The following is a 72,089-nucleotide window of genomic DNA, read 5'->3' as shown; positions in this document are numbered from 1 at the left end:
CAGAACCTGAACAGTTTTATCCAGAACGATTAATTCAAATATTGTACAATTACTTGATTTTCCTGAGCTACCACTGGAACCAGAATTAGCAATATTACTTGAAAATGATTTTGAGTGTATTGAAGATTTGGTTTATACAGAAGATGCAGTGTCAACAAACATAATAAAAACTAATACATGTAAGAAACGCACTCTTTCATTTTCTGATGATGATTTGTTCAAAGATAAATCATACATTCTGAGACTGAAAGTGTAACAAATTCAGAGCCTATAAATGATAATGTACAAAAATTTGATATTCAACTAACACAAGATGAGACGGATAAGTCCAATAAAAAAAAGTGATCTCGGGCTGTCCGAAAAGAAAGAACACTCAATTTACACAGAGGGCACCTTATGTGAATTCAAGTGGTAATGAAGTGACTGGAAGGCAAATGCAACCTTTAAAATCTTGTAGAAAAAAGTGCATTGCGATTCTTACAGATGACATAAGAAGTTCTATATTTAATGAATACTGGAGTTTAGGGGATCATGGAAAAAGTGTTAATTTTATATCGTCTTTAATTAATTCTGCTGATAAAAAAACTTCTCGTGTTAGGTGTATTAATAGCAATAAAACCAGAGACTTAACATTAAATTATTTTTTTGAAATAAATGGAAAACGCCATTCAGTATGCAAAGATTGTTTTTGTAAAACATTGGACGAAAAAGAAGGATTCATAAGGTCTGTAATCAAAAATAAGTTAGAAAGTGTTTATGGTATTTCAGCTCCAGATAAGCGTGAAAGACAATCGTCAGCAAATAAAACCACAGAAAAAACTTTAGCAGAAGTTATTGCTCACATTAACTCTTTTCCTGCGCATGAAAGTCAATATACCAGAAAAAAAATGACAAAAAGTACTTGCAGAGTCATTTAAATTTAATCATAATGTATCAAATGTACAAGAATAATCATAATCATAATAATACTGAGTCCAGATTTATATATGAAAGAGAACTTCATAAGTTAAAGTTAAGTTTTAAAAAACCTTAGGTAGATACATGTCACAAATGTGATACTCTTCAAATGCAAATTAAAACTGCAGAAGAATCCAAAAATGAAGATATGCTGATAACTTCTAAAAATACTTTAAATGTTCATCAATTTAATGCAGATCTTGGTTATAGCAGTAAAGCTATTGAAAAAAGAAAAGGTACGCGAAGTTAGCGGTAATGTAAAAAGCACTAATTCCCGCTATATCCCTAAGTTTTAATGCTAAATTAGTGCTTTCAAAATATACAAAAAAAAAAAATTAGTGCCCCTTCCAAATTTAAGTTATCTTTATCGCCGTTTTTCAACTTAGAGGGGGCATGAAAAGCACCAATTCCCGTTATACCCCTAAGTTTTAGTACTAAATTAGTGCTTTCAAAATATACAAAAAAAAAAAAAAAATAGTGCCCCTTCCAAATTTGAGTTACCCTTGTTTGTATTCAAATTTCATATAATATCTAATATAATCAAACTAAGATTATACATGTAATTTATAATAATTATATTATTTAATAAATTTTATTTTTTGTATTTATGTGTACAGTGTATGTGGTGTATCTAGTTCAAAAACACCGTAAAAATAAATTTTATTTTTAAATTTTTAATCGATCAGTTTTTTTAACATTTAAGACAATGATGAAAAAATACCTTTATACATACTATATTTTATGTTCTTTAAATATATACCTAGATATATATTTTGTAACAGATCAATTTTAATTTATAATGTTGCAATTAAGAATATAATTTTACTTATTTTAATATTATGGTAAATATTTTATGATTTTCTCATAATATTTGTATCAAGGTATACAATAGTTTTATTATAATTTGGTTAGTATTTACCAAACAATATTCAAAATGATACAATTTATTCAAACATAAAATTTGTTATTTTTTTCATTTCTTAAAGGTCGTCCTTTCAATGTTCGGTTGGTGCCTGATAACGCTAACCGGAAGAATTTATCGGAATCTATCGGAAGATTTTTTTTTTGTTATGGTACGATAATCTTATTGAAATACGATAATTATGACCAAAGTTTACGATAAACCCACTTTTAAAATTTTGCGACACTGGTTATGCATTACTACTTATGACAATACAGTATATAATATAGTCATGCGGTTAGTATGTATAAAGAACTTAATAATAACATACAAGACAATGTTGATAAACGTTAAATCCATTGTTGGGTTGCTAAAAAACTATATAATAAAATAAACGCTTTTCGAAATGTGGACTGTACTACGTATAATACGATTTTAAAATAACTATATTATAATAAGCATATAAAACAATAACGGGCGACGGGATGACATAATTGTCGCGAAGTGCCAGAGTAGACTAACATAAAATATAAAAATAATAAAACAAGAATACAAAATTATAATAAGCCTATCTGACCAACTTGTTCTATATAGATATACGATATATTATCGATTTACGATTGACGCGACGGTGCGGCGGTGCGGGTCCCCTTTCATCATAGCTAGCACACAAGAGTGCCTATCGTTATCGATCGCTAAAAAATCAAGTAAAATAAAAATAGAATAATACTAAACAGTAAACAACACCCATATTAACTATACCATAGTTAACAGTTAATAACTATATGGTAAAAAAAAAACAACACTATGTTGATATCTTTGATACCTTAGAGATGAGAGATAGGACAAAAAAATAATATAAGTATCTATTAGATATTTTACACTAATTTCAGATTATTGTTTTCATTCTCGTATTCGTCTTCGTTCTGAAAAGTCCGTAATACGTTATAACGAATTTTTAATTTGTGTGCTCAAAATAATATGTAAACGCAAGTGTTGTGTGTAAACAAGTTATAGATAAATTGTTAAATATTTTTTAATTTTTCATTAGAAACATCATTTTGAATTCTCGACGCAGTAAAGGGTAAGTACTTAAACTAAAATATTTTAATTATTATAATATAATACAACTTTGAAGGCTTATAATAATACATTTATTGTGCCTTTAAGTATATTAAAAGTTAAAGTTCAATATAACAATGTTAATAAAGAATTGGAAATAGTTGTGGTTAAAGAAGGGGGTCCTCCGATTTTTGGTCGAGAATGGTTAACTGAATTGAGTATTCCAATGCATTCAGGTACTTACTCATTATGTAAATTAACATCATACCAGAATGTAGTACAAACTTTTCCATTTGTTTTTAATGTTATTTTGGTTGTTATAAGCACAAAATGTTTGATTTAATTCTTAAAAAAGATTTTAAACCTGTTTTTCTTAATCCTAGAGTTTTACCATTTGCTTTAAAGGATAAAGTTAGTAATGAGATTGATAGATTAGTTAATACTAAATTGTTAATTCCAGTAACAAATTCTGATTGGGGTACGCCTATAATCCCTGTAATTAAGAGTGATGTAACTATAAGATTATGTGGGGATTATAAGGTTACACTTAACAAGTATTTAGAAATAGATAGGTATCCTATTTCAAGGGTAGCTGATCTAATGAATATTTTTCAAGGTGCTGCAAAATTTTGTTCGTTAGATTTTTGCCAAGCATATCAGCAATTGTTACTGAGTGAAGAAAGTAAAAAATTAACAACTATATCTACTCATAAAGGGTTGTTCATGTTTAATCGATTACCATATGGTATAGCTTCAGCTCCAGGGTTACTACAGAGAGAAATGGAGAAGTTACTTAGTGGTATACCGGGAACTGTATGTTTTTATGATGATATTGTAGTAGCTGGAAGATATGACAATGAATTAAGTGAGAGATTGTATATTGTTTTAGATAAACTTTCTGTGGCGGGTTTAACGGTAAAGAAAGAAAAGTGTAAATTTTTTAGTGATCATGTTACCTTTTTAGGTTACAAGGTAGATAAAAACGGTCTTCATATACCGGATGAAAGGATTAAAGCAATTAATAATGTGGCAATACCTAAGAGTACACAGGATGTGAAGACATTTTTAGGTTTGGTTAATTATTATGGCAAGTTTGTAGAAAATATGTCTACTATTGCTGGTCCATTATATGCATTGTTAAAGAACAAAACTAAATTTGTGTGGAATTTTAATCAGAGTAATGCATTTTCTAAAATTAAGGAATCTATTTTATCCAATAAGGTTCTGGTGCATTATAATCCATTTATCCATTTATCCATTAATCCACATTTGGAACTAATAGTAGCTAGTGATGCTAGTCCTTTTGGTGTGGGAGCTGTGTTATCACATAAAATGTCAGATGGATCAGAAAAGCCTATTGCTTTTGCTTCTAGAACGTTGAATAAGTCTGAAAAAAATTATTAAATTATTCTCAAATTGATAAAGAGGCTCTAGCTTTGGTTTTTGCTATTAAATATTTCCACCAGTTTGTGTACGGTAGAGAATTTATTTTGAGGACTGACCATAAACCTTTAGTCTCTATTTTTGGTGAAAAGAAAGGAATTCCTCTTATGTCAGCTCATAGATTACAGTGTTATGCTATATTTTTATCTGGTTATACATACAAAATAGAATTTATTAGAGGTATAGAGAATAGTAATGCAGATGCTTTATCAAGATTGCCTTTAAGTGTTACTGGTAGTAACGATTTAGAGTGTGATAATTTTTTTATTTATATGGTAACTACAAATATTAAGTCTATTGGGGATTTAGATATTTGTAATGAAATCAAAAAGATGTGATTTTGCGTGATGTATTTATTAAAGTATTTACTGGAAATTGGCCAAATAAAAGTAAAGATGTTTCAATAGATCTTAAACCATATTATAGTAGGAGACTAGAATTTTCTATTGAGCAGGGTTGCTTAATGTGGGGACATAGATTAATTATTCCTCCTAAGTATAGGAAACAGTTATTACAGGAATTGCATAGTACTCACTTGGGAACAGTTAAAATGAAAGCTTTAGCTAGATCATATATATGGTGGCCAGGTATTGACTCTGAAATTGAAGGTATTACTAAAGGGTGTAAAGAATGTTTAATTTTTAGTGATAGCCCACCTAAGAGTGTGTTACATAATTGGCCTTGGCCTGAAGGTCCAGCACAAAGACTTCATTTAGATTTTTTAGGACCTGTTAAAGGTATGATGTTCATAGTTATTTTGGATGCATATTCTAAGTGGGTTTTTGTGAAAAGAATGTTAAATATAACATCTAATTCTACTATTATGGTATTAAGAGAGTATTTTGCAACTTGGGGTATACCTACAAAATTGGTATCTGATAATGGCCCTTCTTTATGTTCTGCGGAGTTTGATAGTTTTCTTAAAAACAATGGTGTTTTTCATATAAAAACTGCTCCGTATAATCCATCATCAAATGGTGCAGCAGAAAATTTAGTTAGGACATTTAAAAATTATCTAAAAAAAGTAATTTCTAGTAATAATAATAAAGATTGTATAGATACTACTGTTTTGAAATTTATTTTGTCTTATAATAGTACTAAACATTGTTCTACGGGGTTTAGTCTAGCACAACTGCATATTGGTTGTTCTTTATTTACTTCTTATGATAGGTTAACACCTTTTGCTAAGCTTAATTATGAAAAAAGTTTAGATAAGAACAAAAATTGGTACAGAGGTGGTAGGAATAAAGAGTGTATTGTTGGTGATTTAGTAATGTGTAGAAATTATACTGGAGGTAATGATTGGGTACTAGCAGTTGTAACACAGAAATTATCTCCTGTTACTTATGATTTGAGATCGGGTGATGGTAGAATTTGGAAGAGATATGTGAATCAGATGATAGATTGTGGTTTAGTTAATGACAAAGAGGGTAGTACAGATCTAAACGTTAATTTGAAGCAAAATGAGACAATTGAAGACAAATTGGAGGTAGCTGAAGAGTTAGATAAGAGTGTGTTAGTTTCTCAAGAGGATAGTGTGTCAACTAAGGATGAGGATAATGATGTTGGTAATAAAAGACCTAAGCGAGTAATACGTCCACCAAATAAACTTAATTTGTAAAATGTTTTTTTTATTATTTAGTATAGATGTTTTGAATTGTAATTATTCATTTATAATTAATATGTTTTGTTTTGTTTATCATTATTTTGTTATATTATTTTATTTACTTTTATTTTGTAATTGTTAAATTAATATCTTATTACTATTTTGTAATTGTTAAAATTAATATTTTATAATGTATTCTGTATAATATTTATTGTTATAATGTTCTCTTATTAAGTGTGAGGGAACTGTAATGTCTGTAATTATTTGGTAACACTGTTACTACAGTAGTAATTGGTTATAATATTCTATGTTATATTAATATGTATATATTTTCATGTATAACCATTAATTATGTGTATCGTTAAATAAACTTCATTCGTATTGTAACCGTTGAGTGCTTTGCGTTATGTTAGCCTCAGGTTTAATTAATCTTTTGGTCGCTGTCCATAGGTTTGAGTCTGCTGGGTGTATAGCAGATAAGTATTTTTGATAACTGTTAATTCTATGTTCTTCTGATTGTCTTTTAACCTCTTTCGTTAAATAATTTAATTTTTTTTGATCAAGTGGTTGTCTGTACAGTTGCCAGAGTCTTCTGGTTTGATGTTTTGATTTGATTAATTTTAAAATGTTGAGAGGAAGTTGATTAGGACTATAATTTATTACCGTGTTTTTTTTTTCTGAGCATTCTTCGGCCGCTTGACATATGATTTCACGTAAATGTGTTACTGCTGTGTCTGCACTGTTAGTATTTAATATATTTCTAGGGATAATTAGATTTGTTGTAATGTGTTGTTTGAATTTTTGCCAATCTGCTTAACCAGTGATGAGTTTGCGAGTAGGAGTTGAGAACGATAAAGACGCATCTAGTGTAATTTTAACCGGTAAATGGTCCGAGTCGAGTTCGAAAAGTGGTTCTTGGTGCATGGAAAAACGAATTGATTTTAGTAAAATTACATCTAAAATATCAGGACTTCTTCTTTGATCATATGGATAGTATGTGGGTGAGTCTGGAGCTGACAGTATCGCAGGATTGTTTGCAAGGTAATTATAAAGTGTACGTCCATTAGCGTTTATGGCTTTACAATTCCAAGTTGTATGTTTACAATTTAGGCCACCTGCTAAAATAATTTTTTGGTAGCTATTTAATATTTTTTCAAAGTCGTTTATTTACATTTGAAAACTAGGTGATTGATAAGCACTATTTATTGTTGTAATTGATTGGTTTATTGTAATAGATATTGTGATTGCTTCGAGAGTTTGTGTAGCAGGTAGATATGTTAGTTGATGTTTTTTTGGATTTAATTATTATAGCAACACCACCTGACGGTCAAACCGCTAGCCTATCTTTGTGATAGGTAGTATAACCATTAAATTTAATTTTATCGCTAGCAATTAGATGCGTTTCACTCACACATGCAATATCAACATTATGAGCCGATAAGAAAGCTGCAAATGTGTTTCGATTTTTCTTGATGCCATTAGCATTCCAATTTATGATAACTAGATTAAGATTATTTATAATGTTAGACGACATTTATATTATTTAATAGAGCAGGTGGGGGGCAATGTGGGGCAGTGGTCACACAAGTTGGCCACGACGCGCGCAGTCAACAGTTCGAACCCGGCTCAGTGCAAAAAATATTCTACAGAATTTTCTGTAGTCTCTCTCCCCAGCTGTCGTTCTGGTTGCCTACTCTGCCCCCCCCCCCACCAGACCCAGAGGAGTACTGGGAGTGAAGTCCACTCACGTGAATATTCTCTTCCTAAGAGAAGGGGGTTCAAGTGCTACACACTGCACTCTACCCCTCCCAAGCGAAAAGACTTCGATAAAGACCCAGACGGTCGTTTCAATAGTAATAGTTGAAAAAAAAAATAGAGCAGGTAGGTTTTCGATGACTTTTTTGATAATTTGTGAGATGAGTGTGCTGATTAAGGGCATAAGTGACTTAATAAGTTCGTTGGTGATATTTGAGTTATTTAATTCTTCATTTTGTTTAAGATTGTTTTTTTTATTTTTAGTTTTGTCAGCATAGGTTGGAGTATTGCTAATGTTGGGATTTGTTTGGTTTAAAACTTGGTTTTGGGGATTTTCGATAACTGTATTGGTTATGGATTGGGTATAATTGTTATCGTATACACAACTCTGTTGTGTAATGTGTTTAGGAGCGTTCTTGGATAATTGGGAGGTACTTTTTTTATTTTTTATTTGCTTGTATATTTTACATCCTCTATAATTAGCAGGGTGATTTTCATTACAATTGACACATATAGGTGGACTGTTTTCATCCTTAGTGCATTCGGAGTAATGGTGGTTTCCTAAGCATTTGACACATCTAGGGGGGAGGTTGCAGAAGTTTTTTGTGTGTTGGTAACACACATGAAGGTTAGGTTAGGTTTTATTTAGGTTTTTTTATTTAGGTTAGGCTAACACAATGAAGGAGGCGATCAAGTGAGAATATGTTTTTCTCGGATTTGTCTAGTAAGACAGCAACGATTGGTATAGGAGATTTGTAACGATTTTGGAGACGTGTGACTGATGTGACGTTAAATTTTAGTTCGGTGAGGGCCGAAAAAATGGTTTCTTCGGGTATAGAAGTAGGTAAATTTCTGATTATTACAGATAGGTTTCTTTCCTCAGGAAGTTGATAGGTGTGGTATTTAATGTTTTCTTCAGATAAGTATTTTGTGATTGTACGGTAGTCGAAAACCGTTGATAAATTCAACTTTAAGAAAATACTTTTGTTATTTATATTAAAATTGTCTACAATCATAGGTGTGATCTTGTTTATGAACTCAATATAGTCAACGATATCATAAATATATAGTGGGGGAATTTTTTGAACTATTTGAATTACCTCCATAGGATCCATGACAGTTTCCTCTGAGTTGTCATCATTTGTATTGTCCATGTTTGCACCATGCACTGAACTATTGATTTAAAAACACGCACGACGGTAGATAAGCTAGCGAAATACGTAAACACAACCGGTTGCAATGTACGCCGCACGAAGACTGAACACACGTAACACACCCGGTTACCCAGAGTGCAAAATCCAGTTGAATCACTGTTGATTAAATGTCCATTAATCAACATCCACAAATGGATTCAAAGTTGATTTGATTGGCAAATGTGACACTATTCAACATCTAATATACGTGGATTATAGGCCAACATGTACATTATTATTTACACTCTACTAAGCTATATACCTATATTATATATTGATTCAATGAGAATGTTTCTTAATATATACAATGTATATTCAATATATATTCAATGTATATTGAACATATCATATTCCATGTATATTACATGTAGAATAAACATTCTACCAGTGGTGGTGTGAGATGATGGGGGTACTAACCCCTCTCCAAAATCGTTGTCATAATTTTCACTTATTATAATTTTTGTTTTTTTTATTTATATATTTATATAATATTTTTAGTACCCTTTTGAAAATATTTTCTAGTTGCTTCTCTGGATGTACATAGGTATATATTGTTTTAACATAAATTATATATAATATATATATATATATATATATATATATATTATGAGATGTATCAAAGGTCTTAATGATTGTTTAATACACTATACATAGCCAATACTTTCAAAATTTTTACTTTATTTTATAAAATTAAATTAAGCTAAATATGGTGACTGTCTACTAACTGGCATACAAAATGTGAAAATGAAAAACTCTATTCTATCTTTAAAAAATAACTTTTTATACAAATAAAATAAAATTTTAATTAATTAATTCGTTTACTAAAATAATTTTATTGTTTGTAAATATAATAATATAATTGTAGCAACTCTATTCTAAAGTTAGTGCAACATTCCAATTGAATACCACTGAAACATCATATATATATAATTATAATAATTATGAATAATTTATATCATACTATAAAATATAAATTATTACAGAATAATTAATTACAAACATTTTTACAAATAAATGTTATAGCCTATAGGGTATTATACTATCATTGTTATATATAGGACGTAGGAATACGATAAATTAGGTACTAATTATCTAAAAAATTCAACTTTTTTATTAGGAAAAATATCATTTAAACATGTAAAATGTCATTTTTCTCTGGGATAATTTTATTTATGATTCGTTTATTAGCCTGTCTTAACCAGGCTCCCAATGCAATATTCTTTGTCTGTTGTTTTTGAAGAGCATAAGAAACATCTAAAAAATAATTAGTCATTATAAGAAAATATATTACATAAATATAGATAGTAAATAAATAATGTCACATTATGATAATGATAATATAATGTCTGATTTCCACATAATGTTAATAAATTTAAACAATTGGATAATATATTTATTATTTAATATTATATTATCTCGAACCAAATTTATTTATATTGTAAAAAAACTGTAAATTTTACTACTATATATTATGTATTTTTAGGGTTTTAAACACAAATTACATATAGACAATAAATAAATTATAAATTAAATCCAACTAACCTCTTATAATATTTGATATTTTATAATGAATGAACCCTTTTTTTGTTCCTTTACCTTCATCATTAAAATTTGTAGCGACATTGTTTGTCATTATTGAAGCTAACCAGCGATTAATAGACTTGCCTTTGCTATTATCAGTAATACCACTTTTTACTAAATGAAATTCCTGGAATTATGATTAAAATAGTATATTTTATAATATGCCTATAATTATAATTAAATTTAAGAAGAATGATTTAAAAAGAGGGAAGGGAATGTTGATGAAACTGTCATATAATTAGTTCTCTAGTATATGAACCTCTGATAAAAATAATAATACATTTCATGTTAAAATAATAAGTAACTAAATTATTTTAATAAATTAAAAACTGAATTTTATTGTAGATCAAGTTAAAATGACAAGTCAAGGAAACTTTAAAATTAATAATACAAAAAGACGACATTTAATTGTATAAAATAAAGTTGAGATAAGTTTATCTATTGTTGTCACATAGAATTTAAAATATATTGTTTAATGTACCATAACATATATTATTATAACTTACTAAGTCTTTAACTAATTGCGAATCATTTAACTTAGTTTCAAGTGTTTCTAGTTCATCCAAACATGTTTTTGGTAGATTCAATGTCAACATTTTGGACCTAATAGACATTACATTTGTGTCTTTTGTCAATAATCTAGCAACAGTTATTTGAATATCTGCCAGGTCTGTTTTCATTATTGAAACATCATAAGCTATTTTATTTAATAAAGTCATGACTATAAGAAAATCAAAAATATTCAAAATCAGAATAAGTTAAGTAAACAATAGAAAAGGGGTTCTAACTTTTATCAGTGTCAACATTGTCATTACTCTTGATTACATTTATGTTCAAATTATGGTTTCTAATAGAAGTGTCTAACAAATCAAAAGATACAATTTATTATTCATTATAATTGAACAATATAAAATTTAAGACTTAAATCACATTACTTTTGTTCAATTCTGACTCTTCAATAGGAGTAAGTACGTTGTTAGAGAGATAATCATTATTTAGTTCTGAACAACTAAGGTTAAATAGATTTGGAGTTAGTGGCATATTATCACGCATATCTTCAATAATATGTGATTTTACTGGAGCTAAAAATATGATATTAATAAAATGTATTTAGCTGTATATATTCCATTTTAATGTTATAACTTATAAATAATTGACTCACTAGATGTAACACAAATATTGTCCATGTTATGGTCCTCTAAAAAAAAATAACAATAAGCACATATAAGTGGCTTGAAATCAATTTTAATTATATGCAAATAAAATATATTATTACTTAAATTGAGCAAGTTTGAAGATAAATCATCTCATGTATATGAAAAATGAAGTCATTGTTAATTTTTTTTAAATACACATTAATTTATTTGAAAGATAATTTTGTAAATTACAAGATACATCTATTTCAAAATATTTTTTAGAAGATATTAACTTGGTATTAATTTGATCAGTAACTATGCAGTATGTTAATAGAATATATTATAGTAAAAATTTCTGAATTCAAACAATATGTGGTATGCCAGTATTTGTTTAATTTAAATTGTTTACCTAATGGTGTCCATTGTTCTCCATTTCAAAACGCAACTGAGTTCTTCTCAGGTTCAGTGATTTTAAGTTTAGTGACTGCCGTTTTATTTGATAAGTCTTGTTGTTTTTTTTTAATTAAATGTAAAACAAATTGTATTTAGTATTTTATTATTTTAATAAACAGAAGTTATTGAATGATATTTACCATCATCTAATTGTGGAATATTGGGCAAATTAATCACATTTTTTCTATTTGGTATCATTTCTTCATCAGAGGATTCAAAAAACTTAGCAGCATGCACTTTTCGTCGTTTTTTAGTTTGTTCAGTAGCTTCTAAGTCAGAATGGAATTCTGCTGTTTTAAGTTTTTTTCTTAACGACTGAAAATTATCTGGAATAATTTTTTTAAATATATTTTTCACATAAAATAATAAAAAAACATAAAACTATCAGTGATATTAGGTAAATGTTTGTTTACCTTCACTAGCTATTATTTTAGTTATACTAAAAACCTCCCATTCAGAATGGGGTTCATCCATTTTAAGAACAGATCGGTCATATTTGATACGGTCTGTGGTATTATTTGGAAAATATGTATGGGCCTCATCTAGAAACCATGTTTTTGGAATAATTTCAATTCTGCCATCTTCAAATTCAATGATAGAATATTTACAAATCAACCTAAAAGCAGACAAATTTACAATTTTTACATTTTAAAACCCCATCAATATTATTTTTACATTAAGACTCACTTGATATTTATTTGAGTAGTATCGAGTGAAGACATAGTTGCTTTCTATGTAATGAAAAATAAAATTTTAATAAACAAATATTTATACATATATACAAGGTACTACTAGTATTTAGCTAATATATAAAATATATATATATATATTTTATACATTATGAAGTAGTGAAAAAACAATGTACTGGTTAGTATTCTGGTTAAGTGCTGGAATTATTGCTGCTTTTTTAGGAGTATTCTGTTCTGATAAATGTATTACTTCAATAGATCCATAAGTGTCACATAAGTATATTCCTACTTTACTTGATGCACATAGTGTAAGATAATAACCAGTTACATTTTTAAAATAATATCCAACAAAATAAATATCATAATTTTTAGATAGTATATTAATAACAACAAATACTTTATCGTGTGGTAAAATAATGCAATCATCTCTATGAGTAAAACGTTTTCTTAGTCTTTCAGGACGTGCCTGAATCTTAAAATTTGGATAAATGATTGTCCAATACATTTGACTTCCATGATACCCTTCCAAAACATCCCCATCTTGATGAAGTTGTTTTAAAATAGGAGTGTTAATTTTTGTAGAAGATATGTTAAGAGAGTTTCTTCTATCTTCTATTATTCTGTTAGCTAATTCTGATAATGGGTATTTTCCAGATTTCATGTAATTTTTTAGTCTATTTAAAAAAGTTTCATATGGAAAAGCAGAAAAATTATCAATTGATCCGTATTGTAATACATCAGCTGGCAAATGAATTATTGAATGAACTTTATAAGATACTAAATGTACACCATACAATAGTATAAATGTTTCCAAAAAATAATTTAATAAACTTTGTGCATAACCATTTTTGTCAATACAAGTTATCGGAGATGCAAGTAATCGCATTGCTACATGAAAACTCATAAAATTGTTATACAGTTCAATTGGTAAAATACCTCTAAAAAGAACTGGAGTAAGATATAACATTATAAGTCTTAACTCAGTAGCTTTAAACGTATTACAGTTTCTTAAGGTATGGGGAATTCTGGAGAAGTCAGTGCTAAGATGTATACTTAATGTATTTAAATGATTATCTATTTCAGTCAAGGATAAAGTACCTAATCTAACAGATCCAAATGGACCAGTTTTATCTTTTTTAATTGGACCTCTAACAAATAAATTTAGCAATTTTTTCGATATGCCTAAAGTGCACAAATGCATGTAATCAAGAGGTACACATTTAATTACATCAAAATTTGGAATTTCTATAAGAGGAGTAACATTAATGTGATGTTCTGGCTGTGTTTGAAGTCTAAATGAAGAATCTGTTCGCAATTCGTATGAACCAAAAGGAAAACATATTCGATCTCTATCAAAAATGCCTTTTACAGTACATTTTTCACATGCATAGTATGATTGATGAGATTTGATGCACTTTAAAAAGCATGTGCAAGTGCATCCGCTATAAATCCAAGAAAATTTAATTTCTTTGTGCCACCATTATAGTTAAAGCCACATGTAAGAACAGTTTTTAAATCTGAAATTAAAGGAGACAAATACTCGGTACAAGATTTTGGTTTAAAACTTCCACAGTATACACCAACAACAAAAACTTGTAATACTGAGTCATTATAGATACCACCGAGTATTGGCCAAAAATGACGATTTAAAATCTCTGTCCCATCTACTGATATTCAAAGATTGAATACATCTTGTGTTTGCCATTGAGTATGTAGTTGTAACACATACTGAAGTCCATCAACTAAACCAAAATGAATGTACTGTCCTCCATCAGATTGAGTAATAATATTTAAACTACCTGATTTGGGACAAGAAAGAAAAGTCCTGGCATCTGATGGGAGTTCTTTCAAAATATTTATGTCATTCACATTTTTTAATAAACGTAAGAGATCATTTACCTTATTACGAGAGAAATTACCATCAATTATAAGCTTTGCGAGTTTATTTTTAAAGTTTTCTGGAGTTAAATTATCATCATTTTCTTTCTCAATATTTTGAAGAAAATTAGTATTATTTGGAGGTGTTAGATTATCTAAATTTTTAAAATTTGTGTTTTCATATTGAACAGAAATATTTGGTTGATTATCAAGAAATAAAAGTGTTTGGTGTGAAAGTTCATTGTTCATTAAAATTTGAGGCTGTAAATTATTTTCAAGTGAATTAACTATTTGTGCTGAATGATTTATTCCTTGAAGTCTTCGCTTTCTACACACTGTAGTCAACTCAGAACTAAGTCTATAATGTCGTCGTGGCATATTAACTTACAAAACTTGTAATATATTTGAAAATTGATTTAGTATTAATAACTTTAAATTCAGTTGAAACAAATTAAACAAATTCGAAAATAGATAGAGCTTATAGCGTTAAAACTAATGAATTCACATATAACATATATAATTCACACTATAATAGTATTATATTATCTAGTATACTTATTAATAATACGTCATAATAATAAACATAAACCACATAAATACATAAATTAATCTATCTAATTACTAAATAATGTAAAAGTGTGAAAATTATAGTATTATAAAATGTAATAATAATGTGTAGGTACTTACTTATTTTTAAGTTATAACAAATGCACTTGCCACTTTACATTCGTACGTCTTCCGAATAATCTCCATCAACTATAGTTAACATTATAATGTGAATTGTATAATAATATGTAACAATTTTATCACGATTAACGGATTAATCCGTGGTAATTAGATATTATTTCGCTTTATGATAATGATAATATTATTACCATAATAAATAAACTGACAATTGTAAAGGATATATGCCCCGACCTCTATGGGTCAACCAAACAACTAGATCCATGCGCGAACATTACCCGACAACCAGATCAAACGCAACATAGAGCGCGTAATTGACCCATACCTTTCGACTAAGATAAAAATATTCGCATTATGCAAATTTCAATGTGGTTATATCATATAAGAAAACTATGTAACATTCATATACCAATCTAGTTCTTGTTACTACTTATTGGAACATCAACATATCAACTATCACAAGTAAAAATGCCACGAAAACCGAAGTGCGCAATCAGTCATTCTACACGGATACAATAATCACCTATAGGCATATAAGGGAGCCAAATCTCACTACAGCACCTTCCAGTCTGCGGTATAGTCAAGCTATATGTATACGACAGTATCTATTACGCTGAACGACCCACTCCTGGCACCGTAGTCGGACGAATATTCCTGGCACCAGATATCTGGAGTTAATATTCGTCCACTCGGAGTTAGTGGGTCTGGCCAGATAATATAGTATACTGCTCTGCACATATAGTGAGACACAATCAGCCGCCGCCGCTACCAGCCGCTGCCGCAACAAGCCGCCGCCGCTACCAGCCGCCGCCGCAACAAGCCGCCGCCGCAATCAGCCGCCGCCGCTACCAGCCGCTGCCGCAACGAGCCGCCGCCGCAACAAGCCGCGCCGCAATCAGCCGCCGCCGCTACCAGCCGCTGCCGCAACGAGCCGCCGCCGCAATCAGCCGCCGCCGTTACAAGCCGCCGCCACTACAAGCCGCTGCTGCCACAACAAGCCGCCGCCGCTACAAGCCGCCGCCGCAACGGGTCGCCGCAGACGCATTTATTTATTGTCATCACCATCATAAGACACTATTGTTACGCTTAGTTATCATACCAGAAAATCTTCGTGAGTAATATCAAAAATCACATATTATACTTTCATATTATATTCAAAACAATATTTCATTATATTCAAATCTTATATTTATATTCTTATATTCAATTTATATTCATGTTTAATTATCTGTAATATATAATAAAACATTATTATTATATGATCATCTGTAAATGTGTTATCGGGATCATCAGAAAGTTAATGATTATAAATACGAAACAAGTATTACATAATAAAAGTATAAAATCATTACAATTGGCGCCCAACAACGGGACTCGAAATCAAAGACCACGAGATTAAGACGTCGTGTCTTTTCGAGGGAATCAGCATCTACATCTTTAACATTTTCATCAATACAGATACCTAATTAATTTAATTATTCATCATGGGTCCTAAGAAGAAAGGAAACTACGAAGAAGAAATAATGGAACGAGTTGAAGATTTAATAAAAAGAAGATTAAAGAAAATAGAGGAAAAAACAGGTAAAGAAATCGAAAATATAAAATCATATTGGGAAGAGATGCACAGAAAGAAAACAGAAGAAACCGAAGAACAACGTAAGAGAGAAATGAATATATTAGAAGAAAAGTATATTAAGAATATCCAACAAATGGAAGAAAGATACATAAATACATTCAGAAATTTAAACGAAATAAATCAACAAAGTAATGAAAATCAAAACATAATACACAGAAACCCAGCATCAGAAATAGCGAAGCCGGTATTTTATGGTAATAATAGAGATCATCATCCAAAAGATTTTTTGAGCAGACTGGAAGAATATTTTTCTATAAAACAAATAAGAGAAGAAGAAAAGATAATTATAACAGGGGACTGTCTCAAGGCAGCCGCGTACAATTGGTTTTCGACTATCCGATTCCAAATTTACAGATATACAGAATTTAAAAAAATATTTATCGAAGAGTATTGGTCCAGAGAGATCCAAATGCAACTATGGAGTCAGTGCCTGAATATCCGGCAAATACAACACGACACTAACTACAGGGAACACTTTGCACATTGGGCAACTAAACTAAGACATTTAGAGGTACCTAAACTGTCGGAAGAGGAAATTGTCAGCAGCATTGCGGGACACTATCCCGGGTACTTACGAGCAATACTAATATCATTACCGGAAAGATCAATTATTAACGCGATGAAGATACTTGGAGCAGAAGAGCACAGAAGACCAGCGTACCGAGACGAGAATGGAAGCCAAGGAATACAACACAGAGATAATACTGGAAGTAACCGGCCACCACCACGTGAAAATAACAGCGGAAACAGGGCACATAATGGACCTAACCGTAATTTTAACCCACATCCGAGAGAAGGAGGGAGGAACAATAACCAAAGAGAAACAAATAATTGGAGAGAAAACCAGCAGATTAATCAAGTAACAATAAGAGAACCGGGCAATGAAGAAATACCACAAATAATTGAAAATTCAGAACATATAAATCATGCTGTAAATAGTATTCCAACCAATCACCAATCAGTTAGCCCATACGTCTCATGTAAAATCGAGGGCGAAGAAATACAATTATTAGTCGACACGGGTGCAACAATAAGCGTGTTAACCAAAGAAGTAATCGACTTAATAATAAAACGTAACCCCAGAATAGCAGTATTACCAGTAAGTGGTATACGCATTAGCAACGCCGTGGGAAAACAAATATGTAAGGCATCCAGACAAATATTATGTGAATGTCAGATAGGAACCGAAACCGTACATGCAGGATTTGTACAAGTAGAAAACCTTAATGAAAAAGGAATCCTGGGTGCGGACATTTTACATCAATACCATGCACAAATAAACTTTGATAACAAAACCATACAATGGGACCTGGATAAAAATATACAGGTAACACCATTTGCTAATACAGCACCAAGAAAAGTGATAGAATCAGAACAAATTAAAAACATAGAAATTATTGAAGAATCGGTCGATGATATACCAGTATCACCACAAGAAGATCAATTGACAAGACTTCTTCAGAAATACGATCATATATTTTCAACGGATCCAGGTCTAATAAAAGAGTATCAATGTCAAATACAAGTGACACCAGGAGAACCGATACATCAAAGACCATATCCTATACCTATGTCCAAAATTAAAAAGATGGACGAAGAGATTCAAAGGATGATCAAGATAGGGATCATAGAGAAATCTGCATCACCCTGGTCATCACCCATTGTTGGAGTAGAAAAGAAAAATGGTGATGTCCGAATATGTCTAGACGCGCGGAAAATAAATAAAAGAATAATTCCTGATCGAGAAAGTCCTATGAACATAGACGAAATCCTACTGAAATTTCAAGGAGCGAAATATCTGAGTTCTATTGACCTCACGGCCGGATATTGGCAATGTCCATTGAAACCAGAATGTAGGGAAATAACAGCATTTCTATACAAAGGGCGAAATTTCCAATTTAAAGTTCTACCTTTCGGATTAATCAACTCGGTAGCTGAATTTCAAAAAATGTTAGATAAAGTATTAGGTACAGAAGTATTACAGTTTACAGCCATCTATGTGGATGACCTGCATATTATGTCGAAAACATATGAAGAACATATACAACACCTAGAATTAATATTCCAAAGATTGGAAGCATTCAATGTAACTATTAATAAAAGTAAATCATATTTTTTACGAAACCAAATTATATTTTTAGGACATGTTATATCGGAAAAAGGTATATCCATGGATCCGGATAAAATACAAGCTATACAGAACTTTCAACCACCAAAAAATCGGAAACAAGTTCAATCCTTTTTAGGTTTCATAAATTTCTATCGCAGATATATTAGAGATATGTCTAAATACACTTCTGTCCTCAACCAACTGATCAAGAAAAATGTAATGTGGACATGGGGACAAGAACAAAACCAAACCTTCGAAGAAATTAAGAAAATCTTTTTAGAAGATATCATGATTGAATATCCAGATTTCAATGAAGACTTTTACATATCAACGGATGCATCTAGTACACATATCGGGGCAGAATTATACCAAACAGATAAAGAAGGCCGACACAGAACATTGGGATTCACCAGCAGAACCTTAAACACTGCAGAACGGAGGTATTTTACAACAGAGTTAGAATTATTAGCCATTGTTTATGCTTGTCAAAAATACCGAAACTACATCTTAGGATATAAAGTACATATCTTAACCGATCACAAAGCACTTACTTTCTTACAAAGTTGTCAACTACTAAATGCCAGATTAACCAGATGGTCAATAAAATTACAGGAGTTCGATTTAAATATTCAACACATACCCGGCAAGGAAAACATAGGGGCCGATATGCTTACTAGGTACCCACAGTCACCTGAAGAATCCGAAAGGAAGGGATATCAAGAAATATATATTAACAAACTAATGCTGGACAATTACAGCCGCACAGTAGTACAGCAATTTCAGAATATCGAGACGTTGCAACAACAGGATGAAAAGTTACACAGAATCATGCAACAAATTAAAGCAGGAAAATATCCACACTACAAAATATACCACAATCTATTATTCTACGTCGACAAAACAGGAAAATACCGAGTGATGATACCAAATGTTATGACTACCAATATTATACAAGAAACACACGAACAATATGGTCATTTCGGAGCTAGTAAAATATATCACTTATTACGATTTAATTATCAATTTTCACACATGTACAAAACAATAAAAAAAATCATTAGCCAATGTGATATATGTCAAAAGAGTAAAATAACGAACCAACTATTAAGAGGGCCCATTATTAGCAACATACCGGAACGGCCTAGACAAATGGTGTCTTTGGACCTAATGGGACCATTACCTAGGGGACAGTTAGGAGTAAAATATATATTAGCATTGGTAGATATATTCTCCAAACACATTAAAATATACGCTATCAGAAGGGCTACCACTAATATAATATTAAACAAGATAAAGAATGAATATATACCAGAATGTGGCACTATGGAAAGCATCCTCACCGACAATGGGACACAATTCCAGAACAAGAAATGGCAACAAGAATTGACAAAGTTGAGGATAAAACACCAATATACTACCACATATCATCCCGAAAGTAATCCTATCGAGCGCTACAATAGGGAAATAGGACGAATACTAAGAACATACTGCCATAAAAAACATACTACATGGAGCAAATATCTTCAGAAGATAGAGTTTTGGTTGAATAACACGATCAATAGCTCCACCGGGTATACCCCATACGAGTTACTTAGGGGACAAAAACAACCCCTGAATATCGATAAGTTTATAGATTTCCCATCACAGCCAGTTAATAGTAATCACAAAGTAATAATAGAACTCGCAAAAAGGAAAATGACAAAAATGGCGGAATATCGTAACCAATACAAGGACAAGGGAAAAAGATTTATTGAATACAAGCCCAACCAATGGATATTGATCAGAGAACACAAGTTATCAAATGCCGAAGACAAGGAAATATCTAAATTCTTCTTACTATATCGAGGTCCATATCGGATCACGGAGGTAAACAACAATAATACCATTACTATAATCGACGAAACCGGATTGGAAAGCACACATAATATGAAGAACGTGAAACCATATACACCACCAGACCCAGGGAAGATTCCTGGCGAAACCACCTCTCAATAATATACTTGTTTCATCTGTCTTATTTGTTGTGTCTGTGGAACTACCATGTAAATAATGTACAATAGTCTATATCCCTCTTATTTCCCTCCACAGAACAACAAATATGCAGGACTTCCGTGTCAAAAAGAAACGGATTGCACATGTAGAAAAGAAAAATCAACCCAAGACAAGCAAGCTGCACCAAGTTTATAGAGAAAAGATATCTCAACTCTTTGGAAACGAACACTTGACGAGTGATGAAGAAGAAATGTCCCGTCTCCAACATCAGGTTATTAATAAAATAGAAGTAAGTCCAGCTCAGGAAAGAGCCATACAAAAAGCTCACGCTCAATTATTGCGCCTTCAGCAAGCGAAAATTACCAAGTATTCTCTCGAATCAAATTTCGAGATACCCGAGGAGATAACACTCATCAGGCTAGAGTCAAAACCCGAAACAATCATTCCTACCAATACATCCACATCTGAAAAAAAGTTAACCCGAGAAGAAAAGAAGAAATTATGGTATCAGAAGAATAAGAAAAAGAAGAATCTGACCAACGACAAACCACACTAAAGTTTTTAATTTTATTTCATTCAACACCAAAAACAACACTACATTTTTGTCTACATTCAAAAAAAAAAAAAAAAATTAAAAAAGGGGACTGTAAAGGATATATGCCCCGACCTCTATGGGTCAACCAAACAACTAGATCCATGCGCGAACATTACCCGACAACCAGATCAAACGCAACATAGAGCGCGTAATTGACCCATACCTTTCGACTAAGATAAAAATATTCGCATTATGCAAATTTCAATGTGGTTATATCATATAAGAAAACTATGTAACATTCATATACCAATCTAGTTCTTGTTACTACTTATTGGAACATCAACATATCAACTATCACAAGTAAAAATGCCACGAAAACCGAAGTGCGCAATCAGTCATTCTACACGGATACAATAATCACCTATAGGCATATAAGGGAGCCAAATCTCACTACACAGCACCTTCCAGTCTGCGGTATAGTCAAGCTATATGTATACGACAGTATCTATTACGCTGAACGACCCACTCCTGGCACCGTAGTCGGACGAATATTCCTGGCACCAGATATCTGGAGTTAATATTCGTCCACTCGGAGTTAGTGGGTCTGGCCAGATAATATAGTATACTGCTCTGCACATATAGTGAGACACAACGAGCCGCCGCCGCTACCAGCCGCTGCCGCAACAAGCCGCCGCCGCTACCAGCCGCCGCCGCAACAAGCCGCCGCCGCAATCAGCCGCCGCCGCTACCAGCCGCTGCCGCAACGAGCCGCCGCCGCAACAAGCCGCCGCCGCAATCAGCCGCCGCCGCTACCAGCCGCTGCCGCAACGAGCCGCCGCCGCAATCAGCCGCCGCCGTTACAAGCCGCCGCCACTACAAGCCGCTGCCACAACAAGCCGCCGCCGCTACAAGCCGCCGCCGCAACGGGTCGCCGCAGACGCATTTATTTATTGTCATCACCATCATAAGACACTATTGTTACGCTTAGTTATCATACCAGAAAATCTTCGTGAGTAATATCAAAAATCACATATTATACTTTCATATTATATTCAAAACAATATTTCATTTATATTCAAATCTTATATTTATATTCTTATATTCAATTTATATTCATGTTTAATTATCTGTAATATATAATAAAACATTATTATTATATGATCATCTGTAAATGTGTTATCGGGATCATCAGAAAGTTAATGATTATAAATACGAAACAAGTATTACATAATAAAAGTATAAAATCATTACACAATGAATTCTATATATAGAATTATTTTGGAATACAGATTTGATAATAATTTATCGTTTTAATGTTTTACATTCAGGAATAATTATTAGTTTATCGAGTTTATCCTGAGTGTTTTGTATATATTCCGATAGTATATAGTCCGATATATTTTTATTAACCAGTTAACAACTGTTGAGAAGTGTGTCTATAGACACACACATATATATTATATAGCCATATAGGTATAAATTATATAATATATAGGATAGGTATATATATATATAGGTAACCTATAGGTATATCCTCCATAGAAATGAAGATTATTCATAGATTCCACGTTTGTTTAATATTCAATAGATTAATAGGTAGTATGAAGTATGGAAAAATAATAGAATACATGTTGATTCTACTAGGAAATTATTCACTTAAAATTAACATAATATTACTGTAGATTTATCGTTGATGTGATTATTGATTACATTCAATACACAATGAGTTCATTTCAATGTTGAATATCTGTGTATTATTCATGGATAAGTAAGACTAATCGACTTAAAATCGACCATTAACATACATTAAAATATATTGTTAAAATATAGTAGAATATATGTTGATTCGATTAGGAAACGACCTACTTAAAATCGCCGTAAAATCTACTGTAGATTTCTTGTGGATGGATACATTTCCAAATTCAATGCACTGTGGGTATTGCAGCACTGAGTGTAGTACTACAACGCGTTAAGGGAGTACATTTTGAATTGTTATGTTTTCAATTTTTATGACACTTGATATGTTTTATTGTTTCTTACATATCAAAAACAACATCTGAACTTTGACATTAGGAGGTATGACAATCATGGATTTAGCTTTCGGACATTGATTTACATCATATTATGATGACTGATAGCTAGATTACGGTGGTCCTTAGTTAAAGATGTTAAAAAAAAAAATTGAAAAATGTATACTCATAGGCTAGAAATTTTGTTTGGTATATTGACAAGATAATGTTGGTAAAATTTTAATTTGATAAGTCAACCCCTTCACGTGCCTCAAAGGGGTTAAAGTTTTATGATAAGAGGGTGAATTATACATTTTCACCTGTAATTTTTTTAGTAATAAATAATTACTACAAAAAAGGTATCTTATACATTTTTTGTAAAGATAATGGTTTTTCGTAAAATTAAGAAAAACCAATCAAAGTTAATATTTTTGGAAAATGGTTCATTTTTTAGTTATTTATCTGTATTTCCTTAAATTTTATAATTACACAAAAATTGTAAATTAGCAATATTATACCACAATATTATCTATAAAAAAGGAGTTTTCATTTTTTTTTGGTACATTAACCATTTTGTAAATAATCAAGAAAAACCTTTAAAATGAGGTTTTTACAACTTTTTACATAGGTACGTACTACGTATACAACATAACATGTATTAAAAGGTATTTTTTTTTAATTCACTAATTTTTTTTATTATATACTTTAGTTTAAGATCATATTAATACATTTTTTAGTTTAATCAAGTAAAATGTATATTTAATAAATATCATTTTGTAATTCAACAATTATTTAATTTTCATATATATATATATAATTTTGATAATAATAAAATATACATTTAACATAATAAACTTTAGAATTGAAAAGTATAGATAAAGTATTGTTATCGCTCTATTGTAGATAATATTAAATTTTATTATTATACTACCTACCATATAAAACAGATAATGCAATTAAGTCCAAATAATTATTTGAAATAGATTTAGTTGGTTTCTTTCCTTCATATTATGCGTGTGTATTTAATAGTTGGATTATTTACGTATTTACGTTTATTTTATTTGCATTTAATTTTAAGGATAATTTATAAAATAATAATAAAATGCCTAGACAACAATTATTTTTAATTGGTACTATGAAAAACCAAATAACTGGCTCTAAATTACCATCAAAGAGAGATTGCCTAAGTGTTTTATTTTACAATATGCGATTTGTCAAATTAAATTTAAATGAAAGTCCACATCTGGTGATCGATGAATGTATGTTTTTTTGGAGAAAAGCACGTATTCCTACGCAGTATTCTTCCGACTGTACGACTAAATTAAAAAAAATATATGAGAATTGGAGATCATTGGATAAAAATAAATCAAGAAAAACAGACACACAAGAAAAACGTAATAAAATATTTGTAGAAGAATTAGACGATATTTTTGATATTGCTCATGCAAACGCTTTGAATACAATAAAAATTGAAGAAGATAAACAGTTTTTATTAAAATGACGTCAAAAAGGGCGTCCAGGGTGTATGCTAGGTATAGATATGAGATTGACGGGTGTTGAAAATCGTAAGATTTGTCGACAAGAAGAAGAAGAAAAAAGAAAAATTATATAGCAGAAGGAAACAGGTAATTTTTAATTATAATATAATATACATAGGTACGGCGGTATTATATGTATGACAACCATTTTATTCAAACTATCTTAGTTTTAGACATAGTTCAAGATTTTAGCAGTTCAAATTCCGAGTGCGAAGATTTAGATACAGATATAGATATAGAGGAAACAGTTGACATGCATGATATTCCCGGGCCTTCAAAACCAACACGTGCAAAACAAAACATTATAACACCTCGTTTAGCAGAAGTACATGTCCCCAGCCCTCCCACTTTGGAATTTTCAAATTGTTTTTTAATAAATAATTAGCATGTAATTAGCTTGTATTAGCATGATACATTTTGTAATTTGCATGTTTCTTAATTAAGCGTAGTCTTAAAAAAAAAGTGGGGGGGGCTGTAAACATGTGTCTTCGACCCCCCCCCACACATCAAAATCACTTATTTTCAAATTTTTTCTAGCCCAATAATTAGCATGTATTTGCACGGTTGGTCCCGCAACTCTATCGCCATCCGTCGGTTCGCGAAATCCGTTTTTATTATTTGCACGTGTCCCCAGCCCCCCACTACACGAAATACTTGCATTTAAATACTTGAATTTCCTAAATTGTTTCTAGCTCAATAATTAGCATGTATTTTCTAAAATAGGTTAATTTTTGATTATACCACCTTTAAAGATATAATTTTCCAATTAGATTAAATTATAAAAATTGTTTATTCTTAAATGTTTTTATAATTATATAAAAATTTAAATATCTTTTTATACATAGGTTTGAACTTTTTATTACATTGAAATAACCTTTTTTCACATATAAATAAAAAATTACAAAAATAAGAATGACATTAAATTGTATAAAATAAAAATTCACAATTTACTTTTGTTGTGCTTTTTATGGGTATAGGTTTTTTTTGAAGATCATCAAATATTTCCCAATTATTTGTTGCCCCTCTCTTCACGTATGCTTTGTAATGTCCGACTGAGTTTCTTAGTTTACTTTTTCCAGGTAAAAAACTTATGACACCTCTTAGCTCATATTTTTGATTCTCATTGAGTAATATTTGTGGAATGTCACATAGTCTGATCTGTACAATTTTAGCCGCTTCTGTACTATGTTGTAGACTCAAATCTAAATCTCCCTCTAAAAAAAAGTTATTGTTAATAAATTATTAACTATTATAATACTTAAGATAAAAGATAACACATTGAATTCAATTTTTTAAATAGTTTCCAATTATATAGTATCTATAAAATGTACAAGGTGTAACAGAATAGCTGGACAAATTAAATCACTTTTGTTCTAATCAATGTTTAAAAAAAAAATGTTTTAAGACAACTTTAGACACATGTGTTATAAGTGCAGTATACATTTAAAATTTTTTTTTTTAATAAAACATGTATATTTCGTGTATATTTCAGTCATGGAATTTATTTTTTGAAATTTTTTAAATGTCAATATTTATTTGTATTAATAATTATTTCCAAAAGTAATAACATTTAAAAAAATATTATTTTTGGGAATATTCAGACATATTAGCATATCTTAAATTATTTAGTATCCTTATAATTTTAATAACTGTTTTCATACTGTTAACTTGTGCCAATTTTTCATTTTTCATTTGTCAGGTATTTTTATTACACACGCTGTACAATTATAAATATTAAGTTAAAATATCCAATTATTTTTTGTATTAAAATGTTCTTACCTTCCCAAAATAATATATCAATAAACAAATGCATATCCGATAGATTTGTCGATATTGTTGTATAACAGTCTTCAATACATTTTGAATTTCCCGAAAGAATTCGATTGCTTATAAATTTTTGAAGTCCTTCAAATAATTGACTGTTGTTGACATGATAAGTTAAGAACATGATATTACTTTGAATATTTTTGGATTCTGTACATTTGCCGTTTGAACATTTTTTGGTCTCTATGGCTGTAGGGAAGTCCTCCAACATTTTTTTTATTACATGTCCAGCAGTTGTATCACATACAGCTAATGTAACGTCATAGTCAAGCGATTGTATTTTGACATCCATATAATTTGTAATTAAATTACCTCTTTCCGAATATGTTGATGATTTAATTCCATATTTGACAATATTGGTAATCAAATTTAAAAACTGATTACTTTGATTGTCAACTTTGTCAGCATAGTTTTCACTATCACAATAGGATACCTAAAAGTATTAAATTCATATATAATAAATTCATTAAATAAGTAATTAAATATTTTATTTATATGACCAGATTGATGTTCAAAAACTATCAATATTTTAGTTAGGTATTAATGACTTATATATTAAGTCATTTCTGATTTTGAAAATTTTAATTACCATAATCAACGATGCTATGGTATCAAAAGCACATGTGTTGCTTAATATCACTTTTCCCAATAGATTTTGAGCTTTGCAACTTTTCAACTCTTTAAATCTAGACCCATTTTTTAAAACTGGGAGGGCTTTTAGACTTCTTGAGTTATTTATATCTAAATACCTCAAATGAGGATTTGGTATAAGGTATGACTTTGATTTCCTCTGTTTGTTTTTACGGTCCCAGCTCTCACGAGCTAAGTATTCTTCCGATAAGATATCATTTCCTTAAAATTAATTAAATGTATATCTATTAATAACAATAATTATTTCATAATAGGTACATACAAAATTTTTTTTTATTAAATAAAGATTATATTTATTAATATAAATGTTAAATATTTAAAGATAATATTTTCATTCCATATTATCCAGTATCCCTAGTTATATCAGGTTACAAACAAATTATAAAAAAACAAAACAAGTAGTCATACTTGTCAATATTTAGTTATACATAAATTTATACTTTATAAATTATTTATTTTAATTGTGCTTTTTTTAAAAAAAAAATTATTGTAAGTATATTTTATGTGAAGCTTTGCTGTATGTTGGAAAAAGTTAAATATTTTTTCTGATATTTTATATAACACATACATTTTTTTCTTTTAATTAATTAATACAATAATAAATACAATAATAAATACACAAAACAACTTTATTTACCTGTGGTAGATGACGAATTTGTACATTTCATAATTTGACTATTGTTTTTATTCATAATGCTTTCTATCAGTTCGTCATCAACAAGAAGTTGACTTGAATCGGCTGAATCATCACTTCTGTCGCTCCAGTTGTCTCTGTTTTCATTGTTTGATCTAGTCGTATCATCAGTAGTAATTCTATCATTGCTTTCTACCACTTCACTGATAGTATTGAGTGTATTACGTACAGGAGATGTTGAAGAATTAATTACATTATGAGCTGAACGTATTAACGATGAACCTTTAAGAGATGTAATATGGTTTTCTAAGAATATTTCAAGTGTTGTTGGTAAATTAATATGTTTCATCGTTACAGTTTTCAGTTTTTTAAAACTAGATTCCACTGCAGCTGAGCTAGAAAATTCTTCTCCGTATCTAAAAATAGACACCATCACTGCAGACCACAAAGGTATAAGCTTGGTTGATTTAATTATAATTGGTACTTATTCAGGACAATAGAAAGGATTTATTCCTGTACCTTCTACTACATAATTTTTACTCTCGTTAAATATATCATTAGCCCATGCTTGAAATGGGTTCTCAATTAATGTATCCAAACCTTCATTTTGACGTTCGTATTCTTTTTCTAGATTAATTCGAGCTTCATCTTCCGTTTCTGATATAGATATTATATCATCAAATTGTTTTTTAAAATCAACAAATCCTGTTGATGTAGCCTCAGTTAAAATGTTTTTATATCTTTCACATGGAGTTTCTTCTCCGTTTTTTTTGTCTGTTCCGTTAGTTTCATTAATGAACAATACAAATAATGATAATAATAGTAAACGCATTTCCACAAGACTTTGACTTTTTATGAGTAAACCAACTGTATGAAGCACCATTTCCTTAGCTAATCTGGTTATATTTTTTAGAGGTACCCATTTGCTCGCTAATTTAATAAAATGAGCCACATCGACCCTCACGAAACATCTTGGAAGCCAATGAGAATCTACAGCAATATCTTCTTTAAGTAACTCTGCACAAACTGTTAAGTAATCGTGGAGTGATGAATACTGAGTAAAAGATTGGACAATAGCAGACAAAAGGGCTAATGATTGATCACACACCGTGTGCTTTGGTTGTGGCACATCACATCTTAACCATTTTAGTAACCAATTGGATATTTCAATGTTTGAATGGCCCTCGCTTATCATATTTGACACAGTGAAATTTTGTTTTTTTTGTGCGTCATACACAAGAGCTTCATATAGAAAAAGATTTTTAGTTTTGTCTAAACCAAGTTTTTTAAAACTTTTTACTAACGATCCTGTTGCATCTATCACTAACTTTGGACATTTTGTTGTAGAACAATAGCTTCTATAAATGTTTATTTGTTCAGCAGAATTATATTGCACGAAAAAAGGATCGTATCTTATATCATGAATAATATCCATGAAGTCGTCTTCTTTTTTCATTAAGCTTAAACATGTTAGGGTATCTCCGTGTCTCCTATTAGCTGATATTTTCCGAGACTTTAAGAGGCGCAATGAGTTACCTGATGGGATAATTGCAGGTTCAGGATCTCCTAAAATGTATATAGATTTTAAATGTGAAATCAAAATAACACTTTGTATATATTAATAAGATACCAAACACTGAGAAAATAATATGTAGTTTGAGTTCAATGATACATTTTTGAATGTGAAAAACGATTCTGAGCGGAATACTACTAAATTTTACATATTATAGTAATTGATTTTATTATTAGTGATACAGTATTTAAATAGGCAATAGTTTAAAATTAATCTAAATATTACGATAATATCATTGCATATTATAATAAAATACAGTACAATTTCTCTATAACAGAATCACTGAGGCTAACAATTTTTTCCGTTATAAGGAGGATTCCGTCTTAAAGAGTGTCCGTTGTTTTTTTCTACGTAATAATGTACGAAAAATGTCAATATCCCACGAACAATATTTTATTGAATTATAATGTTAATTTAGGTTTTTGAGTTGCATAACTAGGTGCTAATGAAAAGCTTTGTATTTAATTTTCAACCGTTTTATAAATGAATATTAAATTGTATGAGTTTATAATTTTAAAATAGTATTTAAGTAATGTTGATAAAATTCTAACTTCAAACTCTTTAAACTTTTAGATTCTGAACGGAGTGATGAATGTATTGATTTTACAATGATGTATGTTTTTTTTTGTTTTTGTTTTTGTGTGTGTGTACAGCTAACTAGTCGAAATAATGCTTCAATTTCAAACTTGGGGGGTGATTTCCGATGGAAAAATGAATATCCTTGGTGCATTATACAGGTAAAAAGTAAAAATTTTCCAACAGTTTTCAAAAAAAATGAGAAAAAAAAAAGTATTGTTAGTATTCATGTCTAACGTTAAATATTCTTGACTGACAAATCATCTCCGTTCAGAATCGTTTTTTGTATACAATGATACCTATCATTACATTCAAATTTAACCTATCCTATTCAGAGGTCCACCCCACCTCCTAATGTACAGCAGAGTGGTACCCATTTACCGACTTTTTTTAAAATAAATTCTAGTATTACGAACTAATGAGTAATCTTGTATAGTGGTATTACATTTTAAAAATTTAACTCAAGTTTAAATTATTTTAATTAACATATTTTAAGGAAAAGAATAATAAATATTGAAGAATTTTGACTGTTCCGAAAGGATATAACAGGCAGAAAAAAAATAAAAAATGATAAACCAAAAAATATGATTACAATTTCCAATTTAAAATATCATGATTTTGAATTTTAATTAAAGAAAACAAAATTTACCATTTTTTTTTACCGAAAACTACCATACAATTTAATGAGTCATTTTTGATCTCCAACTACCCATAAACTCGTACCTTTTCTTATAATCATAGTTTCTTTGTAATGAATTCTAATTTTTATTATCGGTAAGTACTATAAAATATATTAAATTTACCTATTTTAATTAGGCGGATAGCTTCCCTTTCCCTAAATGTTTCATCTGAGATACGATCGTCAATGATGTATGTAAGAGCCTTTTCTTTAGCTGGTCCAATTAATCTTCGTTTTTTGTTGTATTTGTTGTGTTCTTTATCAAAATTACCAATATATGTGCAATGCATTAAAACTCTATAAATTACATACTAAAATAGTTTGTATAATGTTTAATATACAGTGATTAATTAAGAAATTATGTAAGTAAATGAAAAAAACTTGAAATAACTCATATTTAATACCTTGCATTTTCTGGTGGTTTGTCTATTATAATTCCTTTGAACTTAGATTCACAGGATATACAACGACCAACAACAACTACATAATTTGAACCATTAGGATACACTTTAGCTCTACGGAATGATATACAACATTGAAGATGCGTATGAATCCAAAAATGTTCGGCGAGCAATGGAGTCCACGAATTTTTGGGCAAAATATAGTATGATCTTGAATTTAAAAATGACCGATTTTTGTCATTAACCTTGTAAATGGATTCTAGAGGTTGAATTTGTTTCCATTCCTCTGGGGATAAAGTGAATACGAATTTCATTGTTGGAAATTCTTCATCGTCACTTGTACTATCAATGGACTTTTCTGACAGATATAATAAAAAAGGAATACATATTTTAAAGGAATATAAAATATTCATATAATTTATTTATGATGTTATTTTTTTTTTTTATATTATTTTATTATAAATACATTATCATATGTTATTGCTCGAAAGTATTACTTACTCAAATACTTGGCCACTAGTAAAAGTTTATCCGTGTGAATAAAAATATTTAAGTTACTCTAAGGAGATGGTTAAAAAAAAATGTATGATATTGAATTTAAAAAGAGTGGTCTAATGATAACGCCCTACTATATAGTAGACCACTAATATTGATGTATTAAATTTGAATCTAATGAGAGGTATCACTATATACAAAAAACGACTCTGAACGGAAATGATTTGTCAGCCTAGGAAATAATTTCCAGTTGTTGGTGAAAAATGTGGTTAATGTTTTAATCGCTTGAATACACCAACATTTAAGTTCTTTTATAATTATTGTAGGCTAAACTTATGGAAAACCTTGTATTAAATTTTCAACTCTTAGCTACTTATACAAAAATTTTTATGAATTATACCTACAAAATAATTTGTAAATATATAGGAATTTGACAAATTTTCGTCAATATTTGAACTTCAAATGCTAATAAAAAAAATTGTGCCTATGTATTCTTATAATTTTTTAATCACTATAAGAATAACTCATGAGAAACTTCGTATTAAATTTTCAAGTATTCTGACTAAGCCAAAAATTTTTTATCGATATTTATAAAAAAAAAAAAAATAAATAAGCAAAAATGAATATTTCAAATGCCTAAACATAGCATTAAAATAAGCAAAATATTTTGAAAATTAAATTATGTAAAGAAACTGCCAATCTAAATACTAGGTAGTGACACTAACTAAAATAAGGACGACTCATAAGGAACCTTGTATTTAATTTTCAAGTTTTTTTGGACATAGAAAAATTTATTATTGACACTTAAAAAAAAAAACTCTCAAAAAAATCAAAAATTCAGTTGTCTATAAATAGTTCAAAAAAGTCAAAATATTTAGAAAATTTAACTGTAAGTAGATAACATATATAAACATTAATATAAACATTTAGTGAAATTTTCACAGTATTTACATTAATTAGTTTTTGAGTTACAATTATGTAAAAAAATCGATTTGGTCAAAAACTGATTTTGGGTAAAAATTCCCTTTTTTCTCGATTTTTTTTAATAGGTACTACTGGGAAATTTTTACTTTTAACTTCTAATATGCACCAAAGATATTCACTTTACCATCGCAAACCACCCCCAAGCTTGAAATTGAAGCATTATTTTGACTAGTTATGCTGTACAGTGTACACACTACCTACACACATACACACACAAAAAAAAATACATCAATGAATTAATACATTCGTCACTTCGTTCAGAATCATCTAAAATTTAAATCATAATATTTTAATAATTTTGTACAATTAATATTCATTCTTTGGATAATTTTATTAAATACTTTTATAATATATTTTAATTAGTTAATTATTATAGGCATATAATATTCTGAATACAAATAATCGTAGTTACACATTACAAGATGACATTATAAATTTATATATTTAGGGTAAATAAATTATTTCTCACTTACCGGATTCATATTCAACAGTTTGTTTTAAGAAAATAGGTGAAGTGACAGTTTTAAAAAAAACAATTTTCTCTTTTACTCCGTGGCGTCCTTTAAAAACAAATGTATGGATAGCGATTCCACTCATAGCACTATTCAAATATAAGCTTGTCATTCCAAACATTGTTTTTAGCTACAGCAATTTCTAAAAATGAGAAAATCCATTGACTTTTTTAAGCAAAAAGATTTAATACTATCTTAAATGTTATTAATACAATATTAGATACCCAATTTTTATAAATATAAAATAAAAAACATTTTATTAATTATTAATTAAGTATACTATTAAAACTTTTTAAATTCAAATTAAATTTAAAAAAAATGTATACCTATTTAAAAAATTAAAAGAGCAGGTAAGTGGGTACCGCTCTGCTGTACATTATGTATGGATCACTAATATATATTATAGGAGTGCTAAATTTGAATCCAATGATAGTTATCATTGTATACGAAAAACGATTCTGAACGAAGATGATTTGTCAGTCTAGAATATAATTTCCAGTGGTTGGTGAAAAACGTGGTTTATGTTTTAATCGTCAGAATACACCAAAATTTAAGTTATTTTATAATTATTGTAGGCTAAACTTATGGAAAACCTTGTATTAAATTTTCAACTCTTAGCTACTTATACAAAAATTTTTATGAATTATACCTACAAAATAATTTGCAAATATTCAGGAATTTGACAAATTTTTGTCAATATTTGAACTTCAAATGCTAATAAAAAAAAATTGTGCCTATGTATTCTTATAATTTTTTAATCACTATAAGAATAACTTATGAGGGACTTCGCATTAAATTTTCAAATATTTTGATAGGGCCAAAAACATTTTATCGACACTACAAAAAAAAAATTCAGAAAAATTGAAAATTTCAGTGGTCAATAAATAACTCAAAAAAAGTCAAAAATGTTTGAAAATTTAACTGTATATAGATAACACTAACATAAACATTTGGTGAAAATTTCAAGTGTTTACAGTAATTAGTTTTTGAATTACAACCATATAAAAAATCGATTCGGCCGAAAACTGGTTTCGCGTAAAAATTCCCGTTTTACCGTCATTTTTTTAGATTCTGAACGGAGTGATGAATGTATTGATTTTACAATGATGTATGTTTTTTTTTGTTTTTGTTTTTGTGTGTGTGTACAGCTAACTAGTCGAAATAATGCTCCAATTTCGAACTATGGGGGTAGTTTCCGGTGTAAAAGTGAATATCCTTGGTGCATTATAGAGGTAAAAAGTTAACATTTTCCAACAGTTTTCAAAAAAATCGAGAAAAACAAAAAAAAATTGACGGAAAAACGGCAATTTTTACGCAAAACCAGTTTGCGACCAAATCGATTTTTTTTTTATGGTTGTAATTCAAAAACTAATCACTGAAAATACTTGAAATTTTCACCAAATGTTAATGTCAGTGGTATCCGTATATAGTTAAATTTTCAAAAAATTTTGACTTTTTTTGAGTTATTTATAGACCACTGTAATTTTCGATTTTTTTGAGAAATTTTTTTTAAAGAGTCGATAAAAAATTTTTGGATTACCAAAAAGTTTTGAAAATTTAATACAAGGTTCCTTATGAGTTGTTTTTATTGTAGCTAAAAAAAATTAAAAATCGTTAGTCACAATTTTTTTTTATAAGCGTTTATAGTTCAAATTTTTACGAAATCCGTCGAAAACGCGAAAATTTGCAAGTAATTTTGAAGTTGAAAAATCATAAAATTTTTTGTGTTTATAACTAAGTTTTGAAAATTTGGTACAAGGTTCTCCATACATTTTTCTTTAAATATCTGTAAAAAAAACTCTACCGGATTCAGACAAAAAATTTTTATGAGTGTTTGAAATTTAAATTTTTACAAAACCGCGTTAAATTACGGTTTAGAGTCAAACGATTTTTGATATTTGTTATTATTCAAAAAGTATAAGTCGTAGATACTTGAAAATTTTACCAGTTATTAAGATTCGCGTTTTCTTAACGTGATTTAAATTCCAAAATATTTTGACTTCTTTTGTATTATTTATAGACAACTGAAATTTTCAATTTTTCTGAAAATTGTTTTTTTATGTGTCGATAAAATCTTTTTGGCCCTATCAAAATACTTGAAAATTTAATGCAAAGTTCCTCATAAGTTATTATTATAGTGATTAAAAAATTATAAGAATACATAGGCACAAATTTTTTTTATTAGCATTTGAAGTTCAAATATTGACAAAAATTCGTCAAAATCATGAATTATATTGTAATTAAAATTTATATATTATATATTATCAATATAAATGTTTTTTATGATAGTGTAAATATAGATAAAAACGACCATCCAGATGTAGATGAATCTATATTGCCAAAATTGAATGTATTATTCGTAAAATCTGATGAACCTATGTTGTCTGGTCGTCGATTAGTAGATATAGAACATTTTATGAAACAAATTATGGAGTTGGGTTAACATGGCAGTAAGTGTACAATGGGACGATATGTATTGATAAATGAAGTACAAAATGGAGTAGCATTCAAGCTTTATTTCAAATGTAATGTTTGTAACCGACATCAAGTTGTCACATCAGAAAGAGAACAGTGCTTAGATAGTGTCAATAACGCATTCCTTTGGGAGGCGTTGTCTATTGGTATTGGATATCGTCAGGCTGAAGATTTATTAGCGGTTATGAATTGTCCATCACCATCTTTTAAAATATTTAAACGACATGAAGTTCTCATAAGAAAGGTAAATAAATTGTACTTGAGAAAAAAGTATTAATAATTTTATCGCCAAATGTAGTAATGATTTATGCTACTTTTATTAATTTAACTATATAGGTATGGGAACAGCAAATTTCAAATATGTTGAAAAAAAATGGTGAGCTGGAAAAAAAAATTGCGTTACAGAAAGGAAATTTACATAAAGGAACCCCATACATCACAGTAATAGGTGATGGTGGTTGGGTTTCAATTTTCAATCTGGCGTGGTAACTATAAAATTTGTCATTTTGATATTTTTATTATTTGGCCATGATCAGTGATGATGTAGTCATAAATATTGTTTTGGGTATAGGTATATCTAAATTGGGAATTATATGAAACATGGGGGGCTTTTCTTTTCTATTATAATATATTATATATTATATAATAATGTGATCTTTTTATTTTTTTTTTTTTACATTTATTTTAGCTCTTTCATATTTATTTATACATTTGGTGGCTCGCGAGTCTCTTCTCGCTGGCCACCCCTGTTGTATAAATTGTATGAAAAAAAAAAATTGTAATTATCTTCAATTTTTTTACAACGATTCAAAAATATTTTTAACAGGTTAATTATATGTATCATTTTTGTTATATGTTTAAATCGTATTTCAGTGTACCTACCTATATAGTACATACTTTTTGACAAATATAGCGGTTAACCTGTTAAAATGTTTCTCATTCGATTGCGAAAAAAAAAGTATTCAAATTTTAAGAAAAATAAATTACTTGTATCAAAATATTATAATTTATTATACGTACAAATTTAAATGTCCTAGCCTATCCTGGCTATAATATAGTTTTTCATTGTATGATTTATCATTGAATTCAAATTCAACACATCCATTAGAGTGATCTATGCCTTTATTATTTTATAGGGAGTAATTATTGGTGCAGTAACCAAAAAGCCTATCTACGTAGGTGTAAGAAATAAATATTGTAGCACATGTTCTACAGCATCTAAAAATGATAAAAAAATAGATCACTTGTGTTTCCGAAATTATGACGGATCATCAACTGGCATGGAACAAGATATTATTGTAGAAGGTTTTCGTCAAAGCCTAGAACAACATGGCTTAATGTATAAATATTATATTGGTGATGGTGATTCGAGTGTGTATGCTAGAATAGTTGAAAAAGTTTCGTATGGTCGAGATGTTATTAAATTAGAATGTGCTAATCACATAACTCGTAATCTCCATGATGGTTTACGAAAACTGGTTGCTAATAAACATTTCCCAATTCATGTGCGAAAAGTGTTTACTAGTGGTTCTCCGTCTCCTCTAGAGAGATTAGTAAAGGGGGTGCGGACTGCAATTAAGGAGTGTGGAAAAACGCATGATGTGAACATTTTGAGACAAGATTTAAAAAATGCCCCATATCACGTGCTTGGTTCACATAATAATTGTTGTCCCTCGTATTGTACACGGTCAAACATGGACGAAAAGAATCATGTACCACTAATGGAAAGTGGAAAAATAATGTCCGAAATTTTAGCAATAGTTGATAAAGTGACTCGATTTCTGCGGGAAATAGAACTATTTAGTATCGAAAACCGCCTTGAGTCAATCGAAACCGCACTAGTCGACATTAAGAACTCTGAGAGGAGTCTCAATGCGAGACAAGACGCGATCGAAAATCGGCTGAAAAGCCATGGCTGTTGTGGGGCAATCGGGCATACCCGAAATTCGCCAAATCGTGATTCGTCGAATTTAGCCGAACTTAATAGTCGTATTGCGGAGATTGAACACTACTTACGGGAAACGGCTACGGCGCCGCGGCGGTTGTCCGCCGCACAGCCAAGGCCGTAGGTGGCGTTCGTCGACTCCCATGCGCGTGCATATTCATTCTCCGTCACCTCCGATATGCGATAGGACGTATGTACGTAGAAGCAACACGACCAATAATGAACCGAATTTTAACGCGAATATTGGCGCCGAATCTAGGGATAGACGCAATTACGGGAATACTGATCACGCGAGTAGCACGCGCGTAGGAGCAGCTTCCCGTTACAGTGATAGACGTTCACCCCAATTTTACGGCATGCCTAATTCGATAACGTTAATACGGTGTTTTTAAATAACGAAACCCACTACTCGGATCGGTGTACAGGGCAACCGGAGACTTTCGCGAGTACGCGAAATTCGGCCTTTAGTTTTAATTTTAAATTAACTCCACCGCAGTTCATCGGAAAAAAATACGAGGACCCGAAAAACTTTATCGAGAGTTGCGAGTCGGTATTCCGTAATTCCGGCGTTCCACCATCCGAATGGGTACGATTGATACAAGACCAGTTAAGCGAGTCCGCCGCTACTTGGTATAAAATGGTAAAATTGTTGGGTTTATCGTGGAACGAATTTTTAATCGAATTCGCGGACCGTTGGGACAGCCCGGCTATTCGGTCGTAGTTGATGGCGGAGTTAATGTCCGTGCGTCAGCGACCAAAACAATCGCTAACAGATTTTTGTATTTATAAATATAATTTGGCTAGGCGTATTGAGCTACAACTTCCGGAGGCGGATATCGTGGAAGTCGTGGGTAGTCTCGCTCGTGATGAGTTTATCTCACTTGTTCGACTCGCGAACCCGCACACGTTCCGTGACCTTCGACGGGCGGCCAAACAATTGGACTGACCGCGGCGATCGGTTACCGCTGCGCCGGACCAAACTGCAGCGAAGAGGTCGCAATTGGCAGTTAGACCTTCGGGAGGACCCAAGGACCCCCACCCACCTAAGAAGGGGGTGGTGTGTTATGAGTGCGGGGGGCCGCATTACGCGAACGTTTGCGAAAATCGCGTCGATAAGGCAAAATCGAACGATTTTAATAAGGAAAAAAAATCGGGAAACGACCGACAAGTCGTCCCGAAAATAAATCCTGGCAGCCCCAAACTCGAAAGAAATGTTTTTCAATTAAGTTCCGCGATTCCGAATAAATCTGACCAAGATAATTTATCGGTAGAAACGCGCAATATTTCAAATAGAAAATCAAGCCGAACTTCTATCCCAAACTCGCCGACATTGGTAGTGACTGACCAAGGAACATATACTCCATGTAGGGAAAGGGAGGACAAAGGGAGGGAATTTTCAATAGAAATTTGCGATTTTGAAAACATTTCTAGTGTGGACCAGGACATTGCGCCTGTAAACATTTTTCCGTCGGAGGAACGCAAGATCGGATCTGATAGTCATTTCACTGACATTATGGCTGATACTGTGTCCGACACAGGGGTTAAAACCTTTTCTATGTACACGCCTACCAACGTCACACCACTTGGAGTGGGTTATCCGGGAGTGAATATATTGTGTCCTGAGCAGTTTTGGGAACAATTGTCCACCGGACCACCAGTTTTCAGTCTATTCGGTTCTGATAGTAGAAAATTTGCTCCGTCGAAATCTATGAATTCGGATTTAGATACGAAAATGTCTATTAATCAAAATACAACAACCGTTCCATCGGGACATTGTATGGGTGACACTCCAACACCCGCGGTTGAATTAAAATTTGCGAGTGGTTACGTGACTGCGTTACTAGACTCTCAGGCTGTAAAGTCTTACGTGAGTCTTACGTGTTACGCCCTGGGTAGTAGAAAAATATGGCACATACTGTTCAAGGACCACTGCGGTGGTGAGGTTAGCAGACGGTCGCACAACGAATACGAGCGGTGAAGCTTTGTTTGAGACTAAAATTTCGAATTTGGAATTCATTTTTAGAGCGGCCGTACTAAATGATTTGTTCAGTGATGTATTATTAGGTCATGACTTTCTAGTCCAAAATCAAGTATCGTTGGATTATACGACGTATACGATTTATATGGACTCTAGACAACGCGCATGCGTGTGCTGGAAAAAAAGGCAACCTCCCACAGACCCATCGTACCGATTTTTCCGAAGTACTATTTACGGGTGAACCCGAGTACGTACAGAGAATGAAAACAATACTGACCAAGTATGCAAACGTTTTTAGTGGAAGTATAGGCAGGACTAAATTAATTGAACATGACATTCAACTAAATAATCCGTCACCGGTGGCACTGCGTCCTTATCCATATCCACCAGAAAAACAACATTATATTAATGACATGGTGCGGGAAATGGAGGAGCAGGGGTTGGTAGAGCCGAGTATTTCACCCTGGTCGTCACCAGTGGTACTCGCAAAAAAGAAAGTTGGGTCGTTTCGTCTGTGTGTAGATTACAGACGACTGAACGACGCGACTATCTCGGACGCGCAACCAATGGGGAATCTCCATGAAATGGTTCGCGGTATGAAAGGTGCACGTGTATTCACTACGTTAGACCTCAAATCCGGATATTGGCAACTATCTTTAAAACCTGAAGCCCGAAAGTATACAGCTTTTCGAACTCAAAGGGGGTTATTTCAGTTTAGAGTACTTCCGTTTGGTCTGAAAAACTCTCGGCGACTTTCGTACGCCTGATGGGTGAGGTATTGAAGGGGCTGATAGGTGACTTTGTTGAGGTGTATCTAGACGATATCGTTATTTATTCATACGATCTCGAAGAACACCTCATACACATAGAAAAAGTAGTGGAGAGACTACATAGGAGTGGTTTAACTTGTCAGCCGAAAAAGTGTCATTTTGGGCAGACCCAAATTTCATTCTTAGGGCATATCGTCGATGCGGATGGCATTGACAAACAACCCGAAAAGTTAGAGGCAATCTTAAACCACCCAACCCAAAAACATACGAAAATTTTTAAGCGTGTGCAACTGGTATAATCAGTTTGTACACAATTACGCTGACATAATTAATCCCCTAACTAATTAACTTAAAAAGGGTGTCAGATGGCGTTGGTCTAAAGTCGAGCAGGAATCTTTTGATATCATTAGACAAAAGTTATACGACTCCCCAAAATTAACCCCCCCCCCGGATTTTTCGAAACCATTCTGTTTACAAACGGATGCATCGGAGATAGGGGTTGGCGCAATTCTATTTCAACAAGGTAGTGACCTGGAAAGGAAAAATATTGCCTATACCAGTAAAAAGTTAAGCGAAACGCAACGCAAGTACGCTGCGGTATGTAGTGATCGCTGTGCAGGACACTGCGACTTCGTACAAATTAATTATTTAAACGACGTAGCACGTTCTGTGGTTGAGCTTGAGTTGTTGTGAGAAAGGTAGGTATTGAAAATTAAAACACTTGTTGTTTTAATTGAAATAAAGTAAAAGTTTATTAAGTTAAACAATATAAAACATTAAACAATAATATAAAACATAAGTAAAATAGCTTGCTGCTATGTAAAAGTTACAAGTACTGGGAATGACCGTAAACTCGCGGCGATGTGGCTGTGACAAAGTCCACGACGAGCAATAGTCTTACATTGGAGTGAACTACCTTCTGATTACTTCTAAATACTCTACTCGTATTTATATGAGTTCTCAATGACATGCAGGGGACTAGTAGTCTATTTTAGAGTGATATGATGATTTACATAATCATCATTAAATAATTATATAACTATTATATAAATGATATAATTATAGCAATATCCTATAATTATATAATTATTACTTAATCGACAGAAAAACTATGTTTTTCTGATCTCTGGCCTATTGCTTATAATGCAGGTGTATTAATAAACTATCCCAATTAAATATAATGTAATCTAATATAGTATAACACCATGCAGGTGCATTGGGTTTACTACAGGTAGAGCGTGAGTGCTTAGGGTTAATTTGGGCGATTGATAAATTTAGACCGTTTCTGGAATCTCGTACCTTCGAATTGTATACCGACAACTCGGCGCTGACATGGCTACACCGGGCGAAAGATAAGAACAGTAAACTAACCCGGTGGGCGCTGCAATTAGGAACACTAGACTTCGTTATTCGACATGTTCCCGGAGTACAGAATGAGGGTCCCGATATGTTATCTCGATTCCCGACAGACGGTCCTACGTTGGACGAGGACGCGTTGGAGGAAAATTTGGTTGGTTTTCCAACGAGTAACATAGTGGTCGGAAGTAGAGAACCAGAACAGATTTATCATATTCATCCGAACTCGAGTAACTCGAGTCCCATCTCCCTTCAGACATTAATTGATTGGCAGGGTGAGGACCCCAAGATCCAAGAGATTGTGTCCAACTTTACGTCAGATAGTCCGGCGTGTAACACGCGACTAAATCGACTTGAAAAATTCGATAATCTGATTTATGAGGAGGGTCTCCTTAAGAAAAGGAAAGTAGGGAATATTTCGGATAATACGATGAAGTACATGGTGGTGGTACCCGTTGACAAACAGGAGCATATCTTGTGGCGTTATCACGACCACGTCCTGGCGGGACATCCGGGATGGAAAGAGACATATAGGGCGATAACAAATAGGTTTTATTGGAAATCGGTACGGGAGTCTACCCGGCGCTACGTGGCAGCTTGCCACATATGCGAGTGTACCAAACCATTAGATAACAAAATCGATGTCCCGTTACGTCCTAGAAAACCAACCCAACAATGGGAAGTGGTTAGTGTCGATTTGATGGGACCTTATGCACGCACAAGTCGGGGTAAGACCAACATCCTAGTAGCCACGGATTGTCACAGTAGGTGGGTCGAAGCGTATCCCTTGGGGGCGGCAACATCCGCCGTGATTATCCAAACCTTGGAAAGGGAGTTGTTCGCAAGATTCGGTTACCCACGGGTGCTATTAAGCGACAATATCCCTCAGTTTACCTCGGACGTGTGGACAAAAGCACTCGACCGATGGGGGGTGGAGGGTTGGACTACCCCAGTATACCATCCGAGGGCTAATCCGGTAGAAAGGCGTAATCAGGAGCTGAAAAAGGGCCTTCGGGCACTATTGGTGAACGATAGTCATCGTTCGTGGGACCAGAAACTCTCCGCGGTTCTGTTTACATTTTACCGGAAGAACGACAGGACCGGCGTTTCACCGTCAGTTTCGGTGTTTGGACACAAAACCAAAAGTCCGGGAGATTGGGCACTAATCGTGAAGTCCGATAGTACGCCGCGGGTTCCGGCAACATTGGACATCATTACGGTTGCCGAGAAATCGAAGGAGAACCAGCGAGCGTTTGCCGCCGGGGACCAGGTTTTCGTTAAGGCACACCCACTTTCCAAAGCCGATCAGGGTTTCCACGCGAGGGCTGCACCGGCGAGTCCACCGGCACCGACGGACCGTCGGCCCATACCGGGGCCAGTCCGCCACACACAGCGGACGGTCCGGAAGGCGACCAAGGCGCCAACGGCGAAGCCACAACCGCGGCCGACACGCGCAGCACAGGGACCAGCGCTGGCCAGTGCCTTGCCACCGGTGCACAGGCGTCCAAGCCAGCAGCAACGCCGGAGGCTGCCGACCGTCCAGCCGCGGCCACAGCCGGCAACTGCCCAACCACGGGCACAGCCGCCAATCGCCCGACCACGGACACAGCCGCCAACCGTCCGACCACGAACGCAGCCGACGGCTGTTCAACCGCGGGCCCAGCCGCCAAACGCCCCACCACGGACACAGCCACCGCCTCCAGCCCCGATCCCGGAACGGCAGCCGGAAACCCCGGTGGACGCTATTCCCCGGGAGGGGACCCCGAGCGTAGACGAGGATGCTTGTCAGGCCCCCCCTCCAACGGTCGTGTCACACGAACCAATGGAGGTGGGCGGTGACGACATCTTTGTCGATATCGAGGCCCTATACCAAGAATAGTCTTGGCAAGTGGGAAACTGGGCGGTAATCGCCAATTCCCCCATCGCAACTGTAGGTGGCCGGGGCACCCGATGGCACCACACGGCTCTAGACAAAGGTGTTTATCAGCTTGGGGGGGGAGAGTTGACACGGTCGTGTCGCACAAATACCGCGATCTCACCCGCTAGACCCCCTTGCCTAGGTATCACCACTCGTTCGATAATCAATCGGGACGCCCGAGCGATTAATCGAACCAGTTTCTGAGTCAGCGATGAGCCCCGAAGCTCCCGCGGCGTGGGTGACGACCGCCGAGAGCTTCGGCGGCGTTTGTCTGTTTTTAACCGCGCGTTACGACTCGTCTCCGTCCACCGCCTACGCAGACCGCATCTGTCGCGACAGTTGTTTTTTTTATAGCTTATATCAAAAAGTACTTGTAAATACTTTTGTAGGTTTTTGACTTTTCTTGCGACTACTTGTTTGAGCTGCGACCTGTGCAACGAAAGTTCTCCTTTCGCTAGTTGTTTTGTTTTATCATTATATTAATTTTCATTTGGTATCATACCTATACACTTGTTGTTGTTTCTTTTATTTATTTGTTTGTTTTTTTCCTATATTATTATTATTATTTAATCTGTCCTACGTGACACTCTCAGTGCGTGAAAATGAGTGTTGAATTGTTTCAATCCATAAATACACTTCTTAACAACGTAAACTTTAGACTTCCATCGCACTTACTGTTAAAGGAGTTTAAATTGATGTCAATAGAGAAATTCAACGGTGTCAACATTCGGTCAATCAAATGCTTGCAGCAAGACCATAATGTGCAGTTGACTAAGGAGAATGTTAAAAAGATTTTATAATTGAGCGATGCCATGGAAGAAGTTATTCAGATGAAAAATATGTATGTCCGGTCTGCTTCATTGCTTCAGGCCTGTAAGATTTCAAAGTTTCTGGGAAAGGAAATGCCGTTACCCAAAGATACAAAAATAAGCGATGTTGAGGATTATCTGGAGCACATCGAGGTCAAGAAATTGAAAGAACGTATTTTAGTCCAATGTACTTGCTTAATAGCAGATTTAAAGATTAAAGCACTCAAACAATTGGCAAGAGGCTGGTTATCTTCTTCACCCGAAACTGAGGTAATACGAATATATTTTACATAGTGTTGTATACTTAAGCAACATTTTTTTTTTTTTAGGCTGAAGTCAACAGACCGAGGACAAGAGCATTTGTAGCGCGTGAAAGAGCAAAAGCAAGCCGTAGATTAAGTTATCTGAAATAATTAATTATGTAATATTTTATTGTAATACAATCAGAAAAAAAAATGTTTATAATTATATTTTAATATGGTGAATAATAAAATAAAAACAACATCATATTTTTTTTAAAAAAAGTTTTTTATTTTTACAAACTATTTACGATTTCCTTACATCACCATTAAACGGGTTATAAGTTATAATTTGATCGTGTAAAATGAGACAATAAGCTGCTAAAAAAATAAGTTTTTGCTGGAATGGCTTTGTCTGTTTCGAATTCAATTGGTAAATCTACAGTCGATGATTTTACGTTGTCATTCTGTCGTGATAAATCCACGACTCTGATTGGCACAAATTGTTGAAAAATATTTTTAGAAATTAAAGGGTCACTATATTCTCTCTCGTAGTACGATTTCTGGAATTCAGCATACGCCTTGTACAATATGGCTGTAACGTTGTTCGTGAAATCTGCACGAAAATCTTCATACGGATATACTTCAGAGTTTAAATGTACTTTTAGGTTTTTCAAATAGCAGTGATCAAATCGTCCCGATGGATTAAATAAATTATTTTTTCCATCGGTTTGAAGTCCAATTAATGCAAATCTAGGTTTCTCCAATAAACTGCTTGATTTGACCGTCCACGAATGAGAAGTGTTCTGAGGGAGAACTGGATACATCCAGTCCCAATTTCTGAACGCACATGCAAGTGATTTACGAGAGTCTAATACTTTTAACAGTTTTATTTTTTCTTTGTCACTAACTCTGATGATGGGCATCTTCCAAATAATTTTATTCAATTCAATTGCTACTTTTTTAAGTTTTTCGTCAGGAATTGTCGCAAAAACGTACAACGCATCAAAATATGTAGATGATCTGTTTAAAATTATTTGTTGATTACAGTTGAGTAGTATTTTTTTATAATCTTCACAAAATCCAAACAAGTGTTTGAGTGGGATACAACCAGCGAATTTGTTATTTAACATGAAATGTTTATTTTCACTGGCATTCATATCTACATCCTAAGCAGCATTTTGTAGATTGTTCAATTCACTCGGAGTGTGCGAGCAAAAACCTTTAAGACTCGAAGATATTCAAGGAGATTTTAATTTTTGTATTTCCACTCCGTTAATTTCATATTGGATATCAGAAAATAAAAATGCTAAGCCATTATTTGTAAAGTTTAATTCATCCTTCTCTGCTGTAATATCTGCAGGTATATTTAATTTACCTTCAATTTAAAGATAGCTCTAGCAAGGCAAAGTGTAAGCGTCCATATTTTGAATAGATATTCTAATTTCATCGTTATTGGATAAAGCTGTAGTCGAATACGGAAGGAAAGAGTGGTACTGCATTTGAGTTATTTTGCAATCTTCTTAATATCCGCCAGTTACGTCCAAATACATTTCATTCATGATTTTAAAACTTTAAAAGAGCATAGAAATGATAAATTGTTTTTGGTTAGTTTCTTTACAATCGGTGTACGTCTTGACTTATTAATCTTGCTAGTAGAACTATTGATTTTCTTGATAACATTTCTTTTTATATAACTGCTGAATTTAATAGCCATCTTAATGTTTAATTTGTAAACGAATTGTGATTGGCTCCCCTCTTAAATTGATTAAGTTATTATCTTGATCTCTTAGCACTATATTTACTTTACTTATAGACGTGGAATTAAGCCGGTAGAAAACTAAATGTTTTGGATCTTCAATGATTTTATGTCCAGGAGGCGAAGAAGGGAAAAACTCGTGTATCGTCTAGCTCGGTATACCATTACTGAATGAACCAGAAATTAGATTGCAATCTATTTTTATACAGTTAACTTTCATTATGTTAACTATCCGTTCAGATTCATGCTTTGTGTTTTCAGAGTAAACTTTATTTTCAAAACCTAATATTTTGGATATATTATGTTCAATCGTGAAATCAATATCATGACTACACGTCATTGAACATTTTAATGTGCTGCCATCAGCCTTGAGTTGAAACAAGGTAACATGATTTGGTAAGAGTTTTTGAATCGTTGACTCCAAATTAATTATTTCATATGATCCCGTTGGTATAGTTACATTTACATTTGCCTAGCGAATTACGAAATCCTATCGTATAACAATCTGGTTCTATGTTTGGTATAGAATTATGTGTTTGCAGACTTCAAAGACACAGCTGCGATGTATTTTTTACTTCTAACGATGGAAAAATATCACATGACATTTCGCTGGAATTACCATTTAATGTTATCGTGTACATGATAAAAATTTCAAACACAAATGCCCGCAATTATATGTGTTATAACGTTGATGGCTAGTGTAATTAAACTGTATGTTACATCCACTGAGGTATGACTGTAGTTCTAGTGGAGGCGGTAGATTACCAAAACTGTCGTAGTATGTAACTTGTTTTCCAATTTTTTTATACGCTACCCAATAAGTTCCTGTACTTTTTTCAATGTCCAAATTGATAACCACTGATTCTTTATGCTTTGGTCGTTGAGGTAACCTATCTCTAGAAAACACTTCGATGAAATGAGGTATTTTCATTATGCGCGCATGTTTTATAATTTCGTAATCATACAGCGCTCTTTTGGGTAACGTAGAAATTAGTTTTTTTGAAGTTTTGGAGTTTTCTTTAAAGATTTACGGGTACCCTTTCTTTTATACGAACCACCTCCGTGTGGAGTGAGATATAGTCCTTTTCCTTTCTCTATTTTATGCGTGCCGCCTTTATTAGGTGCGAGATATAATCCTCTGCCCAAATGTGAAGGTTCATTTCTATTAAATTCACTAACGGTTTTTACAACGTTAGCAATGCCACCTGTTAGCGCTCCGAGTGTAGATAAGCCAGCAAAAATTGGTATCAACGTTAACATACCACCAGTTTTCGGTATAGGTATGACACGAGGTACTCGAGTTTTCTTGCCATTTTTACGGAATATTTTTTTAGCTGCCGCAACACATTTTTTTGTTAATTTCATCAGGTTTTTTTCATTAATATTTTTTTAGTACATTTTTAGCCGCTTTTATAGCAGCTTTGAATCCACATCTTGCACCAATTTTACGTTTTGCCTTCATGCCCGTTGTGACTAACCACGCTGCAGCCTTTTCTTTTAAATTTGAGTCTTTTGACTTGAATCTATTCCAAGCTCTATTTTCTAATATATTATTTGCTTTTTGACGATCTGTCAAAGATTTGCTGTGATCATAAGCGACATCGTGTTCTTTATACGCCGAATCTAAAGGATTGATACCTTTATCACCACGATCCAACCGTTTTCTCAATTTTGTCCCCGGACCGCAGTACCGATAACCTAAAATGATAAATAAAAACTATAAACTTGTAAAGTGATATTGTTAGGTTATGTGTGTGTATGTGTGGTAGCGTTTATAATTACCTGGTAAATGAAGTTCAAATGGTAATTTATTTATAAGAGTGTTAATTATACCTCCGCCTTTATTCTTGTTGTTTCTTCGAACGGGTGACATCGTGTAATGGTCAGATTACAAAGATTATACAGCTATTTATACATAATCATTCTATTATAATGAAGTTTGTCGATCAACAAATAAAACTCACAGTGGAAAATGTCGACCCACCTACGACTCGTGAATCAAGACATGGAGCGCTTTTACCAAATACCTGTCGTGCTTGGTGTTTGGTCCTTCTGGATGTGGTAAAACGAATTTAATTGATACCGTATTGACTAATATCAATGGTATACGATTTCATAACGTTTATATATACTCGAAAACACTCGATCAACCTAAATATAAAATGCTTTGAGAAATTTTAAAAGATGTGGACGGAGTACAGTTACAGTTATTCACTTTTCATGAAAACGATGAGGTTATCCCTCCAGAAAAAGCATTACCAGATTCTGTTTTTATATTTGACGATATTTTATGTGAAAATCAGAATATTGTACGTTCTTACTACACGCGCTGTAGACATAACAACATTGATGTGTTCTATCTGGCGCAATCATTAGCACGCATACCAAAACAATTTATTCGAGAAATAGCAACATGATAATATTATTCAAGCAAGATGAGACTAATTTAAAACACGTTTACATGGAACAATGCTCTGGTAATATGAATTATCCAGAGCTTAAAGAGTTTTGTACTTTGTGCTGGAGTAAGGGGAGATTCAATTTCGTCGTGATAGGTAAGGACTGTGAACGTGACAACGGACGGTATCGACACGGTTTTGACACGTTTGTCGTTGTATAAAACACTATAGTACGTTATTAACCATGGGAGACGATAGAACAGTGTTGAACGAATTAGTTATTGCTAAGGAAAATATTAAAAGTAAATTTGAGGCATTAAAGAGGTGATGCCGATATTAAATCGTATGACGTATCACAAACATTTAAACTAATAATCGAACCTCTGAACAAATTACATAACCAATCGCCAAAACCACAGACTTCCGAAACAAGTAATGATAATGAAATTTCTTATGCAGTTGAAGATTTAGCTACCGATAATCGAACTGGAACTCTCCGGTCATTAGAAGAAGATGAGAAAGATAAAATGTATGGTTCAAGAAAAAAATCTGATGGTGTTATTAAATTAGGCGATGAAGAAGTGAATTTTAAAAACTATGAAATAATTATCAAAGATTCATCTTATCAGCTAACACCAGGGCTAGTTGAGTTATTGTTTTCTAGATTTTCTATTTCCTATTATTTTATTTTCATCGGGGACCGGTGTGCAATTACAAACGCATAATTTAGTATTTTGGAATGATCCGAATGAGTTAGTTGATAGATTAAGACTTCTTTTAGCTTCTCAATCTGCGGAAAACACCGGAGTTTCAAACGAAATATTATCTATTTTTGAAGAACTCTTTTGAATCCGGTATAACAAAGAAAATACCAAATGTCTAAACGTGACATAGCAATCGAACTTCACAGACCGGCTAGGAAAAATTATACTAGACGAACAGTAAATGTGTACGGAAAAAACGATTTATGGCAGGCAGACTTGGTCGAGATGATACCACTTTCAAAGAAAAACAATGGATACAAGTATATTCTCTGTGTGATTGACTGCTTCACGAAATTCGCCTGGGCTATTCCATTAAAAACAAAAACGGCTTGTGAAGTGACCGGTGCCATGTCAAAAATACTTATAAGTAGATCGCCTAAACTGCTGCAGGTAGATAATGGAAAAGAATTTTACAATTTTAAATTTTGACATGTTAATGACAAAGCATAATATAAAAAAGTATAGCACATATTCAACGACGAAAGCTTGTTTTGTAGAAAGGTTTAACCGAACTTTAAAAACAAACATGTATAGAAAGTTTACTGCTCAGGGTTCACATAAATGGTTATCTATTTTACCCATCCTGATAGATAATTACAACAATTCAAAACATAGAACGATCGGGATGACACCAGTCCAGGCGGAAGAAAATCCTGCACTAGTGACTTTGAAACAACGCACAATCGTTAATAGGAAAGTAAAATTTCATGTTGGAGATAAAGATCGAATAAGCACTCAGAAAGGAGTTTTTACAAATTTTTACCTAATTGGTCAACAGAAATATTCACAAAAGTAAAAATAAACAAAACAGAACCACCGATTTATCAGGAACACGATTATCATGATGAGATAGCCGGTTGTTTTTACACCGAAGAAATATCTAAAACAAATTTTCCTAATGATTATTTAATCGAAAATATTATACGAAAGAAGGGGAATCAGATATATGTTAAATGGATAGGGTTTGACAATTCTCATAATTCATGGATAAATAAGAATGAAATTAAAAAATAATTTCAGTCGGTGTTCAGAAGTGAATTTGCTCGGTACCACGAAATTATTTTTCAATATTCCATACGGTGAGTCAGCTTAACAATATGTCTTCGGCTATTTTGGACATTCATTGCATTCTCGGAGTCAACAACAAGTATTTTATTAAAGAAATGTCTAAAGCAGACACTGAAACATGGACCCATCAACACTTTATATTTAAACATCCATCTTTAAAACAAGACGCAAAAAGTCGAAGCGTAAACAGTTGGCTTGAACGGTTGCAACACGGTTTATCATTGGAATACGGCGATATCGAGTATGGAGAAATACAGAAAATATTTCAATCATTAACATTTGATATAATTTACGTCAAAGGTTTGCAGAAATAAATAATTATCGAAGAGTTTATGCCGCACGCTACCTACCGTCTTCAACATTGAAAACTTAGAATATCCACGGCTTTGTCAATTGAACGGAGAAACACCACTATGTTGTATTTTTCATATGGATTTTAATCCACAATAATGTACATTGTATAAAGTATTTGCATTAAAAAAATAGTATGTTTATAATGTTTAAGATTGTATTCTATTATTTAAATAAACAATAATAATATTTTAACATTGTTGGACTTTTTTTTTTTATTTACTATATAACACGGTATAATGTTATTAAAAACAAAATCAAACAGATATTTACATGACCTTAACAATAAATTATAGAATATATATATATATATTATGTACACAGTATAACAATTTTTAACATTTAGTTGTTCAAGTTGTACATTGTATAAAGTATTTAAAAAATGGTATGTTTATAATGTTTAAGATTGTATTCTATTAATTAAATAAACAATAATAATAATATTTTAGCATTATGAATTATTTTTTACTATACAGGGTGATTTTTTTATCAAACAACACTCATTATTTCCAAAAGTATTCATGTTTTTGAAAATATTTTTTTACATAGTTTCAAATTGTTAAAAAAACAACATTTTTATAAAAAAATTATATTTTTAAATTTTTTTTTATCCTTATAATTTTTTATGTTTTTTACTTTTTTGAATGACAACGTAGATTTTTAATTTCATATTCCAAAGCAGAATAATTTTTTGAGTATTTGATACATAAAAATCGAATTTAGGGTGAGTAGTTTATGAGTTATGCGTATTTAAAGTTTTGCTGCGCGGAGTGGAGCGGTACGGGGTTACCCCGCAAAATGTTTGTCCACTACTCCGCTTGTCAAGATACTCGATAATTACTATCCATGGACTGTTGGACTTTGGTCTTTATTATGTGAGAAAGAACCAAAAAATACAACCATGGCTGATATGGAATCATATTATAATATTTTAAAGATAACTAAAGCTCATTTAAAAGTAGATGGGAAACCTAAGACATCAAGATATTTTAAATGGGTGAACGTTGTTAAACCTTTTTATGAGCGTATGAAAATTGAGGAAAACTAATTAAATACAGAAATAACCCAAATTGACAATGCTAAATTGAAAATTCCTTTGTGATTAAATCTAAAACCATTTGATAACTATATATCTACCTCCAACGCCAAACAAAAGAAGATTCATAACAATACAACTATAAGAAATGAATCTTTTGAGTTTAGTCCAGAACCAGTTGTTCCATTATTTAAAGAACCTCCAACTGATGAGTTATTTAAGTTTAGTTTATCACCACAGATTAAGAAAGGTTCCGGCCTATATAAAGATGTTGTACCACAAACACAATTAGTTTATTATGATGATCCAAACGAGTTAGTGGCTAAATTAAATCTTTAATACCCTTAATAACCATCTAATATATACAAACATTTCACCGCCACAGGTACATGGAATTGATTTAAAATTATACACAATTATAATAATACAAAACATAGGACAATCAAATGTACACCACATGAAGCCCGAATCAATGCATACAAAATTCAACCAGATGTGCAATTAAAAAATAAAACAATATATAAACTCAAATTTAAAATAAACGATAAAGTAAGGGTATCAAAATATAAACATATATTTATTAAAGGATATACTACAATTGGACGACAGAAATTTTTACAGTTTCAAAAATTTTACAACTAACCCTATAAACTTACCAATTAAAGGTGAATCAGATAACATAATTTTGGGTAGTTTATGAACAAGAAATTAAATTAACTGATTTTCCAAACACCTTTCTTATTGAGCATGTTATAAAAAAGGTTAAAAATAATATGCTAGTGAAATGGTTAGGTTTTGATTCAAGTCAAAACTCGTGGATATCATCAACCAGATATATCAAAATAGTCACATGTACCAAATGTTATTATTAATTTTTTTATTTATTTTTAATATTATTACTTTTTCAAAGAAATTTTATTTTGTTACATTTTTTTTTAGTTTATAATGGCCATGGGCAATATATGGGTTAATACTGTTGATCATAATAACTTGATATTATCGTAAACACCTGTATTAAGCTTGTTCATTTTTCTTGCGAAATGAATTTAAAAGTGCATTATACATACCATAAATATCAGATGCGTAGCTAGATCTAATAAAATACTTTTCGATTTTAATTTCTTTAATTTTTTATTTATTAGTAAAATTGATATTGTTTAGGCAATACAGGTGAATTTATGACCATAACAAAATATGTGAAATCACTCTATAAAATACAAGACATTTAATATTTTTGTGTGAGGTAAAATAGGTTAATAACGGGTGTGTAAGCTCACCGTGTTAAGACATGTAATCAGTGTCTAGTGTGTGATCATCTTGTCTTAAACATTGTGAAATAATTAATGTACTGTAAACATACAAATGGTAACCCACAAACACAGATCAATAAGGATACAGGCTTAAAACAAAATGTAATACCTCATGTACAATATTGACACAAAATAAAATGTAGTTTGTAGATTTAAAATATAACATTATTATATATGTATATACTATAGGAGTATAACAAGCAATAATGGTCTTATATGTAATAATAACAATAAATAAATAAATAATAATAAAAAAAAAAAAAAACAAATTATTAGCATTTTTTATCATTAGTTTCTTGGAACTGGCTTACTTCAATATTTCAATTATTTAATAGTTACAATATCTACCAAAATATAATACTATATAATGTATTGTAAGAAGCTCAATCCAAGGCAATTACAATGACATTGGTTATATTTTAAAAAAAAAGTAATTATAAGTTGATAATAAATGACCAAAATAATGTTAGATTATGCATTTGGTTCAAATATAAATAGTTAGGTGACGTAAAAATAATATGTAATAATAACAATAAAAAATATATAAATAAATAAAAACAAATTATTGACATTTTATCATTAGGTTCTTGGAATTGGAATATTACAATATTTCACATACTTAATAATTACAATATCAACCAAAATATAATACTATATAATGTATTGTAAAGTTATAATAAATTGTACATAAATGTGTAATCAGTGTACACTAGGGTGGCCCTTAGCTTACTCTTGTAAATTTTTTTTTTAATCGTACAGTTTACGGCACCCACCCATTTTTTGTAAATACCCAAAAAAATAATATTTGTAAAATTTGAAATTAATCGTTCAATTTTAAGCCATGCCCCCAGGCACTTGAAGTTGAGTAGTTTTGTCATTTTTTACAGAAAAGTCTATATAGTGTGTTATAACTTTTTTTTAACCAAAAAATATTAAACAATAAAGATCGTGTCGAAAATCATATGAGGATCTCAAAAATGTCATTTTATACATTATTACATTGTTTATTACTGAGATAATTACAATTTTAAGTAAAAAATATGAAAAAGCTCATAAAATCCGACTTAATGATATTTTTTCGTTTTTTTTATTTATACCAGTCGAACGGTTCAAAATACAATAAAATTACATATATACAAAATTATTTAAAATTAAATTTTCTAAAAAAAATATGTTTTAAGTAATTTGAGTTTGATAATACGTTACAGACTTTTAGCTGAATATACAGTACACATCTAAATAAATATATTATTAAAATATTTATACAATTTTTCTTTAAAATACACTTAAAAATATACAATAATTTATATATTATATTTATATCTATTGGGAAATCTTTTCCTACAATCTCCAGAATATACAAAATATAATGTAGGTAATGATATAAATAGGTATATTCGATTATCAAATCAAAAACCCATTAGCCAGCTTGCTACCCGATAGCTTTTTCTATATAAAATGTAAACAGTTATCGTTAAGCATTAAGCATACGCGTACTATTGTTGTGTGATTTTGTGTAATCTATTAAATTAATATTAAATTCGTATACTTACTTAATTTTTTTAAAAAGGTTAAATTATGTCTTTTAACGTTGCACGTGATAAAATATATTTAATTAAAGATTATGCAAACGAAATAACAGACAGTAAATTGCCATCAAATTTACAGGTTTTAAAAACACTGTTTTTTAATATTAGAGTTGTTAAGTTAAGCGTGCGGGATAGTGCTCGGTTAGTGATTCGTGAGGTGATGGTTTTTTGGGAAAAAGCTCGTATTCCTACTCGTGACGAGAAACATTGTGTCAATAAAGTAATAGATTTGTATGAAGAGTGGAGACTTTTGCAAAAACACGCCGGAAGGACCACAGTAAAACATAAGCAAAATGAAGAGCTATTTACAAACAAATTCGATAATTTGTTTGACATAGCTCACATTGATGCTTTAAAATTAATAAGTATAGAAGAAGATAAACAATTTTTAATCAACCAAAGGGAAAAAGGACGTCCTGGGTACATGTATGGTATTGAAAATAATACTTCGCGACAGGAAGAAGAAGTTTTTAAAAGGGCGAACAGAAAATCAATGCAAAGTACGTTATTATTTATTTTATTTTTCATAATATAGAATTATTTAAATAAATAAAATAAATTCAACATTTCCAACGTTCATATTTTTGTAAAATGTAATACGTAATGTAATATTTATTTATAACATTTTAGTTGTTACCAAATTTTTATGATTTTATTTGAAAAATAATATTTATAATTTATTATATATAATATTAATATAATATTAATTTTTTAGCAATAGACAACTTTGGTGAATTATCATTGAGTGAAACAGACACAGAAAATAAAGACAGTTCTGAAAGTGATGTAGAGTTTTCTGGAACACATGCTGAACTTCCGAAACCCACTGAACTTCCTTTATCAAAAAAACCTAGAGGTAAACGTACTTTAATTACTTACTCAAAACTTGTTTGCGTGATGGATAACCATAAAGTCAGTGATAGAGCAGCAGTTCATATTTTATAGCTGTAGTTGAAGCCTTAGGAGAAAATGTGAACGACTTTATTATTAACAGGACATCAATTCAACGCTGCCGAAAGATTTTGAGAGAAGAGAGAGTAGGTATTCTTAAGGATCAGTTTAAGGAGTGTGATCTACAACCTATGGTTCTACATTGGGACGGTCAACTACTTCCGAACTTAATGGACAAAGAAATTATCGATAGACTAGCAATAGTTATTAGTAATGGTGATGTAGAGAAAATTCTCGCTGTTCCCGTTTTAGAACACGGAACTGCTGAAGCACAAGCCTCTATTATTTTGGACACATTGACAGATTGGAACCTAAATGATTCAGTAAAAGCTCTATCTTTCGATACAACAGCAGTAAATAGTGGTCAAAAAGGAGGTACTTGTGTTTTGCTTGAACGACATTTAGGAAAGAAATTACTTTATTTACCCTGCCGTCATCATATATTCGAAATTGTTCTCCGGAGTATTTTTGATTGTAAAATGGGTAAATCAACTGGAAAAGAAGTACCAATTTTTAAACGATTCCAGTTATCTTGAAATAATTTAAACAAACAGAACTTTAAATCAGGTATTGCAGAAAAAGATGTAAAAAAAATTATTAAACCGGAAAGGAAAATACTTTTAGAGTTTTTAAAAAACAATTTAAATGATGCTCAACCTAGAAACGATTATAAAGAATTACTAGAATTGGCATTAATTTTTCTTGGTGAAAAACCAAAAACTCCTACGTTTTTCCATGTACCTGGTGCCATTCATCATGCAAGGTGGATGGCTAAGGCAATTTATTGTATAAAAATTTATTTATTTAGAAATGAATTTAAGCTAAGTGCCAAAGAAAAAACTGCACTTCCCTTACATATTGTGTTTTTTAATAATTATATACATCGAAGCATGGTTCGAGGCAACTTCCTCAACAGCTGCACCTCATAACGACTTGGTTTTTTTGAAAAAGTTATACAACTACCAAGCAATAGATGCAGACATATCAAAGGTAGCTGTTTTGAAATTTATTAACCATTTATGGTACTTAAGCCCCCTAGCCATGGGATTGGCATTTTTTGATAAAAATATAAATACTGAGATGAAAAGAAAAATGTTGACAAGATTAGATAGTAACAACAGCTCAAATGAAAGTACGAAACGTTTAAAACTGAACAACTGTGATATGGACGAGTTTATAAAAAATGAAATAGATAATTTCGTAAACAGTGAGACCCGAGATTTTTTCAAACTATTTAATTTGGATGAAAGTTTTCTTGAAAATGATCCATCGACTTGGGATAACATTAATAGTTATAAAAATGCATTAAATATTGTAACCAAGTTACGAGTAGTAAATGATACGGCAGAGCGGGGTATTAAATTGATGGAGGATTACAATAAGTTATTGACAACCAATGAAGATCAAAAACAGTTTGTTTTACAAATTGTAAGTGACTACAGGAAAAAGTTTCTCGATTACAAAAAATCGACATTAATGCAATTACTTTAAAAAATTCAACTATTTATTACATAAATTACTTATTTTAAATTTAGTAGTAGGAAAAATTGATTAAAAAATAATTACTCTATATAAAATATAAAAATGTGTACTTAATAATATAATATATTAGACTTGTATATTTCTATTTTAATCATAATATATTATATGTTTTTAGCTACAAGTATGTAATGTATTATCAAGCTCAAACTATTAAAAACATGTTTTTTAGAAAATTTAATTTTAAATAATTTTAACACATACACATGGTAAAGAATAAATATAGAAGTGTGTGAACTTGTGTACACTCTTGGTGCTGTGGGGTAATTTTTGAAAATTAAACATGGTAGACAATGTGTTAATATTTATAAAATTATTGTTAATTATTTTAATTTATAATGGCCATATGGTAGTGTGCAAATGCCACCTTTTAATATGACTCGTTTATCGTCATTTGCACTCAATATAATTAGTTATAATTGGTCAACTGTCATATATTTGTCCCTAACATATTTTTTAACTCCTTTTGCTTTTTTGTATTCGACACCACTCACTGTATATGCATATAATTCGGGTCTTAGCGTTACAAACTGGGTCATAATCTCACTTTTTAATTCGTCCATAAAATACCCAGGGATGTTTTTGTGTTTATTACTGAAACAAAAGTGATTAATTGGAAAATTGGAAGTATCAAAGTGATCCAATAAATCAAATTTTAAATCGTTAAAAAAATTATTTGTTTCAATACGATATATTAAGGAATCTGTATCTGTATAATAATGAAAATTTTTTGCCATATTATTTTTCATTATATCATAATGGAAATTATAAATATATGTTTTTGAGATATCTAAAATAGAAAATCCCACGTTTATTGGTTATCAATTTAATTTTTTCTTTTTGAAAATGTAATGACATAAGGTCATTGGTATATATTGCCCTGTCAATGAAATTAGGTTTTCTCATAAGTGGTGAGGCTTTTCGATCATTGGATACTAACTTTATATTTAATCTTTTACGTGGATTCTCCATACATTTCCCATAAACACTATTTACGAGTAATTTCCAAAATGTATTTTCAAACTTATTATTTGCCAAGACCGTCATACTTGTGCATTTTTCAACATAAGGTACCAACCATTTAGATTGTGTGAACTTAATTATTTTATGAATTTTTACCACTTTTAATCCATTATTTATTGCCTGCTTTAATAACCTATAATGAACGACATAATTTTTTTTATTATTTAATGTTGTTAGCAGTTTATTAATTTTGGTATCAGGGGGGCAACCATACTGTTGTAAAAAAGGCAAATCGCAATGATCATCGTGTAATTTTTCGGGGTAATCCACATCTACTTCCAGTATATAACCTATAAGTGCATCATCATCTATTTTAGTAACGTCTAGTGAAAAATCATCACACCATTCAAAATCTTTGAGTGGTAAACTTGCAAGAATCGATTTACCATATAGATTAACAAAATCAAAATACATTAAGTAAACGTGTGGTTTTTTCTCGTTGTAAATAATTCCGTCCACATCTGGTAAATTAGCCCTAGCGTATCGTCTTACAGATTGGCATACCCCACCCCACACTCCGCTCTCAATCATGAGAAGCATGGGGTACTCTTTTAATCTCTCAAGTTTTACGCCCGTATAAAAAAGCATCGCGTCAAACGCAAAACCCGGTACAGTCAAATAATAAGAAGCGTCTAAATTAAAAGTTTTCAAATACATCGGCAAGTATTAAAACATCTGTTAATAAGTATAAATCACTATACTCCTCTAGGGTTTTTATTTTAAATTTCTCCCAAACATTACATGCATGCATATAATCATTTTTAGAAATATGATTGTCTGTTAATGAATTATAAAATTTAAACCTAAGGGGAAATGTTGTATCTTTAAGTTTTGAGTTACAGTGTACATACTCATATGGAAATACCCCTTTTCGAATAACTAAATCAATGTTTTCTATTGTAAAGTGTTTTGTAATTTCGCGAAACTTTGTTTTATCTTCACCTAAATTAGTGGCTAAATTTGAGAGTGATTCAGGTAAGAACATAAAAGTGTCAACAAATTTTACATAAAAATTATTTAAAATTTGTTTACTAAATGATATATATTTTTCACTTGAATTTGGGATTATGCGTATGTCATTATCGTTGCAACCTAACGTGCGTACGATAAAATGACCATCATAGGATAAATTATGGAAATGTACTGGAACAAATTTAGGATTTTGTGACAAAAAATTACACTCTAAACATAATGGTCTCAAATATTTGCCTGTAAAATGTGAGTGGTCTCTAACTTTCATTACGGTTTCACTATTAAATAACCTTAAACAATGTGCACATTTTGTTGAATTAATATATTGTGTTTCTTCCTCTTTTGTTAATTTAATCATCGATTTATTAGTTTTATACAAGTAATAGATATTTGTGGAAATGTTAATAATAGTGTTCATAAAATGCTTTGCCGCATTTTTACCTCTATAAATTATTGGTTTTCTTGGAATTTTAAATTTTTTTACTAACTCAATCGGGACAATATTATAATCAATTTTAACATATAACCCATAACTCTTAGGTTCATGATAATGTGTGTTTTTAGTTTTATTTGATATAATATTATTAACTGGTTTTAAAAAACATTCAAAATCGGTATAAATTACAATAGGAATTCGGTCCACCCGATTAAAATTTTTAAATTGTATAAATTCATCATCACGTGGTTCTATCATTACGGGTTTACAAAGTTTATGTTTTTGGTAAATTACTTTATGATCGTCAAGGGCATGTTGGTTTATTTTTATTGGGCTTATTACTAAAAGTTAAAAAACATCGTTTACAAATAATTATTTTGTTATTATGTTTTGTTCTTTGTGATCTGATCAGTTGTGAGAAATTATTTATAAAACAATAATGGGTTGATACATTTGTGAAAAAAAAACAAATCAAAATGGTCTGATTTTTCTTTATTACTTACATGAAGTGGATAAATTTGATTTTTATCATCACAACTATAAACATTAACGGATATGTAATTAATTTTTTCAAATTTTTCTATTTGTTTGATTGGGGTAGGGTAATCAATACAATTAAAATTATATTCTCTAAAAAATTAAAACATTTAATACTAAAATGGTTTTTATTTTTTTTTTTCATTAAATTTTGATAAAATTGCATATTTGAAACATTTATTGTCATAATTTTTCACGTTTATAATTGCTTTTTATCATAAATTATTTTGGGTAATTTTATAAATGATGAACCACCAAGTAAATTAACTTTATTGGTTCTTAATTGTAAACCGTCTAAACTAATTTACCTCCAAGATGACCCCTTCAAAGTAAATGTTTCTTGCTCATTTAATAGTTTATCAAACATGTTTTGTGCAGTCAAATTAGAAGTTAAAAAACATGTTACATTTGTCGTTTTAAAAGCAACATCACGTATTTCACCAGTGATTGTATTTTCATATACTAAATCTACCAATAAATTAAATTTATATGATAATGATGAACATAATTCTTTTAACTTTAATTTAAAAAAAATGATGATGAGTTTAAAAATGGTAATAAATCAACAATATTATCATTGTTTTTTAAAAAAAAAAGTTGTTGACCTATTATTTTTCAATTTTTCAATTTCAACTAAATTTCCCCCCGTGGTGTTTAATCGATCAATTTTTTTAACCCTATTATATTTTGGCATTTTGATGAATTAATACTAAAAATAAAAATATATCAAATTACTTATGCATGCACTGTTGATTGTAAAAGATAATCGGGGTAATTATACATTAGGTAAACTTGAAATACGTAATCTCCAGTGGGTTCCGCATATAAATTTTGATCATCGCAAACAGTGGTATATTTTTGACATACCATACACCGACGCCTTTCGCCATATGTTTGTAGTACACTTATATCTTTAAACATAAGATGGAACTCATCAAAACATATATTAAAAAGATTTGAACCATAATGCTCCCGATTGAAATGACTTGCACACATAGGCGTGCTCAGACTTTTTGCGCAGGGGATGCCAATATATTTAAAAATAACTCAATTTTTATTATCTCCCTTCAAAAACACACAAATCAGAATTTTTTTTTTATTGTATTACATTTACATAACTACAAAGTTCTCAAAATAATAGTATAATATTAAAATAATAATATTAAATATATATTATAGTATATTATATATATATTATAGTCAATATAAGTAAAAATATAATTTTAACTTTGCATTTCATAACTAACTTAATTAATTTAATTTAATTAATACTTTATTATAATTCTAATCTTCGGTCAAAAGGATGCAAATGTTTAAATTCATCAATTACTTCGTCATAATTTATCTCTGATGCTAGTTCTTGTTCTACAAATATCAACATCATTGCATCTAATCTTTCTTGCGACATGCGGCTTCTTAATTTTGTTTTTACCAAACTTAATTTGGAAAAAGCTCTTTCGCAAGAGCAACTTGTCACAGGAATAGTAGTAAAAAGTTTCAACGCTTTATTTACATTAACAAAATTTTTACTAATTGATAATTTTTCTAACCACTGATGAATTGTTTTGTTTGATGGTCCTGCTACAAAATCGGGCAAAGAACGTAGAAGTCTTAATTCACCTTCTAATTCGTCACTATTAAGTACAAACTTCCGTGAAATTAATTCAATGTCAAATTCTTCAGTTTTTAGTTTTACTAAACGACTAATTGCACCAATTAAATTTAATGTTTCCTGATTAAATCGATTTTCAAGACCGTTAAACAAATCATCTAATACAGTGAAGTAAACATGACATTTCATCTCACTTTTTTTATCCAAGATGGTATGTTGTGTTTTCATATCATCAATTTTTGTAGCAATCTTCCTATTTTTCACAGGTGGTATCTTTCAGGTGGTAAGAACTTTTTCATAAAGTTTAGAATAGTTATCTTCGTCGTTTCTTAACTCACTAATAGATTTTTTCAATGCATTTACAATAGATACTGCATCTAATAAATTCAAGTTGGGTGCTTGTAATTGAGCACTGACAATTTGGATTTGTATTAATATAGGTTTTAACATATATAATGCAAAAATAAAGTTTAAATTTTTCATTTGATAGATAAGACCATTTGCTTTAGCCCTCACCTCTGAATATTTAGTGTTTTCAGAAACTTCTTCAAGACACTGAATAATAGAAGAAAAGTTTTTTTCTACAGCTGTAACAGCTTCCGCACGACATGCCCATCTAGTTGTTGAAAGTGTTTTGAGAGTTTTCAATCTGGAATTTGTTTCATTAATAATTTTTTCAAAAACAGCATGCCTCACTGGACTCCCTTCAATGAAACTGTAAATTAGCTGGACACATCCAAAAAAATCAAAAACAACCCGGTTTTTATTCCCTAAGCTATCAACCAATACCAGATTTAGGCAATGGCCATAGCAGTGAATATACATTGCAGATGGATTGATTTCTTTGACTTTAGACTGTACACTATTAAATTTTCCACTCATAGCTGAAGCTCCATCAAAACATACAGCTATAACCTATGTCCAATTGATATTTAACTGCGCAATTTTGTATGTTAAGCTATTAAATATTGTATTAGCATCCACTGCAGTCAAACGTTGAATACCAATAAATTGCTCAACGGGCTTACATAAATCTTCATCAAAGTAGCGTACAGCCACAACCATCTGTTCATGGTGTCCACGTCACTAGTTTCGTCGGCCATTATCGTGACGAGGGGATTGTTTATTTTTTTTTCAATACTTCGTTTCATTACATTGTTGATAGAAGTCAATAAATCATTTTGTATATGGTTGCTCAAGTACTTAGCATTTTGCGGCCCTTTTTACAAATGTTTTTGCAAAGTTAAATTATATTTTTTTTAAATGTCCACAATATCTAAAAATAAACCCTTACACACATCTGAACTTTTATCTAAGTTCCCTCTAAATGGTCTACCACTTTTAGCTAAACACAAAGTAATATCTATCAATCGATGCATGATGTTACGATTGTGCAAACGCTGCTTTTCTCTTTCACTAATAGATACTAATCTAGATTCATCCAAGGTAACATCAATTGGTTTACAATTTGAAAAGTTATGATACGCTGTCATACTAAAATTATGGGAGATTGAATTTTGGTGTTTTTTAAATTTTGTAGTAGAAGTACTCCAATTTTTAAAACCTTTTTGTGAAAAAGCAAAGTCTACTTGTCCGGCATTTAACCCTGGAGCTGTATTAAACATCCGACATACGAAACAAAATGCTCTGTCAAGTTTTACACTATATTCTAACCAGCTAAAATCATCAAACCAGGAACTTTGGAAACTCTGTGCTCTATTTCCAAATTGTGTCCTGGGATACATTTTTAATTTTGGTTGGAATGTCCCTTTAAGTATTCGCTCTTTTCGTTCTAACCGAAGAGATGGTATTGGGTTTACAGGATCATCAGGGTCACATAGTGAATCTAATTAGATTAGAAGAAAATACATTGTAAATGTGAATTCAAAGATTAAAATACTCACAATATGTATTTATTAGTTATTACTGTTAGTACACATAGCGTTATAATAATTATTATTATTATACAATGTTTAGACATAAATGTTAGAATTAATTATTAATGCAAATAAATATTTATGTAACAATCGAACAGTGAACACTTAATATACAATTAATACACTCAATGCTAATTATAATTACCTACTAATTAATATTATTACAATTCATACAACAGTTATTAACTAAATATTTATAATATGAACATATTTATAAAATATATTTCATTTATACAATCACATTATGACACTGAAATATTCAACACAAATATCCAACACAGATCACTGGCAATATTGTTTGATGTTGTATTAATACTAAAATACCTAGTGGTACTGGAACATTAACAGTATTTGACCAATTATCATGATTCGTTTTGGGTTGCTCAACAATAACTTTATTATTCTGTGCAAATGGTACCGGATCATCTGGATCAATGTTGACTAAATTAATTTAAATTATAAATATTAGTTCATAGTTTACAAGCTTAAACTAAAACAAAGACACAGCTCACACAATATAAACTCTAACTTTAAAATATGAACTTACCAGAATACAGTTTTAATGATTTTGGTTTGAAAAAATCATGCATAGTTTTCATTTTTTTGTTTTGGTTTCTATTCATATTTGTATTCTAATATTATAATTCACAACGCAATTAAGTATAAATAATTAATATTATTGAAATTTGAAATATTTAATAGGTAAAATAAAATTTAAAACTGTAAAAGAAAAATAACACCGAATGGCCGAATGATGGCGAATACAAAACAATTAAACAACTCTATTCATCTAGTCTAGACAGTAGTCAGTAGTTTATATTTTGTATCCGTGGTTCAAACAAAACGGTTGTGATAACAATTATGATAATTGATAATATTGATAGTTTTCGCTCGAACGATGTAGTTATCAGACTTCTTTATGGTTATTGGTTTGCTTACTTCATGGTTACGACGGTTACGTGACTGGCGTCGCGGTGATATCGTTAGATTATCCCAACTATCAATGGAAATGTACTTGATAAAAAAAAAGTAAAATACGTAGCCTGAACTGTCAAAAATTACTAAAATGATTTCTGTTTATAAAAACGTTTATGAACTCCTAACTAAAAAGTAAAAAATAAAAGTTAACTCCGCAAACCCGCAGGGGATGCCATGGCATACCCGGCATCCCCCCTGCGCACGCCTATGCTTGCACATTCCAGTGAACAAAATATACAATCAATATCTTCAAAATATAATCGTACTTCCCTCAAAACAAAAGATAAATGTTGCCGAAGAAAATATTCATAAACTTCACGTTCACTATGTGTAAACGGATATTTTGCAATGTGTTGTATTGTGTCCTCCGATAAATGCCTATTTTCGTTGGTGAGATTATCATCAGGTACCATCACAACTAAAAAACTAAATAAAATGGTCATACATTTATAAATCACTATTTTATAAATAATTAGCTTACAAAGAAATATTCACTATATAAAATATACTGTCTCTCTGAATCACGTATTCATGTTCGACTGATTGTGGGCATCAACTGATCAATGCATTGTGGTACAGCTTCAGTTTGCGAATAACATTGTTACAGTTCAATAAATGTAAAAGAGCCAAATCTATTGGTTTATTAAATGATACATAACATAATAAAAAGCACCACACAGTTACTAGATTTAAAAATAATTTAACTGCGATCGACCAGTAATTAATGTGAAAGAGTCGAATTTATTTAAAATGAAACATAACATAATAAAAAGCACCACATGGTTTATGGATTTTAAAATAATTTATTTGCGATCGATCAGTAATAAATGTGAAAGTTATTAATTTATTTAAAAATGGAACATAACATAATAAAAAGCAACACATGGTTTATGGATTTAAAAATAATTTAACTTTGTACAATCAGTAAATTCAAAAGAACTGAATTGATTTTAATAGGTAATTTAATCCACACTGTACCGTTTTATTGTCGATACACACCAAATTGACCAAAAAACCTTTTAATATTATAATTGACGCATTATAAAGTAAAATTTAGATTTTATTACGTGACTAATATTTTGAAAGTATTGCGTATCGCAGTTTTTATTTTTGGATGTTTTGGATACAATTACGATTAATTATTTATGTAATGGACAATGACGTCAATGCCTTTATAGTATTTGGAAAGTATAAAATAAGATGAGTAAATGTTAATTTCATCAGTTAATTTTAAACAAGTGCGGTTAGTAATAATGTCAAACACGAGCGGTCAAAATTCAGATGAGGAATATATCCATGTAAGTACATATTATTAATATTTGGTATATCATTAATATTTTAATTTAAAAATATAATACTGTAAATTTAGGAACTTTATACCAACAAAAAAATTGACACGGCAGAGTTTAAAAACAAACGCAAAATCAAAAAAACAAAAAGTATCCATGTCATACACGAGTAGTCAAAACACCGACGATGAAGATACTGTTGTAAATACACCAGTGCCGTATCTAGGCATTGTAAAGGTGGGCGGTGGCCAAGGGCGCAGTTTAAAATGAACGCCCTGGGGGCGCAATTTTTATATTATATAAATACTAAAAATTATAATATTTTAAATAACACTAATATTAATATTATTAAAATGTATAATTTTCCAGATATAGGTAGTCATTATTAAGTATTTTAATAAAGTTAAAACACGATTTTAGAAGTTGCCTATATAGGTATTTTATTACTTTCGCATACTACGATATTTTTGGTTTTATTATATTCGTGGAAAACACGTCATAATAATAATTGATATGAAGGCAATAATAACAATTATAGTAATACACGTGTGCACCTCAGCCCCATAGTTGCCCTTATAGAAACGTGTTATTATATTATTGTTAAATTTATAAATTAATATTAAATATCGTTGGGAATATTTTTGTCAAACCTGAAACGTCATTATATTGTATGTCGATAGTCACTACTTAGTTATCACTCAAGTGTACATAACGCAATACTATTCAACAACAGATACAGATATTTTTTAATTTTTATTATAAACTATAAGAATTAAAAGTAAGTACAATATTTTCTTGTCTTTAATTTTATTTATTTTACATATCACTATTTTGTCTGCACACTATACAAAAAATAATCGTAGGTTGTTATTTTTCGCATTTTTGTTTATCTACTTTAATAATTAATTTTTCTCTCTATAATTTAGGTAATTGAGTTTCCATATAACATAGATAGTAGCTAATATTATAGTATAATATAATACATAATATTATTATAAATCGAGATAGCGTTGTTGTGTAATTATAGGCATAATGTATTTTGTTATTGCATATAAATTGGTATTTCAGTTGAATAGGTAATATTTGTTTTTAATTAAATTTATACAATGTCTACGAAAAAATCTGGACATGAGTTCCGTAAATTAAGAAAAGAAAAAGAAAAAAACGATCGTATACTTTCAATAAATATGAAAAATTGGTTAATTTCATCTACCGATTCTGTAAATAATGAACTAAAAGGAAACGAAAACGAAAATAAAAATAATATTACTGAAGCAGAACAAAACGACCAATCTTTATTAAATTTTAAAACAAGTCCTCTTATTAGCCCTGAAATTCCAGAAATTCAATATGAAAATATGTTATGTGATATAGATAATAATATAAACAAAACAAATATAATATCTCAAAGTACTTTTGACCTTACCGATCCAGTAAAATGGCCAATAATTACAGATACAGTTAGACTTCATATAATAGAAAATGGCCCAAAATTAATAGACAATATTGATCAATACACTTTTCCATTGGCGGATGACGGAAAACGATTTAATTTTAAATGGTTTTATAAGAACTTCCCAATGGTGAAGACGTAAATTGCAAATGGATGATGTATAGTTGTTCAAAAAATGCTATATTTTGTTTTCCCTGCACATTATTTTCAAAAGACAAAAATTCCACATTTTCTAACCCTTTGGAAGGATTTTATTGAAAACATTTAAATCCATTTATACCTGCTCATGAAAATAGTGTCCAATACAGAAAATGTTTTATGGGGTGGAAAGAGACAGAGAAACGTTTAAAAGATGGAAAAACAATAGATAATTTCATACAAAAATCTGTAAATATTAAAAAGGAAAAATGGTGCAATATTTTAAAAATCATAATTGACGTTATTCTTTTCTGTGCAAAAAATAATCTTGCTCTTCGAGGCACTTCAGATAAAATAGGGGATGCAAATAGTGGAATTTTTTTAAACACTGTAGAATATTAGTCATTACAATGATAGATTATCTGAACATATTGAAAATATTAAATCTAAAAAAGGATCTGTAAGCTACTTTTCTCCGATTATTCAAAATGAAATTATTGGATTAATAGGTAAAAAAGTTCGTGAAAAAATATTTATTCAAATAAAAGAGGCTAAATATTTTTCAATATTATTTGATTGCACACCGGACACATCACATAAAGAGCAACTGAGTGAAATTATAAGGTATGTCCGTATAATTGACAATAAATGTTATATTATGGAAAGTTTCGTTGATTTTATCGAATCGAAAAAAAAATCCGGACATGGATTAGCTTCAGAAATAACGACAAATTTAATTAATGATGGATTAAATATAGAAAATTGTAAAGGTCAGGGTTTCGATAACGGCGCCAACATGGCAGGAAAATATAATGGAGTTCAATCTAAAATTTGTCAGATAAATGAATTAGCAAGATTTGTTCCATGCTCAGTTCATAGTCTCAATTTAATTGGATTTCATGCAGCAAATGTAACTCATTCTATGGTAACATTTTTTGGTGTTGTGCAACAAATCTTTGTATACTTTTCAGGTTCAACACCAAGATGGGAAAGGTTAAATACAGTTACAAAAGTCACATTAAAGTTACACTGTGAGACGAGGTGGTCATCTAAAAAACGAGCTGTTTCTGCACTTCTTTATAATATTGAAAAGATTTATAATATTTTATTAGAAATATCGACAAATGATAATTTTAATAAAGAAACTACAACCGGTGCAAAAATTATATTGAAACAAATAAATTTCAAATTTTTTTGTTTACTTCATATGTGTAGCCTACAAGATAAAGGGGTTTCTATTGTTATAGCAACTAATATGATAAAAGGTTTATTATCATTACTACAAGACATGTGAGAAAAATATAGTGATACAATGAATTTATCAAATACATTAGCGAATAAACTAAAACTGCCATCAGATTTTCCAGAAACACGTAAGCGTAAGAAGAACCGTATGAGTTCTGAACTAGCTGAAGATGAAGGGTATATGCTTAAACCACGAATAATAATACTGGATACGGAACGATGCATTGTTGCCCCGTTTATAAGTGTTATAATAACCTTCTCACACAGCGGCGTGATCACTAGCGCTATCTCGTAGACACAATAGCTTAACACCTTAGCATGGGGCTCGGCGCCAGCTAGTTTTTCGTTCAAAAATATGCTTTACGAGTAAAACTCTCATAGCTCTTAGGAGTTAGGACTTAGAGTATGATTATTATTTATAAAATACTTCAATATTTATGGTACACTTGGATCACAATGAACTTACTTTTTCAGCATTTTTATTTCAAACTTTATAACTTGTATTAAAAATGGTACATCATCTTAAATATATATTATAATACATTTAAATATCTATTTCAATGAAGTGATATAATGTAATAAAAAATTTTATAAATATTTATAATTAGTAATCACTAATCATAAATCATAATATAATATATTTATATATTGACATATAGTTACTTAGTATAAAATAATTAGCACATAATTATAAAAATAGGTAACAATTATTTTTGTTCATCATCTTGACACCATTTTGATAATTTTTTTTTAATTTTATTTAAAGGTTTTTTATCCTTGTTACTTTGATAAGTAAATTGCCTCATTCTCATTGTAAGGTAAGATGTAAATATATTCAATGACTTCTTCTTTATGGACATTGCAGGGAATGGAATAATATAATTATTAGAAAAAAATGAACAACTGTGTCTTCAAAAACGTTTGGACTTTGAGCATGAATAGAAAATGAAATTTCAATTTGACGAATTAAAATATAAAAATTATTGTCTGGGTGTGTCAAAAATCCACGGCTCTTCAAATTTACAAGTTGAGCTTCAGGTAATCCATAGTCTTATTATAATCATCAGTTTTAATCCCTGATAAACATAATGTACACTTGGTTTTTTTACACAACCGACGAGCCAGGTATCTTAAAATTAAATTAAAAATTAAAACTTAATACCTAGGTGTTTTCATAAACTTATAAATGTATACATTTAAGTAGCTTATTTACCCAGCAAGATAATAAACAACACACTCAATGTTGCATTATCAGATCATACATATCATGGTCCTTGAAACATCATCCATATCCCATCTCCCTTCCTCTACAATTTCATCAATATGGTTTTTTAGTTTTAAAATTTTTTCTTCTCTTTGAGCTTTATTTTCATTTACTGAAGTTTTCAAATCAGATATGGTAATTAAAGGAGCGTAGTCTGTATCTAAAAAAAGTGTAATTACTTATTTAATGGGTTTCTATGTATAATATTATTAAATTGTATTTTTATTTTTGTTTAATAATGGTAAATAGTAAATACAAATTAATACCTTCAAACACTGTACAATTTCCACTTTTTGGTGGCTTTATTAAGGAATAAACAGACAACAGTCTATACAACTGTAAAAAAGTTGGGGTGGACGGATGATCATTTGGACCAGAACTCTATCTAATGACTCCCAAAAAATTTCTAAATAACAAGGTATATTTATAAAAATATATTTTATATGCAAGCACTGAAATTTTAATAAATCAAACATTATTTTCTTACCTCTAAACAGTCTGGTTAAACTTTGAAGTTAGTACATAACTAAATCCACATTCTTCTAATAAAAAATTAGTTAAATCTATGGTAGATTTTAATGTCAGTCTTAGAGATTGAGACGTATTTTGGTAAGGAATTCTTTTTCTTGAATAAGTCCTTTTTCTAAATTTGTCTCCCATTGATCAAGTCAATTTAAACTTTCTTGTAATACCTGTTTTATTAATTAAGAGTAATATTAATGTACTATTTAGGTAATAAATGTAATGTGTGTATTTAACACATTGATATCATAGAACAAATTAAGATACATTAACATGCAATATACAATACTCAATACACATTAAATAAGATTGTTAAGTGCAAATAATACACAAATAGAATTTTTTTTTTTTAAATAACGATAAAAATTTTTTGGCTGACCAGAAAATCTTGAAAATTTAATACAAGGTTTCTTTTAAATTGTTCTTAAAGTGATAAAAAAAAAATCCGAAATCGTTAGTCACATTTTTTTTTTATAAGTGCTTAAATTTCGAATTTATACGAAATATGTCAAAATAGCGAAAATATTCAAATAATTTTGTGGTTGGAAAATCGTAAAAATGTTTTCTTTTATCACTAAGTTCTAAAAATTTGGTACATGGTTCTCCATAAATTTTTCTTCAAATATCTGTAAAAAAAACTCTACCGGATTCAGACGAAAAATTTGTATGAGTGTTTGAATTTTAAATTTTTACAAAACCACGTTAAATAACGGTTTAGCCTCAAACGATTTTAAATATTTGTTATTATTCAAAAAGTATAAGTCGTAGATACTTAATATATTTTTACATGATTTAATTTTTAAAATATTTTGAGTTTTTTTGAGCTATTTATAGATTACTGAAATTTTCAATTTTTCTGAAAAATTTTTTTGGCCCTATCAAAATACTTGCAAATTTTATACAAAGGTCCTCATATGTTATTCTTATAGTGATTAAAAAA

The 72,089-nt window shown here is 30.9% G+C and overlaps 4 protein-coding genes and 1 pseudogene across 4 annotated transcripts; 2 read left to right on the top strand and 3 right to left on the bottom strand.

Moving 5' to 3' along the window:
- The first annotated feature begins 4,470 nt into the window (after positions 1–4,470).
- LOC126551120 (uncharacterized protein K02A2.6-like) lies at positions 4,471–5,984 on the top strand. Its single transcript, XM_050203892.1, has 3 exons — positions 4,471–4,615; positions 4,726–5,320; positions 5,534–5,984. The coding sequence occupies exons 1-3, from the start codon at positions 4,471–4,473 to the stop codon at positions 5,982–5,984; spliced, it is 1,191 nt and encodes a 396-aa protein (XP_050059849.1).
- A 36,118-nt stretch (positions 5,985–42,102) lies between these two features.
- LOC126551119 (uncharacterized) lies at positions 42,103–43,890 on the top strand. The gene has a single exon (XM_050203890.1). It carries the CDS (start codon positions 42,103–42,105, stop codon positions 43,888–43,890), a length of 1,788 nt encoding a protein of 595 aa, XP_050059847.1.
- Positions 43,891–45,315: 1,425 nt separating this feature from the next.
- LOC126551118 (uncharacterized) lies at positions 45,316–46,137 on the bottom strand. Its single transcript, XM_050203889.1, has one exon. It carries the CDS (start codon positions 46,135–46,137, stop codon positions 45,316–45,318), a length of 822 nt encoding a protein of 273 aa, XP_050059846.1.
- A 15,850-nt stretch (positions 46,138–61,987) lies between these two features.
- LOC126550681 (uncharacterized) lies at positions 61,988–62,512 on the bottom strand. The gene has a single exon (XM_050202650.1). It carries the CDS (start codon positions 62,510–62,512, stop codon positions 61,988–61,990), a length of 525 nt encoding a protein of 174 aa, XP_050058607.1.
- A 7,537-nt stretch (positions 62,513–70,049) lies between these two features.
- Positions 70,050–71,287, bottom strand: LOC126551117 (uncharacterized; annotated as a pseudogene).
- Between the last annotated feature and the right edge of the window lie 802 nt (positions 71,288–72,089).

The sequence above is a fragment of the Aphis gossypii genome, chromosome 3 (assembly GCF_020184175.1).
Source record: "Aphis gossypii isolate Hap1 chromosome 3, ASM2018417v2, whole genome shotgun sequence".
NCBI classification, from domain to species: Eukaryota; Metazoa; Arthropoda; class Insecta; order Hemiptera; family Aphididae; genus Aphis; species Aphis gossypii.
The sequence above is the reverse complement of the archived record's forward strand: the minus strand, read 5'-3'. Positions and strand labels throughout refer to the sequence as shown.

Coding starts and splice junctions, on each gene's coding strand:
- LOC126550681 (XM_050202650.1), bottom strand. CDS start 62,512: ATGAAATGTCATGTTTACTTCACTGTATTAGATGATTTGTTTAACGGT.
- LOC126551120 (XM_050203892.1), top strand. CDS start 4,471: ATGTCAGCTCATAGATTACAGTGTTATGCTATATTTTTATCTGGTTAT. Junction 4,616..4,725: donor TGGTAGTAACGATTTAGAGT/GTGATAATTTTT, acceptor TATTTATTAAAG/TATTTACTGGAAATTGGCCA. Junction 5,321..5,533: donor TTTCATATAAAAACTGCTCC/GTATAATCCATC, acceptor TTCTTATGATAG/GTTAACACCTTTTGCTAAGC.
- LOC126551119 (XM_050203890.1), top strand. CDS start 42,103: ATGTTATCTCGATTCCCGACAGACGGTCCTACGTTGGACGAGGACGCG.
- LOC126551118 (XM_050203889.1), bottom strand. CDS start 46,137: ATGAATGCCAGTGAAAATAAACATTTCATGTTAAATAACAAATTCGCT.